Below are 72,089 nucleotides of genomic sequence, written 5' to 3'. Positions count from 1 at the left end.
TTATTTATTGTCATCGCAAAGCCCAGACGTACTGGAAATTGTAAGCGTTTAAAAATGAATGGTAAATCCTTTGGAATCATTGGTATTCGCGGGATCAAGACATTCTCTCCTTTGAATTTTCCTTTTATGATTGTTGTTTCGATGCCAGTCTTTTTCTATTGCATAGTCGAGGTTAATTAATGTTACGCAGCTTGATGATAATCCAGGCAATTCCATTTAATATATATCCGTGGGATAGTAGACTACGTCAACCTGGTTCATAACGGTGTCGACTGATTTGAAAGAAACCAACTCTCCTGGAAGAATATTCTGAATGGTCGCATTGAGATCCTCGACATCTTTATTTTTCGCTGCTTTATTGATCTTTCACCCAGCCAATTATGGTTATTGATCTTTTGCTCTATATCTGGGGAAACACTCTGAATAAGCTTCTCTAAGTTTATTTAGAAACCGTTTGTATTCTTTTGTTCCGAACTCTGATTTTTATACCCGTTACTCATAGAGTAAAAGGGTATACTAGATTCGTCAGAAAGTATGTAACAGGTAAAAGGATGCCTTTTCGACCTCATAAAGTATATACTCGTATATTCTTTATCAGAATCACTAGCCGAGTCGATCTAGCCAAGTCAGCCTTTCCGTCCGTATAAACGCTGAGATCTCGGAAACTATAAGAGTTAGAAAAGGCATGAAGACTTCGGCTTCCTACGCAGCGCAAGATTGTTTCAGCGGCGTGCCCTGTCCGAAATTCGCAAAAATTTGTAGCGCCTACAGTTTTTATGATAGAAACAAATTTTTAACCGAAATGTATTTGTCTCATCAATACCTCATTTGTCATGCTAGAAATTGTTGTTTGCTTAAATGTATTTGTCTCATTAAAATATTTCGATTGATCTAAAAAAATGATTGAAACGACCACTCTAACGCCCCAAAAGGGCTAAAATGCTTAAAACTGTCTGCTGTCCACAGAACATATACCAAAATAGCTGTTAGGGGGCGCTTTACGATATTCCTTTGCTGCTTATATATCTCCATTTTGATTTTGCTCAAGCTGAGTAAGGGGTAGCTGATAGTCGAGGCATACGACTATAGCGTTCTTACTTGTTTAATTTAATTGTGGAATTTATTGGCTTGGTTACTGAGTTCTTATTTTATTCAGAAAACGTTAGTATGGAAAATAGAAAAGGGCTGTTTTTAGGATTTTCCCGGTAATTTTCGATTGAACTTTCGAACTAATGTCCCGTCAGTTGACTAAGGACAACGCTAAGAAGAATAAATTAACGAATATTTAGTTTCACGTCTTTATTCAAATGAACTCAGCTTAAGACTAATTTCTTGTGACAAAAATCTTTATTGTGCTGCCCTTTGTTTACAAAAGTTTAGCAGCGATTGGGATATGGCTTGTACATAAGTTTGGGAGCGAAGTCGCCCGTTTGGGATATTGATTGTATACAATAATTTGAGAGTAAGAGTGCCACTCAGGGTGCGACACTTATTGATTGCAAGAATGGTTTATGTTATTGAAGGGCGGCGTCGCCTGCTCCGGATATGGATTGTTTACATTGATTCATATATATATATATATATATATAAGATTATATATATATATATAAGATTATATATATATATATAAGATTAAAAAAAATAAGTGTGGAACATATATCTGGTCATACCTTTTTGATTATAAGTATCTTAGTTACTGTAATCCTGAAAATATACGCAATAAATAAATGTAACTTAAGCAGGAAACTGCAAGACATAACCCTTGGAGGCCATTCGGAAAAATTTTAAAATATAAATGGATAATTGTTTATAAACGAAATACAGCATATCATGAAATTGTATATTTATAAGTCAAATTAGTCTTGCTAACCTTTGGTAGAATGTTCAAACATGAACACGTTTTATTGATAACTTCGTTTTTACAACAAAGTCATAAATTGAAACCAGAACGTGGGTTGGTCTGATATGGGTCATATATCCTATATACACAAACGATAGCAGATGTGCACCAGAGAAAGCCAAAGATAAGCAGTATGTCTGCAAGGTTCATAAGATAAGAATAAAATAAGATTGTCATGATAGCTACGTAAGAGTTGAATATAAATAAAGAACTCATTTTGAAACAGTAACTCAACAAATAAAGGCGTCCTAATTTCAGGTCGACTAATCAGTCGTTTAATTTTTTAGAAAATTGTTATCAGTTGTTAATTCCTTTGCAGGAAATGTATTTAATCTGCTGCAAAAAATGCGACACAAATTGTTTTAAGTAAATTTATGGTTTTAAAGAATTATATTTTAACGAATCTCATATACACGTACACAGACACTGACGCAATTTAGTTTTCATTGTAATTATTTTCAATAAAATATTTATTAGCAAAGTGATATTAGATGGTGCTCTACACAATTTGTATGTCAAGGAGTCTTATCTACTCCGTCAGCTAAAAATGTATATATACATAGACCCTTACGGAGTTTTTGTTATCAGTTTACCTTTATTCACTAGCATTTTACGTGGTTTCCGAGACAAATGAGAGGAAAACCGAGAATCTACAAAAATTAATTATTTATTAGAATTGCAATTTCAATTGGAGGATAAAAAAATTATTGGCGGAATTCACCGAATAACACAACAGGGCTAATCCGCAGAAGACTGCTGAAGGAAAACCACTCGAAACCCCTTGAATAAGAGGGAATGCTGAGTGAACATTGCTGTACCTGTCCTCGCAAAGAAAGCAGGTTCTGGCCAAAAGCATTTGGTTACGTTGTGCTAATATAAATGTCATTGATGTATTTTGGTATGTATGTCGATACAGGCTATCGATAGGCGTAGGCAAGGCTTGTGAATTAATGCGGACCTACCTTCTTCGTTCCCGATTTTGTGATGAAAAAGTAGGTAGGTATGTTCCTATGCTTGTTGGCTTTTTAATTTCACGTAATATTTTTCTATGTGTTAATTAGGTTTTTTTTTATATTTTAGGATGTGCTCCTTGTGATCCTTGGTTTTGGTTTCGTGGGTGTTGGATTGTTATATCGGTGATAAAATAAAGTTTGTGATTGTGTAACGTGAAGGGCACGCGCTGCACGGGACCTGGGAATCAAGTCCTACGCTTGGATGTGCTTAGCAAGAACGGATATGGGCTTCGTTCGGTGGGTTTTCCCAAGACTCCGCGAGGCTGGTTGCGGCAAAAGCTGTAACGTGAAGCTTAACATCACTACGGACAGTGGCGCAGCTGCTTACCAACTGCAGCATCTGTAATTCCATGCCAGACCCAAGTCAAGGGTTCCACTAGACCCTCTTACATTTCATGTTGCTGTAATCTTTTTTCTATGTTTAAAAAAAAAACATAAAATATTATTTACATGCAAGATAACTACCGAAGCTTGAGATTGCCTAGGCAATTTTACCTTATTTTTGTCTACTTATTTGACTTGTTGTGACTTATAATATTTTTTATGGTTGATGGTTTTATGGTATTGAGCTAACCCTGCTCCACATGCTTGGATGCAAGTAAATCCATTATGATACAGAATTATTTTTGGAAATCAGGATATGGGTAGAAAATAGCTTCCATATATATATCTTATGGATTTTCTTGATTCTGGCAGTTGTTTTTTGGTTACAAATAATGTAGCGTTTTTGTATATTATAATAAGTAGTAAAAATAATGATTCAAATTAATAATATAAAGGTAAGTGATATTTTAGTATTATTAATTTTAATGAAGGGATTTGATAAAAAAAAAAATGCGATAAAATTAAATCGGATATTTCATAATTTTTAAAGTGGTTCGTAGATATGTATTCAAGAATTCTGTTTTCCAAATCGGTATATGAGGTATTATTAATTTTGGTTGTATCATTAAATTTTATTAAATATGAAGTTAAATGGGAGTTATTAACAATATTGTTACCATTTATAAGAATGGCACCATCTTGTATAATGTCTTTTTTTTTTTTTTTTTTTCTCTTTTTTTTTTACAAGTTGATTCTCACCAATAAGAGTTTTTTCTTAAAGTTAGACATTTCATAAAACATATTTGCGCATTTTGATTGCTTTGTACTAAGTTCAATCAATTCTCCATTAAGTACTTATTTTATTGATTTTTATATGGTTATAATATGCACTGATAAATGTGCATTCGGTTCGACGCTCATTTTATCAATGTTGCCGCTTGACTTAAGAATAAGTTCGCTTGGCTTAAAAGACACATAGCTGCGCGAGCAGCGCCGCGGTCAAAGCTTATATATCTAAATATGTGTATTAATATTTGTGTGTCGCTGCTGAGCAGCGGTCAATGCTTATGCACCAGTGTATATAAGCGGGGCAAGTAGTGGCCGCGCAAGAGAGAGAGAGTGTTATGTTCACATGGTAACCAAATGTTCCGCCGCGCATGCAGACATGCCGGATCAGCATTTAGGATGTTCATAACATTGTTGTTTGGGTCGAATTACCCTGCACTTGAAGTGCTGGGAATACTAGGACGTACGCAAAAGCCACAATGTTATAGTAATATACGTGGTACAGTGTGTATCCGATATGTGAGCATACTACATATCCCTCCCTTTGAAAAATAACGTAATCTATGGAGTTATTTTGTTAATTATTATGTTGTATGTATAATTTATATAGTGACATATTCACATATTTAGTTATGTACAAAAAAATAAGAATATGCAGCGTAGGCGATCCCACGCTGAATCAATGTAAACAATCCACATCCGGAGCAGGCGACGACGCCCTTCAATAACATAAACCATTCTTGCAATCAATAAGTGTTATGGCAGCACAATAAAGATTTTTGTCACAAGAAATTAGTCTTAAGCTGAGTTCATTTGAATAAAGACGTGAAACTAAATATTCGTTAATTTATTCTTCTTCCTTAGTCAACTGACGGGACATTAGTTCGACTCATTAAATTAATAAACAATTTTACTATATACATGTATGTTTGAAAAAATTAGAAAAATAGAAAATATTAATAATTATTTTTTGTAGTTAATATAGTAAAAAAGTTAGTAAAATCAAAACTTGAAAAATTTAGGCGACTATTTTTTATTATTTATTATTATATATATATTTTTTTTTTGTAATTGCATAACTATATTCATTATTATATTTAAGAAATTACATTTTTTTTGAAAATAAAAGTTTGATGTAATTTATTTTTCTCCTATGAATGGCCATCCTACAAAATATATTCTATAAACATTTTTTTAATCTATCCCTGTGAACTGTCTGAGTTTTGTTTTTTTGTATTCAAATTGTTATATTATTATTATTATTATATATTATTATTAGGTTCTATCTTCATTACCGTATAGGGTCCTGTATATTTCAAGTATAGCTCTTGGCCAGTTTCAATTTTTAAAAAACCCTGTCTCCTATTTTTAATTCAAAATCGAAGCTATTTTTGTCGTATTTATCTTTTTGTTTTTGCTTATTAGTTTCTAGCATTTTTCTGGCTCTTTTATATGCCTGTTCTAATCTAAAATTAGATTCCGTAGCATAATCTTCTATATTATATAATGGTTTTATTCTTTCTATGCTATTGAAATGGTTTGGTATTTTTGAAATTTTACCAAAAACTAGCTCATATGGACAATAGTCATGTGCCATAGATGGGGTTGTATTAAAACAATGTACGAAGTATCGCAGACATACATACCAATCTGTTTTGTCAACTGGAATGTATAAACGAATGAACTCATTGAGTGTTCTGTGGATTCGCTCCACAGTACCTACTGTCTGGTGGTGGTGTGCAGTTGAAGTTATGTTTTAATATTAAATATTTACATAGATCTTCAATAATTGAATTTTTATATTCTGTTCCCATGTCTTCAAATATAACCTTGGCTATTTTTTTTGCACTTTTATTTGGAATTGGAATTGCTACAAGGTATTTTGTTAAATCGCAGATTATAGTAACGTCGTATTCATTCCCTTGTTCAGACTTAGGCAGTGGACCGATCGTGTCCATGATTATCCTGTCGAAAGCTGTTTGTGGTGTTTCAGTAATGGTTTATGGTGTCTTTGTATGCGTGGTTATTTTCGCTTTCTGGCATTTTAGACATTTTTGTATGTATTTTTCGAGTCATACCTTTCCAAAAGTAATGTCTTGGCCAAGGTATTGGTAATGCCAGTATGACCTCCTTGAATTGGTTCATCATGGTATGTAGACATAATAGCTTCTTTTTCAGAATTTATTAGGGTCACCGGGTTGAGTAGCGCTACTCTCAATGATTTTATTGTTTTATTGCCCATTTTCTTGAAATTATCTATAAAATATTATTATTAGGTTCTATCTTCATTACCGTATAGGGTCCTGTATATTTCAAGTATAGCTCTTGGCCAGTTTCAATTTTTAAAAAACCCTGTCTCCTATTTTTAATTCAAAATCTATTTTTGTCGTATTTATCTTTTTGTTTTTGCTTATTAGTTTCTAGCATTTTTCTGGCTCTTTTATATGCCTGTTCTAATCTAAAATTAGATTCCGTAGCATAATCTTCTATATTATATAATGGTTTTATTCTTTCTATGCTATTGAAATGGTTTGGTATTTTTGAAATTTTACTAAAAACTAGCTCATATGGACAATAGTCATGTGCCATAGATGGGGTTGTATTAAAACAATGTACGAAGTATCGCAGACATACATCCCAATCTGTTTTGTCAACTGGAATGTATAAACGAATGAACTCATTGAGTGTTCTGTGGATTCGCTCCACAGTACCTACTGTCTGGTGGTGGTGTGCAGTTGAAGTTATGTTTTAATATTAAATATTTACATAGATCTTCAATAATTGAATTTTTATATTCTGTTCCCATGTCTTCAAATATAACCTTGGCTATTTTTTTTTGCACTTTTATTTGGAATTGGAATTGCTACAAGGTATTTTGTTAAATCGCAGATTATAGTAACGTCGTATTCATTCCCTTGTTCAGACTTAGGCAGTGGACCGATCGTGTCCATGATTATCCTGTCGAAAGCTGTTTGTGGTGTTTCAGTAATGGTTTATGGTGTCTTTGTATGCGTGGTTATTTTCGCTTTCTGGCATTTTAGACATTTTTGTATGTATTTTTCGAGTCATACCTTTCCAAAAGTAATGTCTTGGCCAAGGTATTGGTAATGCCAGTATGACCTCCTTGAATTGGTTCATCATGGTATGTAGACATAATAGCTTCTTTTTCAGAATTTATTAGGGTCACCGGGTTGAGTAGCGCTACTCTCAATGATTTTATTGTTTTATTGCCCATTTTCTTGAAATTATCTATAAAATATTATTATTAGGTTCTATCTTCATTACCGTATAGGGTCCTGTATATTTCAAGTATAGCTCTTGGCCAGTTTCAATTTTTAAAAAACCCTGTCTCCTATTTTTAATTCAAAATCGAAGCTATTTTTGTCGTATTTATCTTTTTGTTTTTGCTTATTAGTTTCTAGCATTTTTCTGGCTCTTTTATATGCCTGTTCTAATCTAAAATTAGATTCCGTAGCATAATCTTCTATATTATATAATGGTTTTATTCTTTCTATGCTATTGAAATGGTTTGGTATTTTTGAAATTTTACTAAAAACTAGCTCATATGGACAATAGTCATGTGCCATAGATGGGGTTGTATTAAAACAATGTACGAAGATCCCAGACATACATCCCAATCTGTTTTGTCAACTGGAATGTATAAACGAATGAACTCATTGAGTGTTCTGTGGATTCGCTCCACAGTACCTACTGTCTGGTGGTGGTGTGCAGTTGAAGTTATGTTTTAATATTAAATATTTACATAGATCTTCAATAATTGAATTTTTATATTCTGTTCCCATGTCTTCAAATATAACCTTGGCTATTTTTTTTTGCACTTTTATTTGGAATTGGAATTGCTACAAGGTATTTTGTTAAATCGCAGATTATAGTAACGTCGTATTCATTCCCTTGTTCAGACTTAGGCAGTGGACCGATCGAGTCCATGATTATCCTGTCGAAAGCTGTTTGTGGTGTTTCAGTAATGGTTTATGGTGTCTTTGTATGCGTGGTTATTTTCGCTTTCTGGCATTTTAGACATTTTTGTATGTATTTTTCGAGTCATACCTTTCCAAAAGTAATGTCTTGGCCAAGGTATTGGTAATGCCAGTATGACCTCCTTGAATTGGTTCATCATGGTATGTAGACATAATAGCTTCTTTTTCAGAATTTATTAGGGTCACCGGGTTGAGTAGCGCTACTCTCAATGATTTTATTGTTTTATTGCCCATTTTCTTGAAATTATCTATAAAATATTATTATTAGGTTCTATCTTCATTACCGTATAGGGTCCTGTATATTTCAAGTATAGCTCTTGGCCAGTTTCAATTTTTAAAAAACCCTGTCTCCTATTTTTAATTCAAAATCGAAGCTATTTTTGTCGTATTTATCTTTTTGTTTTTGCTTATTAGTTTCTAGCATTTTTCTGGCTCTTTTATATGCCTGTTCTAATCTAAAATTAGATTCCGTAGCATAATCTTCTATATTATATAATGGTTTTATTCTTTCTATGCTATTGAAATGGTTTGGTATTTTTGAAATTTTACCAAAAACTAGCTCATATGGACAATAGTCATGTGCCATAGATGGGGTTGTATTAAAGCAATGTACGAAGTATCGCAGACATACATACCAATCTGTTTTGTCAACTGGAATGTATAAACGAATGAACTCATTGAGTGTTCTGTGGATTCGCTCCACAGTACCTACTGTCTGGTGGTGGTGTGCAGTTGAAGTTATGTTTTAATATTAAATATTTACATAGATCTTCAATAATTGAATTTTTATATTCTGTTCCCATGTCTTCAAATATAACCTTGGCTATTTTTTTTGCACTTTTATTTGGAATTGGAATTGCTACAAGGTATTTTGTTAAATCGCAGATTATAGTAACGTCGTATTCATTCCCTTGTTCAGACTTAGGCAGTGGACCGATCGTGTCCATGATTATCCTGTCGAAAGCTGTTTGTGGTGTTTCAGTAATGGTTTATGGTGTCTTTGTATGCGTGGTTATTTTCGCTTTCTGGCATTTTAGACATTTTTGTATGTATTTTTCGAGTCATACCTTTCCAAAAGTAATGTCTTGGCCAAGGTATTGGTAATGCCAGTATGACCTCCTTGAATTGGTTCATCATGGTATGTAGACATAATAGCTTCTTTTTCAGAATTTAATAGGGTCACCGGGTTGAGTAGCGCTACTCTCAATGATTTTATTGTTTTATTGCCCATTTTCTTGAAATTATCTATTAAAACGTGTTCAAAGATATTTTTCCACGGTGCCACTTTGAGTTGGCTGATTTTATGTATACCGGCTTGCGTCTCAAGCCTTTGGAAAAACTGACCTAAGTCAAGGACTCCATTGGTAAATAACTCGCTAACATCATCTCTTGCAAAAATTTTTTGTCCATGTTTAAATAGACATAGCATATTTTTTACGTGCAAGGTTACTATTTTGCGTACTTCGTCATTGTTTATGACTCCGTATACGTTGGGCTTTGATATCCTAGGCAAGTCTATTTCTTTTTCTTGAAGTGACTTTATTTATATTTCTGGTTATATTTTGTAGTTCTTTGATGGTTACTCGTGATCGGCTACGTAATTTTCTTTCCCCTTCAAATATTCAACTGTGAAGTTGTATTCTTCAAATTCTAGCCTCATACGTGTCAGTTTGGAACTTGGGTTAGTCATTAAGAACAAGTATATTAAAGGTCTGTGATCTGTTTTGATGGTGAAATGTTTGCCATAATTGTATGGTCGAAAATGAAATATTGCCCAGTGTATTGCAGCTTGTTCCTGTTCGGTAGTACAATTATTACTTTCTCCCTTGGTAAAGGCTTTTAATGCATATGCAATGGGAAGTTGAGGTCCGTTATGGCTTTGAGTTAAAACCGCTCCACATGCTTGCTTACTTGCATCAGTAATTATACAAAATTCTTTACTGAAATCGGGATATTATAGCAAGGTAGGTTCCATAATTTTATTTTAAATATTTTATATATTTATATGCTTTTTGGCATTCAGCTGTCCATTCAAAAGGAACATTCTTTTTACATAATCGTGTTATGTACCGTGAATAGTCGGCGAAATTTTTTAGGAATCTTTTGTAGTAATTGCAGAATGCTACAAAACGTCTTGCGCTGTCTGCATCGTGAGGGGCTGGATAATTCACTATGACGTCATATTTCTTGTCATGATGTAACTTTAGGTTTTATTCCCTGAATTTCTCAAAAACATTTGTTAAGTTTCTAAGCATATGTTTCTCGGAACAACCTAGAACTATTAAGTCATTCATTCTCATTCTCAAGTCATCATTCTCTGAAATGAATTTGGCGCTATTTTTAAACCAAAAGGTAATCGCGTGAAGCGGTACGAGCCATTGCTCGTTGAAAAGGAAGTTATATCTCTTGAGCTTTTTTCAAGTTCTATTTGGTGAAATCCTGGCATTAAATAAAGACATGAAACGTATTTTGCTCTACCTAATTGATCTAAAATATCATCAATTGTAGGGAGTGGAAATTTATCAGACAGTAATTTTTATTAATCTGGCGATAGTCAATTACTAATCGCCACTTCTTTTCTTCTTAACCTGGAGCTGATTTTTTAGGGACAAGTAATAATGGGCTATTGTATTCAGATACAGAGGGTTCGACAATCCCGTCGGTGATTAATTTTCCGACTTGCTTTTGAATTTCGTTCGCCTGACTACGTGGGCTTCTATAATTTTTTATGTATACGGGTTCATCATCTTATAATCTCAGTTTTTGTTTGTAGAAATTATTCGTTCTAATTGGTTATTTTTTTAATTCGAATATGGGATTATATTTTTTACATTATTTTGAGAGTTGCGATTTGAATTGTGGGGGAAATTTTTTGACAATTGGGATAATAAAGACTTCTCTCTAGTTTTTTTGTGTCCTTCGACTACTTCGTAGTTCAAAGGTGATTAACATGCTAAATTATTCGCACTGACCACTTCATCTTCGTCTGTTGTATTCAGTAGTCTTATGAGAGCATTTTGTGTTGTAGCTATGGTACTTGCTATATTTAATTCCATGCTCAATTTTTTGAGTTGTCATTTGTTGTTATTTTATTTTATTTATTATTTATATATTTTTTTATTTTTATTATTTTATTTTATTTTATTTTTCTAATGACTTGTAATCTTGCTGGCAAAAGAATAGAGTTATTGCCAGAACTTTATGCTATTGGAACATAAATTGGAAATTTTAAATTTTTTGGTCTTGTTATAAGCCAATATTCAGATGGTTGAAAGTCTAGTTGGCAGTTGTATATTTTAATGAAATCTATTCCTAAAATGCCACCACAAGGGACAGCTTAGTGTTAGTCTACGATATGAAAATCGTGTGGAATTATGTACTTGGTAGTCTGTATTTCAATTGATGTTAAGCCTTTGGATTTAGTAATTTCTCGGCTTATTCCCCGAATATCTATTATGTTATTATCTTGTATGTTTTTAAATATATGGGAATTTTCTTTTACTTGAGAGATCTCGGCACCTGTGTCTACCAAAAATACAAGTTCTTTTTCGATAACCACATGGGTGAATGAGACGAATATATTCTTGCTAGATTAATAGTACGAACTGTTACGTTCTCTACTGTTGAGTATTTAAAGGGGTTTGGGAGTTTTCCGAAGTGTCATTGGTTACTCTTACATTATTTGTATTATTGTTATTGTAGCCTCTGTTCGAGTTGCCACGGTCCCTTGAGATTCCTCTGTAGTTGCCGCGACCATTGTTATGGTTGGTATTGTCGTAGTAACTATAATTGTTACTATGACCACTGAAATTACCTCTATAACTTCCACGTCCGCGGTTTCCGCCACGCTGTGTATAGTTATTGCAACTCTGCAACTGTTTACGAATTTTGAAACCGCTTCATTCATTGTGTTGAAATTGCCGGATTGCATGAGTTTTACCTTATCAAGCAGTTTTTAGTCATTGCATTTACTGCATGCTGTGTGGAATAACTTCGTCATCTGCTCAATCTCTGATGTGTATTGATTGGCAGTTTTATTGCGTTGTAGTAGATTCATCAGCTTTGCTGACAATACTTCTACAGTGTCGCCTTTGACGTTACTTTTTAATTTAGCAATTACTTCAGCTACCGTTATTTCGCTTCCAATCAGATTTCTGGCTACACCCTTTAGTTTTGTCTTTATTATAGAGACAGCTAGGTTTTTGTGCTCGCCTTTTATTGACTCTATTATATGTAACGCATCAATGAAATTGGTTAAGTTTTCTGCTTTACCATCGAAAACTGGTATAAGCTTTGATGCAATGTTAATGAAATCAATATTTGTTTGTGCCATTTTGAAGTTGTTGTTCTCAGTTATGCTTGCGCTTGAGTCTGAGTCTGTTGTATTATCTACGTTTGATAATAAAACGGCTGGGATAGTAAGATTATTTAAATCTTCTTCTTTTATATTCGCGTTAAACTCTTCTGGCTCTGTCTGACCAACGTCAGCTGGGGCTTCCAACGTTAATTCTTCATCGTTAATCCTCAATCGTTCAACTGTTATTGCAGTATTAAGAGTGGTTGGTACAAAGATGTCTAAGTTAAAATGTTCTTTTATCGATATTAGATTTTCTCTGAGCCTTTTTAAAAATTTTGATACTTTTGACCAATTATCATTTAGTTTTTCTCGTCGCCCATATATAAATATACGCGCCTCGTTAAAGCAGTTTACTATTATTAATGCAAGCAAACAAAGGGCTGAAATCCAAATTGAACTTTTCCATATAGTTATATTCAAATTCAGTAATGGGAATGAAGTTTATATGACCATGAGGAATGGTTAATGCGCGCATTCTGAATTCTGGGTCTTTAATAATTATTTCATCAAGACAGCTATCTAATTCTATTGTGTTAAATGCCTTTTTGTTTTTATGTTTCATTTAACGATTATTCTGATTTAAATCTTGCTAAAATCATATGCCTTGATTATGTTAGTCGACATTTTAGGGACATATTAATTGTTCGTGGAAAACAGGTATTTGGTGTCTGTACCAAAAATACCGAAATCTGTTTAAATTTATTCTTCCCGAATGCCTAGAATGATTCTAAATAGTGTTATTTTTGAAAGTGAATATGAAATTGAACACTCTAACCTATATTTTATTTAGATCTTATCTAAATTGTTTGCTCTGCTTAAATACTTCTTCTTTAAACATTTATTGTGCAACTTGTATATTTTGTAAAAAATATTTGCGCTCATTATTACAACGATTATTATTAAGAGTATATGCACCCAATAGAGGTCAATATTGTTTGGTTCTCTTTGTTAATAACGTAAGCAGTGGAATCCACTGACTTAACGTCTACAATTCTCATTTTGGGTAGATAGACTCCCAATATATGAGTATTATTATAATTACTATGAAATTCTGTAGTGAATTTATTTATTTTATTGTTATTCATTCATTTAAAGAAATTTTAAATAGATATATTTATTGTTATTCATTCATTTAAAGAAATTTTAAATAGATATATGTAAATATTTCTGTTTTGACATATTTCCCTGCCTAGCTTTTTTTTTGATTTTAGGGCCACTGAGAAACACTCAGCAAAATAAAGTTAACAAAAAAATTCCGTGCATGTGCTTCCTTCTCTTGCGAGGTCGTTGCAATATTCCTGTAGTCCTTTAGTAGTCTTCTTTGCTGCAGGAGTTTTACCCTTTTTTCACTTCTTTTCCGTTTGTGGATGGGTTTGCTGGACTTCTGTCGTGCACTGTACTCAGCTATTGTGAGGGGGTAGGCTTGGTGCGTCCCTTTGCTTGAAAGGAGCAGGCGTCTTCCAAGATGGTGCAGAGGGTGGAATACCTTCCGCATTCATATGCGTCCTGCGTTGGTGTAGTCGGCGGTCCGCCTACCACACGTTATTTTTCTGCTATGGCGTAGAAAGATTTGCCATTCCTTCCACACTTTTTTTGTTTCTGCTGCTGGTTTTTGTTTTTTGGCCTTTTTGATTCAGGCGGTGCCGGTGCTGGTCATCTCGCAGGCTGATAATTTTTTATAAAAAATTATCCTTAATTTACAGTTTTTATATTTTTTTGAAAAAAAATATTTATTTATTTATTTATGAAGATCTACCAAGTAATTTAAAATTAGTAGGTAGAGGTAAGGTTGAGCAATAGCAACGGGGGCCTTCAGCTCGGTTTTTTACAAAAATTACATGAGTGTTATTTTATATGTACATTTTGGCTAAATTAGAATTATTCTAAATGAGGTAATATAAGTTTGTATTCCTTAGGAATAGTATTAGTTTTAAAATGTTTGGTAATGTGGGGTTTGAGATGGGTTCAGTGGATTGGTGTTTTTAAATATCAGTTGCCTGTTTAGTGACCTGCAGTTAGTCAGTAAGTGAATAATTGATAAGGCATCGTTGGTATCATTGCAGAACGGACAGGTCCTGGTTACAGTTGGGTCCATATAGTGTGTATGTGTAATTTTTGTGTGACCAAGCCTGATGCTTGTTATTATTATCTGGTCTCTACGTGAGATCGACGAGTGAATGTTTTTGGTAATTTGGTGGCAGTTGAGTTGTGGATGATTAATTGCTTGGTACCAGCGTGAAGTTTTGGATATGTTTGATTGCAGTTTCAAGAGATATGTATTTTTAATATATCTAAATATGTGGTTGTGAGTGGTTGTCTTGTAGCGTTTTTTGCTAGGGTATCTGCAAGTTCGTTTCCAGGTATTTCCAGTGACCGGTGATCCAAAGCAGTTTAAATTTATTATTGTTTTTTTGTAAAAGATTACGAGCTTTTGAGATATAGTGTTCGCTGTTGTTAGTGTTTTTAATTGCGTCGATGGCAGAGAGCGAGTCTAAGCATATGCAAAATTTGCCTCTTTTAGTTTTATGTAATTGCAGTGCTTCTACTATTGCCAGTAGCTCTGCGGAAAACACTGAAGAGTAGTGTGGTAGGTGGTAAAGTTTGATGCATTCAGTTTCGTTTGTGATTGCCATGGTAGTGGTGCCGTTTGCTTGAGATCCGTCGGCGTAAATGTATGTGTATTTGTGTTCGTCTTTTGACTTAATTTCTGTAAATTTTAATCTAAAAATTTCAGGAGGGTTACTTTTTTTGTCGAATTTATTTAGCGATGTGTTTATTTTTAAAGGGCTTGTGTTCCAAGGCGGTGTGGTTTGTGTGGATGATGTTAATAGAATAAATGGCAGTTGGTGGACTTGTGAGTATTCTATAGTACGATCTATTGTTGATTTGTATTGTAGACGTTTAGGCGGGCGATATGTTTTTAAAATTTTTTAATATTGGGGAGGCTTTGGCGTTAACTAGGGACTTAATGATTTTTGACGTAAGGAACTCTCGTCTGTCTTCTAAGGCGTCTGCATTTGCTTCGCATAGTATGTTATTTGTGGGGGTGGTTCTGAAGGCTCCGAGGGCAGTTCTAAAGGCTGTGTTGATTGTTGCCTTTATTGTGCGCAGTGTTGTGTTCGGGCAGTAGCCGTAGATTGGAAGGCCGTAGTCTGCTTTTGAGACGATGGTTGCTTTTGTTACATTTAGGAGTGTAGAGGTGTTGCAGTTAAACTTTGCGTTTGAGAGACATTTTATTACGTTAATATACTGTTTGAGGTTGTTGTTTAGTAGTTCTGTGTGAGTATTCCATCTGTATTTGTTATTGAAGTGGAGACCAAGGATTTTTAATGTTGTTACTTCTTGCATGTGCGTGTTTCCTGTTGTTATGGTGCAGTTACAGTTATGTTTTCTGCAAACGTGGAGGTGTTTGCATTTTGTGGTAGATAACATGTCTCCTGAGTATTCTGCGCAGTCTGTAATAGTGGATATTATCGGATTTAGGTTTATATTTAGGTTTTTTTTGTTTTTTAGTTTTAGGATGATGTTGAAGTCATCTGCGTATGCGCTTAGGCTGATGTTCGGATGAAAGGAGGAGGTTTCAGAGTCAATGCGCACGAGTAGTTTTCTATTTGTCATGTAGTTTCTTACGTAGTTAATCATTTTTGGGCCAGTTTTCCAGATTATAAGTTGGTCAATTATTGAGTGGATGCCAATTCTATCAAAGGCCTTTGCAAAGTCTAGTGATATAATGGATGCATGGTTTCTTCTTGAGAGAGCTTGTGCTAAAAGATGGCCTATGAGTAGTAGACTGTCTATAGCCGATTTCCCCTTTCTAAAGCCAGTTTGACTGTTATGGATTAGTTTGTCGTTTATTACAAACCACCACAGCCGTATTCCTATTATTTTGTCAAGCAGTTTTGCTAGGCATGAGTTTAGTGCGATCGGGCGGTACGAGTTAAGCAAGGTTTTGTCTGAATTTGGTTTTAGGATCGGTATTATTAAACTATTTTTGTATGTTTGTGGGATGTAGTGGTTTATAATTCTGTTTTTTGTTTTTTATCCAGGGTTTTTAGCATTGTGTAGTTGATTCTGTCAAGTCCTGATGTGTTTCCTTTTAATGTAGTTAATGCTGCTGAAAATTCTATTGCAGTTATGGGTTTTTCTATTTCGGTTGCTCTTTTGCTAGGAATATGTGGAAGATGAATGGTATTGCTAAGTGACGTTTCTTTATGATTGATAAAGGTGATTGAAAAATTGCTGTCGAAGGAGGTTTCTGAGAAATTTTGGCAAAAGAGTTGAGCAATTTCAAATTTTTTATTAGTGTTTTGTTTTGTGGATGGGTTGAATATACAGTGTATGTGTTTGTTAATGGGTTCATGCCGCAAAAGCGACGGATGTTGCTCCAGATCGATTTGGGTTGGCTGTCAGGTGAGATTTGCGATGTGAATTTGGTAATGTTTGCTTTTTTAGCTTGTTTGAGTGTTAGTTTAAATAGGGCATTTGCCCTTTTGTACTGTACAATGTTTGATGAGATATTTCTATTTTAAGTTCGTTCCATTTTTTCATTTTATCGTCTCGTAGTTTTTTGAGATTGTTTTTCCACCATGGTACATTATGAGGCTTACCCGTTGGGTGTGTTTGTGGTATAGCCTTGTGAGCGCTCGAAAGGATAATTTTTTGTATTGTTGCAGATTCTTTGTTTATGTTGTGGTCGTTGTGCAGAGAAGTTTTCTGTTAGCTTGGTAAATTTATGCCAGTCTGCCTTATCAATAATGAAAGTGGGTTTGCGTGTGGTTGGTTGCAAGCTGGCAGTATTTGATGTGAAGAGGTTAATTATGATGGGGAAGTGATCGCTTTCAAAAAGGTTATCTTCTATGCGCCAGGTACTGTCAAGTAAGATATACATTTGTTTGTGAGCTATGTGTTCTTCGTTTAGAAGAATGTAGTTAGATTGTGTTATATATTTCTCTAGTATTTTTCCCCTAGGATTGTTTTGCCTTGAGCCCCAGTTTTTGTGCCAGCCGTTGAAGTCACCAGTGACAATTGTGGGTGTGGGAGAGTTGTCTAATACAGCCTGAAGGTTTTGTAATGAGAATGCTTTATTTGGAGCGATGTATGCCGAGATGGGTCTGAATTTGATTTTCGAGGTTACTTCTAAGCATAGTGCGTCAAAGTCATCATTTAGGGTTATTTCTTTGGTTTGCAGAGATTTATGAGACAGGATGGCTACGCCTCCTTGTGACGATGAGGTGTTTTTTCCTATTACGGAGTAATTAACAGGTATTGGTATATTGGGGTGTTTTATATGTGTTTCTTGTAATGATATTAAAAGAGGTAAGTGTTTTTTAATTAATTATTGAAGTTCGCAGTAATTGTTAAGGTATCCGTTCATATTCCATTGTACAATTTTCATAGTCATTTTAAAGGTTGATTGGATGTGGTGGAGGAGGTGGGTGATTTTGTGCCTATTTGTTGTCTACTGCTGGGTCTAACCTTTTATTTTTGTTTGATTAGCTTTTGTGGGTTTTAGGTTTGTAGATAGTGTTTTGTTTTTGTCGCTAGAAAAAATTCGGAGTTTAAGGTCCTGTGTTTTACGCTTGGTTTTCTTTGGCGGGTTTGTAGTGCGTTTTTATTAGAGTTGCTGTGTGTTGAGGTTGTATTGTTGGTTAGATTTTTTGATACAATTGAGGCGAAGCTTATGGGAAGTGGATGGTTGTGGCGAGTGTGGTATATTGTAAGTGCTGTTTTGTGATCGACTTTTTTTGTAATTTTAATGTTTGTTAGTTCTTGTTGCTTTTTGAATGTTGGACAGTTGCGGTCTAGTGGGATGTGTTTGGAGTCGGTATCGGGGATGTTTTTGCTGTTTATGCAGTTTTTTTCTTAGTGGCATGTCTCATTTGTCTCTTTGTGAACTTTATCAGAGCAGTTCCTACAAAGTTCATTAGGGTTCTTACAGGATGGGGTTGGGTGTCCAAAGCGTAAGCATCTCATGCACCTCAGGGGCATCGAGATATATTGGCGTATGCGTATTTTTTCGTATCCTATGTTAAGGTATTCTGGGAGGGTAAGCGAAGCAAATGTAATGATGATTAGACTAGTTTCAGTCGTGGATTGATCGTTTTTTTTTTCAATATTTTTCGCACTCTGTCGACTTTTTGTGGTTTTAGTTCGTCTAAGATTTCTGCTTCGTTTATGTTGCGAAGTAGGTTGCAATATATGACTCCTTTAGAAAAATTTAGGGTTTTGTGTTCAGAGACAGTTACTTCAATGTTTGCAATTTTGTTTAATTTAAGTAATTTACTTGCTTGTAAGGTGTTTTTAGTTTTTATCAAAATGTATCCGGCACGGGTGTTTTTGCAAGATTCCACCTTACCATCGCATGTAAAGTCAATCCTTTTTATTAAGTATGAAAGGGTTAAGATTCTCGAGTGATTTGTTGTCTGGTCCTTTAATGATCATGAATTTTGGTTCACCTGGGTTTTTGTTGTTCATTGATGTACCACTTCTTATGTCCGGTGGTTTGTCCATTGTTGTACTTGCTTTCGGGCTGGCGCCCGGCACTTGGATTTTGAGTTGTTTTTGTTTTTGTTTTTTTCTATTTTGTTTTACGCACATGTTTGTTTTTTTCTGATAAGCAGTTGTTAGTTGTTGTTTTTGGTTGTTGGTAGGTAGACTACAAGAGCTCAATAGTAACACGTCTTTTCTCTGCGAGGTTTGATATGATACTGTTTTTGAAAACATAATTCACTTCACTTTATGATTTCTCTTTTGATTTGCAATTTGGTTTAGCTCATTTAATCAATGTTGCCGCTTGACTTAAGAATATTTTGCTTGGCTTAAAATACACATTGCTGCGAGAGCAGCGCCGTGGCCAAAGCCTATATATCTAAATATGTGTATTAATATTAACATATATGTCGCTGCTGAGCAGCGGTCAATGCTTATGCACCAGTGTATATAAGCGGGGCAAGTAGTGGCCGCGCAAGAGAGAGAGAGTGTTATGTTCACATGGTAACCAAATGGTCCGCCGCGCATGCAGACATGCCGGATCAGCATTTAGGATGTTCATAACATTGTTGTGTGGGTCGAACTCCGCACTTTAAGTGCTGGGAATATTAGGACATAAGCAAATGCCACAATGTTATACTAATATAAGTGGTACAGTGTGTATCCGATATGTGAGCATACTACATATCCCTCCCTTTGAAAAATAACGTAATCTATGGAGTTATTTTGTTAATTATTATGTTGTATGTATAATTTATATAGTGACATATTCACATATTTAGTTATGTACAAAAAAATAAGAATATGCAGCGTAGGCGATCCCACGCTGAATCAATGTAAACAATCCACATCCGGAGCAGGCGACGACGCCCTTCAATAACATAAACCATTCTTGCAATCAATAAGTGTTATGGCAGCACAATAAAGATTTTTGTCACAAGAAATTAGTCTTAAGCTGAGTTCATTTGAATAAAGACGTGAAACTAAATATTTGTTAATTTATTCTTCTTCCTTAGTCAACTGACGGGACATTAGTTCGACTCATTAAATTAATAAACAATTTTACTATATACATGTATGTTTGAAAAAATTAGAAAAATAGAAAATATTAATAATTATTTTTTGTAGTTAATATAGTAAAAAAGTTAGTAAAATCAAAACTTGAAAAATTTAGGCGACTATTTTTTATTATTTATTATTATATATATATTTTTTTTTGTAATTGCATAACTATATTCATTATTATATTTAAGAAATTACATTTTTTTGGAAAATAAAAGTTTGATGTAATTTATTTTTCTCCTATGAATGGCCATCCTACAAAATATATTCTATAAACATTTTTTTAATCTATCCCTGTGAACTGTCTGAGTTTTGTTTTTTTGTATTCAAATTGTTATATTATTATTATTATTATATATTATTATTAGGTTCTATCTTCATTACCGTATAGGGTCCTGTATATTTCAAGTATAGCTCTTGGCCAGTTTCAATTTTTAAAAAACCCTGTCTCCTATTTTTAATTCAAAATCGAAGCTATTTTTGTCGTATTTATCTTTTTGTTTTTGCTTATTAGTTTCTAGCATTTTTCTGGCTCTTTTATATGCCTGTTCTAATCTAAAATTAGATTCCGTAGCATAATCTTCTATATTATATAATGGTTTTATTCTTTCTATGCTATTGAAATGGTTTGGTATTTTTGAAATTTTACCAAAAACTAGCTCATATGGACAATAGTCATGTGCCATAGATGGGGTTGTATTAAAACAATGTACGAAGTATCGCAGACATACATACCAATCTGTTTTGTCAACTGGAATGTATAAACGAATGAACTCATTGAGTGTTCTGTGGATTCGCTCCACAGTACCTACTGTCTGGTGGTGGTGTGCAGTTGAAGTTATGTTTTAATATTAAATATTTACATAGATCTTCAATAATTGAATTTTTATATTCTGTTCCCATGTCTTCAAATATAACCTTGGCTATTTTTTTTGCACTTTTATTTGGAATTGGAATTGCTACAAGGTATTTTGTTAAATCGCAGATTATAGTAACGTCGTATTCATTCCCTTGTTCAGACTTAGGCAGTGGACCGATCGTGTCCATGATTATCCTGTCGAAAGCTGTTTGTGGTGTTTCAGTAATGGTTTATGGTGTCTTTGTATGCGTGGTTATTTTCGCTTTCTGGCATTTTAGACATTTTTGTATGTATTTTTCGAGTCATACCTTTCCAAAAGTAATGTCTTGGCCAAGGTATTGGTAATGCCAGTATGACCTCCTTGAATTGGTTCATCATGGTATGTAGACATAATAGCTTCTTTTTCAGAATTTATTAGGGTCACCGGGTTGAGTAGCGCTACTCTCAATGATTTTATTGTTTTATTGCCCATTTTCTTGAAATTATCTATTAAAACGTGTTCAAAGATATTTTTCCACGGTGCCACTTTGAGTTGGCTGATTTTATGTATACCGGCTTGCGTCTCAAGCCTTTGGAAAAACTGACCTAAGTCAAGGACTCCATTGGTAAATAACTCGCTAACATCATCTCTTGCAAAAATTTTTTGTCCATGTTTAAATAGACATAGCATATTTTTTACGTGCAAGGTTACTATTTTGCGTACTTCGTCATTGTTTATGACTCCGTATACGTTGGGCTTTGATATCCTAGGCAAGTCTATTTCTTTTTCTTGAAGTGACTTTATTTATATTTCTGGTTATATTTTGTAGTTCTTTGATGGTTACTCGTGATCGGCTACGTAATTTTCTTTCCCCTTCAAATATTCAACTGTGAAGTTGTATTCTTCAAATTCTAGCCTCATACGTGTCCGTTTGGAACTTGGGTTAGTCATTAAGAACAAGTATATTAAAGGTCTGTGATCTGTTTTGATGGTGAAATGTGTGCCATAATTGTATGGTCGAAAATGAAATATTGCCCAGTGTATTGCAGCTTGTTCCTGTTCGGTAGTACAATTATTACTTTCTCCCTTGGTAAAGGCTTTTAATGCATATGCAATGGGAAGTTGAGGTCCGTTATGGCTTTGAGTTAAAACCGCTCCACATGCTTGCTTACTTGCATCAGTAATTATACAAAATTCTTTACTGAAATCGGGATATTATAGCAAGGTAGGTTCCATAATTTTATTTTAAATATTTTATATATTTATATGCTTTTTGGCATTCAGCTGTCCATTCAAAAGGAACATTCTTTTTACATAATCGTGTTATGTACCGTGAATAGTCGGCGAAATTTTTTAGGAATCTTTTGTAGTAATTGCAGAATGCTACAAAACGTCTTGCGCTGTCTGCATCGTGAGGGGCTGGATAATTCACTATGACGTCATATTTCTTGTCATGATGTAACTTTAGGTTTTATTCCCTGAATTTCTCAAAAACATTTGTTAAGTTTCTAAGCATATGTTTCTCGGAACAACCTATAACTATTAAGTCATTCATTCTCATTCTCAAGTCATCATTCTCTGAAATGAATTTGGCGCTATTTTTAAACCAAAAGGTAATCGCGTGAAGCGGTACGAGCCATTGCTCGTTGAAAAGGAAGTTATATCTCTTGAGCTTTTTTCAAGTTCTATTTGGTGAAATCCTGGCATTAAATAAAGACATGAAACGTATTTTGCTCTACCTAATTGATCTAAAATATCATCAATTGTAGGGAGTGGAAATTTATCAGACAGTAATTTTTATTAATCTGGCGATAGTCAATTACTAATCGCCACTTCTTTTCTTCGTAACCTGGAGCTGATTTTTTAGGGACAAGTAATAATGGGCTATTGTATTCAGATACAGAGGGTTCGACAATCCCGTCGGTGATTAATTTTCCGACTTGCTTTTGAATTTCGTTCGCCTGACTACGTGGGCTTCTATAGTTTTTTATGTATACGGGTTCATCATCTTATAATCTCAGTTTTTGTTTGTAGAAATTATTCGTTCTAATTGGTTATTTTTTTAATTTGAATATGGGATTATATTTTTTACATTATTTTGAGAGTTGCGATTTGAATTGTGGGGGAAATTTTTTGACAATTGGGATAATACAGACTTCTCTCTAGTTTCTTTGTGTCCTTCGACTACTTCGTAGTTCAAAGGTGATTAACATGCTAAATTATTCGCACTGACCACTTCATCTTCGTCTGTTGTATTCAGTAGTCTTATGAGAGCATTTTGTGTTGTAGCTATGGTACTTGCTATATTTAATTCCATGCTCAATTTTTTGAGTTGGAATTAATACACTGTCCTTTTATTTTATTTATTATTTATATTATTTTATTTTTATTATTTTATTTTATTTTATTTTTCTAATGACTTGTAATCTTGCTGGCAAAAGAATAGAGTTATTGCCAGAACTTTATGCTATTGGAACATAAATTGGAAATTTTAAATTTTTTGGTTTTGTTATAAGCCAATATTCATATGGTTGAAAGTCTAGTTGGCAGTTGTATATTTTAATGAAATCTATTCCTAAAATGCCACCACAAGGGACAGCTAAGTGTTAGTCTACGATATGAAAATCGTGTGTAATTATGTACTTGGTAGTCTGTATTTCAATTGATGTTAAGCCTTTGGATTTAGTAATTTCTTGGCTTATTCCCCGAATATCTATTATATTATTATCTTGTATGTTTTTAAATATATGGGAATTTTCTTTTACTTGAGAGATCTCGGCACCTGTGTCTACCAAAAATACAAGTTCTTTTTCGATATCCACATGGGTGAATGAGACGAATATATTCTTGCTAGATTAATAGTACGAACTGTTACGTTCTCTACTGTTGAGTATTTAAAGGGTTTTGGGAGTTTTCCGAAGTGTCATTGGCTACTCTTACATTATTTGTATTATTGTTATTGTAGCCTCTGTTCGAGTTGCCACGGTCCCTTGAGATTCCTCTGTAGTTGCCGCGACCATTGTTATGGTTGGTATTGTCGTAGTAACTATAATTGTTACTATGACCACTGAAATTACCTCTATAACTTCCACGTCCGCGGTTTCCGCCACGCTGTGTATAGTTATTGCAACTGTGCAACTGTTTACGAATTTTGAAACCGCGTCATTCATTGTGTTGAAATTGCCGGATTGCATGAGTTTTACCTTATCAAGCAGTTTTTAGTCATTGCATTTACTGCATGCTGTGTGGAACAACTTCGTCATCTGCCCAATCTCTGATGTGTATTGATTGGCAGTTTTATTGCGTTGCAGTAGATTCATCAGCTTTGCTGACAATACTTCTACAGTGTCGCCTTTGACGTTACTTTTTAATTTAGCAATTACTTCAGCTACCGTTATTTCGCTTCCAATCAGATTTCTGGCTACACCCTTTAGTTTTGTCTTTATTATAGAGACAGCTAGGTTTTTGTGCTCGCCTTTTATTGACTCTATTATATGTAACGCATCAATGAAATTGGTTAAGTTTTCTGCTTTACCATCGAAAACTGGTATAAGCTTTGATGCAATGTTAATGAAATCAATATTTGTTTGTGCCATTTTGAAGTTGTTGTTCTCAGTTATGATTGCGCTTGAGTCTGAGTCTGTTGTATTATCTACGTTTGATAATAAAACGGCTGGGATAGTAAGATTATTTAAATCTTCTTCTTTTATATTCGCGTTAAACTCTTCTGGCTCTGTCTGACCAACGGCAGCTGGGGCTTCCAACGTTAATTCTTCATCGTTAATCCTCAATCGTTCAACTGTTATTGCAGTATTAAGAGTGGTTGGTACAAAGATGTCTAAGTTAAAATGTTCTTTTATCGATATTAGATTTTCTCTGAGCCTTTTTAAAAATTTTGATACTTTTGACCAATTATCATTTAGTTTTTCTCGTCGCCCATATATAAATATACGCGCCTCGTTAAAGCAGTTTACTATTATTAATGCAAGCAAACAAAGGGCTGAAATCCAAATTGAACTTTTCCATATAGTTATATTCAAATTCAGTAATGGGAATGAAGTTTATATGACCATGAGGAATGGTTAATGCGCGCATTCTGAATTCTGGGTCTTTAATAATTATTTCATCAAGACAGCTATCTAATTCTATTGTGTTAAATGCCTTTTTGTTTTTATGTTTCATTTAACGATTATTCTGATTTAAATCTTGCTAAAATCATATGCCTTGATTATGTTAGTCGACATTTTAGGGACATATTAATTGTTCGTGGAAAACAGGTATTTGGTGTCTGTACCAAAAATACCGAAATCTGTTTAAATTTATTCTTCCCGAATGCCTAGAATGATTCTAAATAGTGTTATTTTTGAAAGTGAATATGAAATTGAACACTCTAACCTATATTTTATTTAGATCTTATCTAAATTGTTTGCTCTGCTTAAATACTTCTTCTTTAAACATTTATTGTGCAACTTGTATATTTTGTAAAAAATATTTGCGCTCATTATTACAACGATTATTATTAAGAGTAAATGCACCCAATAGAGGTCAATATTGTTTGGTTCTCTTTGTTAATAACGTAAGCAGTGGAATCCACTGACTTAACGTCTACAATTCTCATTTTGGGTAGATAGACTCCCAATATATGAGTATTATTATAATTACTATGAAATTCTGTAGTGAATTTATTTATTTTATTGTTATTCATTCATTTAAAGAAATTTTAAATAGATATATTTATTGTTATTCATTCATTTAAAGAAATTTTAAATAGATATATGTAAATATTTCTGTTTTTACATATTTCCCTGCCTAGCTTTTTTTTTGATTTTAGGGCCACTGAGAAACACTCAGCAAAATAAAGTTAACAAAAAAATTCCGTGCATGTGCTTCCTTCTCTTGCGAGGTCGTTGCAATATTCCTGTAGTCCTTTAGTAGTCTTCTTTGCTGCAGGAGTTTTACCCTTTTTTCACTTCTTTTCCGTTTGTGGATGGGTTTGCTGGACTTCTGTCGTGCACTGTACTCAGCTATTGTGAGGGGGTAGGCTAGGTGCGTCCCTTTGCTTGAAAGGAGCAGGCGTCTTCCAAGATGGTGCAGAGGGTGGAATACCTTCCGCATTCATATGCGTCCTGCGTTGGTGTAGTCGGCGGTCCGCCTACCACACGTTATTTTTCTGCTATGGCGTAGAAAGATTTGCCATTCCTTCCACTCTTTTTTTTTTCTGCTGCTGGTTTTTGTTTTTTGGCCTTTTTGATTCAGGCGGTGCCGGTGCTGGTCATCTCGCAGGCTGATAATTTTTTATAAAAAATTATCCTTAATTTACAGTTTTTATATTTTTTTGAAAAAAAATATTTATTTATTTATTTATGAAGATCTACCAAGTAATTTAAAATTAGTAGGTAGAGGTAAGGTTGAGCAATAGCAACGGGGGCCTTCAGCTCGGTTTTTTACAAAAATTACATGAGTGTTATTTTATATGTACATTTTGGCTCAATTAGAATTAACCTAAATGAGGTAATATAAGTTTGTATTCTTTAGGAATAGTATTAGTTTTGAAACGTTTGGTAATGTGGTAATGTGTTTTGAGATGGATTCTAGTGGATTGGTGTTTTTAAATATCAGTTGCCTTTTGTAGTTAAGTGACCTGCAGTTAGTCAGTATGTGAATAATTGATAAGGCATCGTTGGTATCATTGCAGAACGGATAAGTCCTGGTTACAGTTGGGTCCATATAGTGTGTATGTGTAATTTTTGTGTGACCAATCCTGATCCTTGTTATTATTATCTGGATCTCAAAAGTCCTTTAACAATTCACCGGTACTGATCAAAAGAAGGATAATACTATAGACTATTTTATCATGATCAGCGTAAAATCCGTGAACAAATAAAGACAAAAGAGATATCCACAAAAGTATCTAAGTGCAAATCTTTCGCACTTAAAACTTTAATAAATTAAATTAAAAGTGCCTATATTAAGAATAAAACAATATAATATATTATATATAGACTATTATATATAAACTAAACCAATAAATCCAAATCGGACAATACGTGCAAATATTGAAAACTAACAAAAAGCAAAGACAACTAAAATGGCAAATCCTACCACAGCTATCAGATATTCACTTGAATCAAATGATCGGGCAAATCAAAGAATTGCCATATTTTGATGGAAACCCAGCGGAGCTAAGTCGGTACATTGCCAGGGTTGAGTACCTTCTACAACTATACCCTACTCAAGATGACAGACAAACTCACATCATATATGGAGCCATCGAAAGGACCATTGTCGACTCAGCGCAAGCAGTCATCGAAGAAGGAAAATCTAACGCTTGGTTAACTACAAAGGCAACTCTAATCATGGTCTTCAAAGACCACAGGCCTCACGAAGACATCATCCAGCACATCCGGGACACCCCATACCAAGGAAGCATCAGTAAGTTCGTAAATAAACTTAAGCTTAGATCTTCAAAAGTACATAATAAATTAGAATTAGAGTCAGACCCAACAGAAAGATAACTTTATACAAGCTCATTAAATAAAAGTATTAGGGATTGTATCGAGAGAAAACTTCCTGACAGATTGTATAATTGTTTATCCATAAAAGATATTACAACTCTTGCTAACTTAAAAAAAGCAGCAATGATTCTTGGCCATTGGGATAACTATAAACCCATTCGATAACTATAAACCCAGACGTCATGATAATCGAAGGTATTCGGGACCACCATTAACACCAAAACTATTATTACCAAAAGTTTAATTCTCTAAATTATCCAAAGTATAACAATAACAATTCAAGAGATAATAATAATTCAAATAATTCACCAAACCCTCAAAATTCACAAAATAAAAATCAAATTCCCACTAGGAACCAAGGTAATTATCACGAGTTTAAGAGAAACCTAGATCAATCCTTTAAATTTACAGGCATCTACTTCAAATAATTCTCATAATGCACCTGTTAACAAAGGGACAAAGGGAAACTGCCAGTGCACAGAATAGGATGGACGTCAATTGTCAGCAAACTGCCTCGGATAGCCCATACGAAAAACTGCTTAGAGCTATGACGGATACAGGGTCATCTATCAATTTAATGACAAAGAATTTCGCAGAAAATAAAGAACAGGAAGAAAAACTAAAAGTGCATACAATAAATGGATCAATGGAATTGAACAAAAGTGTAACCTTGCAAAATCTTTCCTACTAAACAGAAATTTTATTTACATAAATTTTCTGATAATTATGATATATTGATAGGCAGAGGTTATTTAAAAGAAAGTAAGGCAAAAGGAAATTATGAGGAGGAAACAGTGATGTTAGGAGACACGTTACTTTATATAAAGTATGGATGATATGGAAAAGGATAAGACCGCAGTAAAGTGCCTTAATCCACCATCGTTTAAAAAGAAAATTGAAAAGGATAAGACCGCATTAGAATGCCTTAATCCACCTTTGTCAATTTACCAGTCATTTAATTTTGCCATAAATAATGAATTAAAAGAATGTAATGAATACAGGTTAGAACACTTGAATGAGAAAGAAAGAAAAGCTTAAAAAAGGTTTCATTTGAATTTAATGACATCCAGTACAAGGAAGGTGAAAATTTGACTTTTACAAGTACTATTAAACATTGAATTCAAACCAGGCATGAAGATCCAGTATATAGAAAGCCATATAAATACCGTCAAACTTTTGATGTCAAGTCAATAAACAAATAAATGAAATGATTGAACAGGGAATAATTCGTAAATCAAAATCTCTCTATTGTTCACCAATCTGGATAGTTCCAAAAAAGAACGATGCATCAGAAAAAATGAAATTCAGATTAGTAGTAGACTACAGAAATTTAAACGAAATCTAGCTTAGCTAAAGGATTCCATCAAATTCAAATGGAACCAGAATCAATAGCTAAAACGGCATTCTCTAATCAAGGCCTTCAAGGAATGTAAGTTAAGATCCCTAAAAACAGGTGGACCAGATAATTGCGTATACAAGCGCATCTTAGATTCTAGTTCATATTGGGTTGAATTAGGGGCAAATACAAAGATAGAGTTAGTCAATTTGACAGAAGAAGAAATTTTAACACTAAGGTCGGAATGCACAGCTCGCACTGACGATAGGATTTTAGTACCGCAATATAATATAAATTTTGAGAGGCAAGCACATTATCATCAGCTTATGTAGGTTATATCACGGATGTCCCAAATGTCATTTATAGTCCATTTAAAACCATACTAAAAACCATAGTAGAAAATAGCACAATTGAAAGAAAATTATATATTATATATATTATAACTACCTTACGATTTATTTATTGTCATCGCAAAGCCCAGACGTACTGGAAATTGTAAGCGTTTAAAAATGAATGGTAAATCCTTTGGAATCATTGGTATTCGCGGGATCAAGACATTCTCTCCTTTGAATTTTCCTTTTATGATTGTTGTTTCGATGCCAGTCTTTTTCTATTGCATAGTCGAGGTTAATTAATGTTACGCAGCTTGATGATAATCCAGGCAATTCCATTTAATATATATCCGTGGGATAGTAGACTACGTCAACCTGGTTCATAACGGTGTCGACTGATTTGAAAGAAACCAACTCTCCTGGAAGAATATTCTGAATGGTCGCATTGAGATCCTCGACATCTTTATTTTTCGCTGCTTTATTGATCTTTCACCCAGCCAATTATGGTTATTGATCTTTTGCTCTATATCTGGGGAAACACTCTGAATAAGCTTCTCTAAGTTTATTTAGAAACCGTTTGTATTCTTTTGTTCCGAACTCTGATTTTTATACCCGTTACTCATAGAGTAAAAGGGTATACTAGATTCGTCAGAAAGTATGTAACAGGTAAAAGGATGCCTTTTCGACCTCATAAAGTATATACTCGTATATTCTTTATCAGAATCACTAGCCGAGTCGATCTAGCCAAGTCAGCCTTTCCGTCCGTATAAACGCTGAGATCTCGGAAACTATAAGAGTTAGAAAAGGCATGAAGACTTCGGCTTCCTACGCAGCGCAAGATTGTTTCAGCGGCGTGCCCTGTCCGAAATTCGCAAAAATTTGTAGCGCCTACAGTTTTTATGATAGAAACAAATTTTTAACCGAAATGTATTTGTCTCATCAATACCTCATTTGTCATGCTAGAAATTGTTGTTTGCTTAAATGTATTTGTCTCATTAAAATATTTCGATTGATCTAAAAAAATGATTGAAACGACCACTCTAACGCCCCAAAAGGGCTAAAATGCTTAAAACTGTCTGCTGTCCACAGAACATATACCAAAATAGCTGTTAGGGGGCGCTTTACGATATTCCTTTGCTGCTTATATATCTCCATTTTGATTTTGCTCAAGCTGAGTAAGGGGTAGCTGATAGTCGAGGCATACGACTATAGCGTTCTTACTTGTTTAATTTAATTGTGGAATTTATTGGCTTGGTTACTGAGTTCTTATTTTATTCAGAAAACGTTAGTATGGAAAATAGAAAAGGGCTGTTTTTAGGATTTTCCCGGTAATTTTCGATTGAACTTTCGAACTAATGTCCCGTCAGTTGACTAAGGACAACGCTAAGAAGAATAAATTAACGAATATTTAGTTTCACGTCTTTATTCAAATGAACTCAGCTTAAGACTAATTTCTTGTGACAAAAATCTTTATTGTGCTGCCCTTTGTTTACAAAAGTTTAGCAGCGATTGGGATATGGCTTGTACATAAGTTTGGGAGCGAAGTCGCCCGTTTGGGATATTGATTGTATACAATAATTTGAGAGTAAGAGTGCCACTCAGGGTGCGACACTTATTGATTGCAAGAATGGTTTATGTTATTGAAGGGCGGCGTCGCCTGCTCCGGATATGGATTGTTTACATTGATTCATATATATATATATATATATATAAGATTATATATATATATATAAGATTATATATATATATATAAGATTAAAAAAAATAAGTGTGGAACATATATCTGGTCATACCTTTTTGATTATAAGTATCTTAGTTACTGTAATCCTGAAAATATACGCAATAAATAAATGTAACTTAAGCAGGAAACTGCAAGACATAACCCTTGGAGGCCATTCGGAAAAATTTTAAAATATAAATGGATAATTGTTTATAAACGAAATACAGCATATCATGAAATTGTATATTTATAAGTCAAATTAGTCTTGCTAACCTTTGGTAGAATGTTCAAACATGAACACGTTTTATTGATAACTTCGTTTTTACAACAAAGTCATAAATTGAAACCAGAACGTGGGTTGGTCTGATATGGGTCATATATCCTATATACACAAACGATAGCAGATGTGCACCAGAGAAAGCCAAAGATAAGCAGTATGTCTGCAAGGTTCATAAGATAAGAATAAAATAAGATTGTCATGATAGCTACGTAAGAGTTGAATATAAATAAAGAACTCATTTTGAAACAGTAACTCAACAAATAAAGGCGTCCTAATTTCAGGTCGACTAATCAGTCGTTTAATTTTTTAGAAAATTGTTATCAGTTGTTAATTCCTTTGCAGGAAATGTATTTAATCTGCTGCAAAAAATGCGACACAAATTGTTTTAAGTAAATTTATGGTTTTAAAGAATTATATTTTAACGAATCTCATATACACGTACACAGACACTGACGCAATTTAGTTTTCATTGTAATTATTTTCAATAAAATATTTATTAGCAAAGTGATATTAGATGGTGCTCTACACAATTTGTATGTCAAGGAGTCTTATCTACTCCGTCAGCTAAAAATGTATATATACATAGACCCTTACGGAGTTTTTGTTATCAGTTTACCTTTATTCACTAGCATTTTACGTGGTTTCCGAGACAAATGAGAGGAAAACCGAGAATCTACAAAAATTAATTATTTATTAGAATTGCAATTTCAATTGGAGGATAAAAAAATTATTGGCGGAATTCACCGAATAACACAACAGGGCTAATCCGCAGAAGACTGCTGAAGGAAAACCACTCGAAACCCCTTGAATAAGAGGGAATGCTGAGTGAACATTGCTGTACCTGTCCTCGCAAAGAAAGCAGGTTCTGGCCAAAAGCATTTGGTTACGTTGTGCTAATATAAATGTCATTGATGTATTTTGGTATGTATGTCGATACAGGCTATCGATAGGCGTAGGCAAGGCTTGTGAATTAATGCGGACCTACCTTCTTCGTTCCCGATTTTGTGATGAAAAAGTAGGTAGGTATGTTCCTATGCTTGTTGGCTTTTTAATTTCACGTAATATTTTTCTATGTGTTAATTAGGTTTTTTTTTATATTTTAGGATGTGCTCCTTGTGATCCTTGGTTTTGGTTTCGTGGGTGTTGGATTGTTATATCGGTGATAAAATAAAGTTTGTGATTGTGTAACGTGAAGGGCACGCGCTGCACGGGACCTGGGAATCAAGTCCTACGCTTGGATGTGCTTAGCAAGAACGGATATGGGCTTCGTTCGGTGGGTTTTCCCAAGACTCCGCGAGGCTGGTTGCGGCAAAAGCTGTAACGTGAAGCTTAACATCACTACGGACAGTGGCGCAGCTGCTTACCAACTGCAGCATCTGTAATTCCATGCCAGACCCAAGTCAAGGGTTCCACTAGACCCTCTTACATTTCATGTTGCTGTAATCTTTTTTCTATGTTTAAAAAAAAAACATAAAATATTATTTACATGCAAGATAACTACCGAAGCTTGAGATTGCCTAGGCAATTTTACCTTATTTTTGTCTACTTATTTGACTTGTTGTGACTTATAATATTTTTTATGGTTGATGGTTTTATGGTATTGAGCTAACCCTGCTCCACATGCTTGGATGCAAGTAAATCCATTATGATACAGAATTATTTTTGGAAATCAGGATATGGGTAGAAAATAGCTTCCATATATATATCTTATGGATTTTCTTGATTCTGGCAGTTGTTTTTTGGTTACAAATAATGTAGCGTTTTTGTATATTATAATAAGTAGTAAAAATAATGATTCAAATTAATAATATAAAGGTAAGTGATATTTTAGTATTATTAATTTTAATGAAGGGATTTGATAAAAAAAAAAATGCGATAAAATTAAATCGGATATTTCATAATTTTTAAAGTGGTTCGTAGATATGTATTCAAGAATTCTGTTTTCCAAATCGGTATATGAGGTATTATTAATTTTGGTTGTATCATTAAATTTTATTAAATATGAAGTTAAATGGGAGTTATTAACAATATTGTTACCATTTATAAGAATGGCACCATCTTGTATAATGTCTTTTTTTTTTTTTTTTTTTCTCTTTTTTTTTTACAAGTTGATTCTCACCAATAAGAGTTTTTTCTTAAAGTTAGACATTTCATAAAACATATTTGCGCATTTTGATTGCTTTGTACTAAGTTCAATCAATTCTCCATTAAGTACTTATTTTATTGATTTTTATATGGTTATAATATGCACTGATAAATGTGCATTCGGTTCGACGCTCATTTTATCAATGTTGCCGCTTGACTTAAGAATAAGTTCGCTTGGCTTAAAAGACACATAGCTGCGCGAGCAGCGCCGCGGTCAAAGCTTATATATCTAAATATGTGTATTAATATTTGTGTGTCGCTGCTGAGCAGCGGTCAATGCTTATGCACCAGTGTATATAAGCGGGGCAAGTAGTGGCCGCGCAAGAGAGAGAGAGTGTTATGTTCACATGGTAACCAAATGTTCCGCCGCGCATGCAGACATGCCGGATCAGCATTTAGGATGTTCATAACATTGTTGTGTGGGTCGAACTCCGCACTTTAAGTGCTGGGAATATTAGGACATAAGCAAATGCCACAATGTTATACTAATATAAGTGGTACAGTGGGTATCCGATATGTCAGTATACTACAGCTTAATACTAGTTTTCCATCGATTTGAGAAATTGCTCTGGCATGATATATGCATGATATATTTCGCATTTGTTTTTTATTATTGGGTATTTTATATAAATTATTAAAGTTATCTATGAAGTACTATTTTAAAAACAGAGATGTCTATTAAGTCAGCGATAATTACTGGATTTTGTTCGTGTTTTAAGATTTCCATTATGTCATCGTTGTTTAAAATTTTGGTATTAAAAACGTCAATTTTTGCAAGTGTGATTGTGTGAATTAAATTTTGCAGGTTAAATGTTAATGATCGTAAGCGATGTTCTCGCAGGGGTAAATCTTGATCAATAAAAACATTTTTTAAATCATCAGAAAGAGATTCTATTTCTTTGAACAATTTGGAATTGATAATAGATTGCTTATTATTATTTTCAGTGAATTCATTGATTATATTATAAAATGTAATCATCATGATCCGGAGTTCCAGCTAACCATTTCCAGTGTGCTTTTCTTATTTATTCCCCTTTTTGATCAAGCTGAAATTAATTGTGATACAATTAATTCGATTACTTCTAAGTCATATTTAATTTCCCATTGTGATCTTTTATTAGTATCCCTTTTTATATATTATAATCATCAGAAAGAGATTCTATTTCTTTGAACAATTTGGGATTGATAATAGATTGTTTATTATTATTTTCAATTAATTAATTGTTTAAATTATAAATTTTTATAAAATAAACATGATCCGGCTCTAATTACTATTTCGGAATAGTCGGTTAAATTAAATTATTCTTTAGGGCATCGAGCTAATTCTGTTAATATTCAATGTGCTTTTCAACTTGTCCATTTGATGTATTGTGCCTCGGATCTGCGTAATGTAAAGTTAAACCGCACCTTTATGCAAAAGATTTAAATTGGGCCGACGTGAAGCTCGGTTCATTATCGGTCATTATAACTTTGGATTGTGGAAATTGTTGAGGTAACTCCATTACTTTGTTTTCGATATTTAATTTATATTTTTTTATTAGTAGAAATTTTGAATAAGCGTCAATGCAAGTTATGAAAGTGAGACTTTGCGCGTAATATATGTCAATGTGATGATTGGGGCATCTGCAATTGGAATTTTAGTTGGATGTCTGTTATATCTGTTTTCATTGCAAATTGTACAATTTTTTATATATTCTTTTAATTTTGTGAGTAAACTTTGAATTATATAAAAGTCCTCTAACGTGCAATGTCAGATAAGTTGTCTATCTGAATCCTTGATAAGGCGTTTGCAACTACATTAGGTGTACCTGGTTTATAAATGACTTTTGGAGTGAAACTTTCTATGAAGAAATACCTGCGTTTCAATTCTATATTAGGATTTTTATCATTTTGTAATCGCAAAAGATAATGGTTGGTGCTCGGTTTAAATCTTAATTCCAATCACTCCGTATAAGTAATTTCTTAGATTTGTAAGAGCCCATACTATAGCTAAAAGTTCTTTCTTATTAGTTGCATAAACTTGTTCTGTTTTAGAAAAGAGTTTTAAAATAAAAGTATTTGGTTTACCTTCTTGAGATAAAATTTCACCAATTGCGACGTCCGAAGCGTCGCTGGTCAGGGTAAGTTTTTTATTATAGTCCGGTTGAACTAGTTCTACTTGAGCAATGAACTTTTCTTTCATCTCGTTAAAAGCTTTAATAGCTGGGTCACCCAGCCGAATTAACATTCTCGTTGACCTTCTTTTTGAAATTTTGCTATTATGACCTCAAAGATATTTTGTTAGAGGTTTCGCTATAAAGGCGTAGTTTAAAACAAATTTTGGGTGAACTTCCGTTTAGCTCCAACGCCCGGTTTCGTTTAAACTTTCAGTATGATTACGTGAAAAATAGTCAATGTTGGCGCAAATTATGGGATCATGGAAAATAACGGTAAAAACAGTTTTTTGTAAATATCTTCGAATATATTAACCTAATACAAAAGTTTGCAAAGGAGCAGTGAAAGCTATTAAAGAAATGAGTAATTTATGTTTTATACATTTTTTCTGTAAAACTAATAGTTTTCGTTAAAAACGCAGAATAAGATTACATTTTCACAAGGTTTGAAAGAAAAAAACCGTTGACGCACACTTGCGTCCTTTTGACCGATATATCGCACGAAAGCTTGTTGTTATATTGGCGTGTCGACATTGATATCGATGTCATTCGATATTTTAGTGATAGAACGACCAAGACACGAAAAATTTTTACGAACACGAAATTAAATTAATAAAGTCTAAATGAAAAGAAAAATCAAAATAGAAATGTTGGAAGGTCCATTTCAGTTGTCGAGGTTAAAAATAAGATAAGAAAACAAAATCAAATTCAAATTATAAAACGGAAATAAAATGTAAATGTAAAATTATGTTGTTCCATTTTTAGGTCTTCTCAGTTCAAGCTCTGAGTACATAGTGATTGTATATTTCGCTAAATGGGAAAAAGAAACATAAGCACAATATATCGTAAAAAAGTCGAAAGAGGCCCATCACCTAAAATGCTATTATCGATTAATTAAAACTATCTGACGCCATTTTTATGGAGGGATAATGCAATGTTCACCTATTTAAACTATTTATTTTCCGTTTTTTTCGAAAACCATAAAGTTTTTGGAATAAATGATTATTAAAAAAAAGATCAGTTTTATAACTATCTTTTGATTTTATCAGAGAAATTTTTATGATTTTCCATGTGTTTTCGGAAAAAACAGCAAAAAAACAAAAATTTTTACGCATTCTACCGTTATTTTCCAAGATTCCGTTATTTGCGCCAACTTTGACTATTTTTCCTGTTATCAGGGCCCAAAAACACGTTAATATGGAAAGTTTGAACAAAAATTTGGCGTTGGAGCTAAACGGAAGTTTATCCTAAATTTTCTATAATAGCCCGTAAGGCCTAGGAAACTTTATAGTTCCCGAATATTTTTTTGGAAGCGGATATTTAATAATGGTATCAATTTTTTCTGGTCTGTCTTGATGACGTTGTAAGATACGATGTATCCTAGAAAACTGGTTTTGCGTTTAAAAAACTTTGACTTTTCTAAAGAGATTTTCATGTTAGCCCTTAATAATATATATATAATTTTATTTAAGTCTACATAATGTTGTTCAATTGAATTTGAGAATATTATTATGTCGTCCATGTAAACATGACATGTTTTCCCTACTTGTTCTCTTAAGATGTCGTCCATTGCTCGCTGAAAAATTCTTAGTCCATTTGTTATTCCGAATGGCATTCTTAAGAATTCGTATTTTCCACTATTTATAGAAAAAGATGTTTTCTCGACATTAGATTCTTTCATTAATATCTGATGAAAGCCTGATTCTAAATCTATTGCTGAAAAATATCTTGCTTTTCCCAAGTTAGATAAAATTACTGACGGGTCTTGCAATGGGTACCTGTCAGATATCATTTAATTTGTTAAAGTCATTAAGGAGTCATAATTTACGGCTTCCATCTTTACTTTCTGCTTTCTTTGGAACTACCAGAGCTGGTGAATTGTAAGGGCTTCGGCTTGGTGTACTGATTTAGCTATTTACAAATTCGGTGACAGATAAAGGATACGGGTATTGTTTCCCGTGTATTGGCCTGTTGAGAATAAGATTTTTTTCACCTTTTATGGTGTTCTAAAATGAATTTGCATATTTATCTATGAATGCTCTTTTTCAATATAATTAACTATTTTTCCTTAAGTCCTAATTTATTTATACCTATATTATTTATCTGTTGTTTGTCGGATAACTCAATTACGGCGCGCTTAAAATTTTTACATTTCAAAAAATTTTTATTTTTTTTATTTTTGACAGTATTTTTCCATCGGCACTCTTAGGATTTTCAAGTCCCAAGATTTTTGTATTTTTGACGGATATTTCTACGTCGGCACTCTCATGATTTTTGAGTCCCAAGATATTTTTATTTTTATTGACGGATATTTCTACGTCGGCGCTCTCAGGATTTTTGAATACCAAGCTTTTCTCACTATTCCCGCAAATAATGAATCTGTATCTTTACTACTTTTATCTACAAAATATTTTTTTATAATAAATTCTTTTAACGAAAGAATATTATTTTTTTCTTCAATTAAACTTATTTCATTTTTTTTCTCATTATTATAATATTTTAACTTTTCTGTTTTGCTAAATTTATTATAGCTCCAATTTTTCTTAATAAATTGAATCCATTTAGAAGATCAGACTCTAATCCTTCTATTTCATAAAATAAATTTATTTATATAAATATATTTATAACTGTAGTTACCTTTTTAAATATAGATAATTTATTTTTATTTTAAAAAATGTGCTTTTTTTTTAACAAGCAGTGGCTCCTGCATCTATTAAAATCTTTAACTGCTTCTTGGTTTTTCTGTCTATCCTACTTCAATAAGGTATTCCCCTGTAGGGGTCTCGTCTAAAAAATCATCTTCATTAATATTATTTCCATCTCGTTCCCTTTTTTGAGCCTGAGTTTGCTCTCTATTTTGATTTGGGCGATAGTAATTTGAACGATTATTATTTAAATAATAATTATTACTATATCTCCCAAGATTATTTGTCTGCCATTTATTATTCGGCTGCCGATTGTTATTAGGTTTATTCTGGAGTAGAATCGATGGATCAACATCCATTGGCTCGACAGCTTGTTGCTTTTGAATGTTATTTTGGTTATTGTTTTGCCAAAAAATTTCCTTTGTGGCCAGTTATAGTTTTGGTTATTACCTCAATGATTGCCCGTATTATTATTATTTTTTTTGTACTTGACCAAATCGTAAGTTGTTTCCCTGATATTTGTTTTAATTTTTAAATCCATTAAACCTGTTTGCAAATTGAGCACGGAAATTTGATTCTAATTTCTGGACCTTTGCAAAGCCTTGGGTAAATCTGGTGGATTTAATTTGAAAAGAGTTTCTGAGATAGATACATTTAATCCGGATATAAATATTCGTAGAACATTGCTCCTTATTGTTTTGTTTGTTTCCTTGGTAAGCGTATTTACCTTTCCTTTCCGTGTGTCATTATAGTTTTGTTTATTATTAAAGTCATTTTTTTTTATCAACTTCGTCCCTGCTTGAGAATAATAAGTTCTGACTCTATTGGTAATTTATTATTATACGAGTATATAAAATAAAAACGGTGCCATAATTGGTAAGATCATCATGGGCAGCTCCCATAATTTTATTTCGTAAAATTGTTAAAGCGATAAAGTATTGTTCACTTTGAATTTTATAAAGACTCATGACAGTTTCTGCAGCTTCCCTCCAACCTCATATTGTGTTGTTTCCCCGGTGAACTTTGGTAAAGATTTTACCACTTCAAGTCTTGTATCGCCCTTTAAGTTTGGTATCCTATCTGAGGCTAATCTTCCTTCTAAACCTTATATTTGCCTGCTCACTCCATTCAACTGAACATTTATTAATATATTAATTAATTCCACTGTTAGGTCGGCAACCGCAGGTTGCCATTTTTAATTTTAATTCACGCTATTTATTAAATCTTTCGATTGTTTCTTGATATTTTTAAATTAATTAAAATTTAGTTAATTAAAATTAACTCCTCACGAATCTGTCCCGATGGGATCTTCCTTCTGTCAGGGTGTGGGTTGATCTTCCTTCCTTAGTTTGTTTGATTGTTGTCGTGCTGATTCTGGCGAGGGAATGCCCTTCAGCCCTTCCTTTCTTCTTAAGTTTTTTTTTATTTGTTATTGTCTTGATTTTTTTTATACCTTATTCGAAGATTTTTCTAATTCACTTTGTTGTTCTTTGTTAAATTTTTTTATTTTTATTTATTCTTTTTCGCCACCGTATTTTAGTTTGGTTTTGTTTTTATTTTTTTGTTTGACTCTCTTTGTGTTTTCTTTTTTATTTATTTCTTTCACTTTATATTTTGATTGGTTTTTATTTTGTGTTAATAATAAATCTTTCGGTCCACCTTTTATATATTTCTGTGTTTAAATGGATTATTACATTAATTGATATCCATTTAATTTTTGAATAACGATCACAATGTTAGATGTCGTCGATTGGTGTTGGGTTTTTGAATTTTTCCACTAAAAATAGTGGGTTATTTAATTTGTTTTGCTTGGAATTTAAATGGCGCAATTGATTGGGCTTTGATTGGATAACATGCACGAATATTTTTGTACGAGATAATGAATAATATGCCTATAGGTTGTCAGCATGGTATGGGCACTTGTTTCTTCTTTAGTATTTGACCAATTCTGTTTTGATTCATTTCATATAATCAGTTTTTTAGCTTATACTACTGCCGCATATTACTTTTCAGACGACTCTGCAAGCCCGTGCAGTTCAACAATTGAAATTAATTTATTTTGGATCCATCCAGGTATCACTGTGGACGGCAGTAGTGACGAAGCGCACCAGGAGGGTGTGCGAAGGCGACTACTATAAGAAATGAAAATCTACAGTAATCGTCCGATTGTTCCAAGTAATACCTCAATCGAAAGCTTTTGCAAAAAATAAAAGAATTGTATACTAAGCTTAGATTTGGAAAAAAAATAGGTTTGGGAAAAAAAGTGGTGAAACTGTAAAAGTTAAAATTTTGGAAATTTGATCTTTTGGGATATTTTTTTTTTTTTTTTTTTGGTGGGGATAATTTTCTTCCGTCAAATGACACCTCAACTGTCAAAATGAGATGCTAAGTTCAAGAGTAATATGCAAAACTAATTTTTGGGGCCCTTATCTAAACAAAAATTTTATTTTGTTTGTCATTTTCTTTTAAAACCTTATTTAGAGTCGTAAACATTCTGAACGATGTTAACCAGCGAAAAAATTATAGCTGTTTTTTAGCAACATTTTGTATACACGTTATTTTTTTCCCGCCTTTTAAATCTTCCCTAGACCTCCACGAACATTTCATGATTAAGATAAGATAAATCCGTTCGCCGTTCTCGAGTATTAGCGAGACTAACGATATAGATATATATATGTATTATAATAAATATGATTAAAAAAATGATGTGTGGATCATATATCTAGTCATACCTTTTTGATTATAAGTATTATAGTTACTGTAATCCTGATAATATACGCAAAATGTAACTTAACCAGGAAACTGCAAGACATAACCCTTGGAGGTCGGACAAATTTTTAAATATAAATGGATAATTGTTTATAAACGAAATACAGGTCATAAATTGAAACCAGAACGTGGGTTGGTCTGATAAGGGTCATATATCCTAGATACACAAACGATAGCAGATGTGCACTAGAAAAAGCCAAAGAAAAGCGGTATGTTTGCAATCATCATAAGATAAGAATAAAATAAGATTGTCATGATAGCTACGTAAGAGTTGAATATAAATAAAGAAATCAGTTTGAAACAGTAACTCAACAAATAAAGGCGTCCTAATTTCAGGTCGACTAATCAGTCGTTTAATTTTTTAGAAAATTGATATCAGTTGTTAATTCCTTTGCAGGAAATGTATTTAATCTGCTGCAAAAAATGCGACACAAATTGTTTTTTGTAAATTTATGGTTTTAAAGAATTATATTTTAACGAATCTCATATACACGTACACAGACACTGACGCAATTTAGTTTTCATTGTAATTATTTTCAATAAAATATTTATTAGCAAAGTGATATTAGATGGTGTTCTACACAATTTGTATGTCAAGGAGTCTTATCTACTCCGTCAGCTAAAAATGTATATATACATAGACCCTTACGGAGTTTTTGTTATCAGTTTACCTTTATTCACTAGCATTTTACGTGGTTTTCGAGACAAATGAGAGGAAAAACCGAGATTCTACAAAAATTAATTATTTATTAGAATTGCAATTTCAATTGGAGGATAAAAAAATTATTGGCGGAATTCACCAAATAACACAACAGGGCTAATCCGCAGAAGACTGCTGAAGGAAAACCACTCGAAACCCCTTGAATAAGATCTGGATGATATTTCTTGTCATTCCTCTCTCTACGCATTTATGACCAAGGAAAGTCACTTCATTCTAAAAAGTAACATTTGTGTGGACATAGGTTTAAATAATGTTTCATGCATTTTTCAAAAAATATCTTTTAAATTTATAAGCATACCTTTTGTTGGAATAATAATAAGAAAGCGAAATTTTACACATTCGTGAAATGATTTTGGTGCTATTTTTAAACCGAAAAGTAATCAGGATAAACGATATAATCCATTGATTGTTGCAAACGCCTTTATGTTTCGTTACCATACAATTGTTCAGCTGACGAGAGCGGGTGTGTCTCACGCGAGCTCTGGGAAAAGTATATGTGAAGAATCAGGTGCACCAAAACATAAAAACAAAACTAGGGAATTTTAAATAAGCAAGGAGATAGCTTTAATCCCAGGATCCCAGGAAATTTATAGACCTAATAAACTTTGCGGTGACAAAAACTTTCCACGCAATACGTAGTTTAATAATTTATACACCTATTCTTAGTATTTAAAGGGAGAAGATTCAATAAATAAAAAGCAAATAAATACAAAAAAAAAAAAGATAGGCTCAATCACAACCAACGGTGGACGTCTTATCAGAAAGTGTCCAGGTGTGATTACTTTATTTTCCTCTATACCATTATCTGATAGATAACAGTGTTGACATCTCATCAAATGTCAAGCTTCTGTCACCAACAATAAGTTTTAGATGGTATTTCATAGATTTAACGCCGGGCTTTCAAATACCTCCAATATAAGGTCCTCCCATACCTTGTTGTTTCGTACATTCATTTCATTTTATTTTAATGAGTTTCTCAATCGAAAAACCCAATATTTACCCAATATGTCCTCATCAATTTATTCCATCATTTGGTTATGAGCATCCTCTATGATCAATGAATAAATATGGCCTTTGTCGAGGATAATTTGATGCTTTATCTCGAATCTAGCATTGTAATTCTGTAATCTACCGCTTACTCTGATAATTTTATTCTGATCAATAAATAGATGCAAAATTAGAATTTTTAAAGAAATTTTAACTTTGTTATTATTATTTAAACTGTTTGGTTCTGGATTAAATTCCTTTTTAATAATTATTTGTTCTACATAAGTCATTTCCTTAACCGATAAATAACCCAGATAAGATTTTTGTAATAAATCAAACTATGTAACATATTACTCTTTTTAATTTTTGCATGCACGAATATTTTTGTAAGAGATAATAAATAAAATCCTTGTTTTTTCTTTAGACTAAGACGACCAATTCTTTTTTGATTCATTTAACCAATTTGGCCCAATCCACCAAAAATAATTCCCCTTCCTCTGGATTATCTTCGGATTTAACGTGTTTCCATTCTATTTCTGTATTTGAGTTTGCTTTGGCCACTTTAAATCCAAGCCAACGTTATAGTTTAATCACTCCATGCGTATATTTTGGCAGCATTATCTCAACTTACTCAACGAATGGGATGCGTAAAGCTTTAATTTCGGAATTGTTTTCTTATTTTTTATTGGATTTACCCTGCTTTTGCTGGCTACTCTTATAATCAGTTTCTCAGCATATACTACTGGCGAATATTAATTTTCAGACGACTCTGTAAACCCGTGCAGTTCAAAAGTTGAATTTAATTTATTTTGTTTACATCCCGGTATCACTGTGGATATATATATACATATATACTCAAAGAAATTAAAATCTACAGTAATCGTCAGATTGTTTTGAGTAATACATCAATCATAAGGTATTGCAAAACTAAAAGAATTGCATACTAAGACTATAGGTTTTCGGAAAAAATAGGTTTGCGAAAAAAAGTGGTGAAAGTGTAAGCTAAAATTTGGAAATTCGATCTGTTGGGGACGGTGGGGATAATTACCCTCCCTCACTTAAAATACGCGTCGAATGACACCTCAACTGTCAAAATAAGATGCTCCGTTCAAAAGTAACACGCAAAACAAGATTTTTGGGCCCCTATCAAAATAAAAATTTTATTTTGATTCAAAATGTTATTTTAGAGTCCTAAAAAAATGAAAGACGATGTTAAACAGCTCAATATGTATAAGAAACACTAGTTCTATCATTTTTGGAAAAATTAGCTAGCCTGGCGAAAAACAGCTATAAATAGCTAAATATTGTATACCCGTAACTGCTGAAGTACTTAAGCTACAGGCTACAGGGTATACGTCTTCTATACGTCGTTAGAAAAGTATTTCGAAATACTATTTACACCTTTTAAACACAATTTGCCTGATTACCAAGTATAACAATTTTTTCAAATTAAATTACAATCGTGCTTTTGTTTTACACTGGATTTTTGTGCTTAAAACTTTAAAGCGTTTCTCCCACAAAGTCATAACTTTAAAACGCTTGCACAGATACTTTACAAAGTAACTTTACAAGGTAAAATTGAAATAACAAAAAAAAAAAAATTACAGTGTTACCTGGGGCAAACTATACAAATGAACTGGAATTTCTGATGATCCATCACCGAGTTATGAGGGGGAATGCAATTCATCTTCTTTTCAAGACACGTCCGAAAAATTGCTACAATTGCCATATTTATTAATATTTCTTTGTAAAAATTAGATAAAAAAAATTATTTCATTCTTTTTTTTGTTTCATATTATTTTCTCACCAATTTTCCGATCGTTCCTATGACTTCTTTATGATGTAATCGTCCGATTTTGATAAAACTTTATTCGAAATTCAGAACTAATTAAAAAATGTTATTTTCAAGTTTAGAAGGTTATATGTCAAAAAGCACCAAAACTATAATTTGTTTCACATTATTTTCCCACCTATTCTTCGAACGTTCCTATGACAGCTATATAATATAGTCGTCGAATTTTGATCAATTTTAATTCGAAATTCAGAACTGATTTAAAAATCTTATTTCCAAGCTTAGAAGGTTATATGTTAAAAAAACACCAAAGATATAATTTTTACATATTTTCCGACTTAACTTCCGATCGTTTCTATATGGGAGCTATAAGATATAGTGGTCCGATCCGACTGGTTCCGACTTATATACTACCTGCAATAGAAAGAAGACTTTGGGAAAGCTCGATAGCTTTAAATCTCAGAGACTAGTTTGCGTAAAAACGGACGGACAGACGGACATGGCTAGATCGACTCGTCTTGTGACGCTGATCAAGAATATATATACCTTATGGGGTCGGAAACGTCTACCCTCTGCAAGGGTATAAAAATTGTTTACTAAAGTTGATTATTTCTTATAATACATAATACATACAAGGGTATACAAACTTGCCTTATGTCAAATATATAAGTATTTAATTTAAAGTCAACTTTATTTAAAAACAAGTTAGTCACATTCAAATCCAAAGTGGCCATCTTTGTTTTAACTATATTTTATAGTTTTTTATATTCCTAGTGAATACTCTTTAAATTTGTTCGGGATACGAATACCTTTATTTTGAGTATATAAAATTTTTTGAAATGTTTATTTGACGAAACAATTGTAATTGTGTATAAAATTTGTGACCCATATACACAGCCTAATTTTAATGATTAATAATTATCAAAAGAAAAACAGCACGGAGCAGCGTAGAAGACATCCGACAAAAGCATTTCGGCAAAAAAGAAAGGCAGATCTTCGTATATCACCCTATCTTTCTGTGCCTGCCCTCGGCTCTCAGAGATAAAAAAAATACCTGAAAGTGGCGTGATGAAATCCCTCAAAGGGTTTTTAAACCGAGGTAAATATACAAGTATACAAGTAAAACAGATTTTTTTAAGAACATGCCCTAATTTTTTTCAGGAGCGTTGGACAGGGATTCCGAGGACCCTACAAAAGCGATGTTAAATATTAAAAAGAAATTATTAAAAAAAAACATAGACATGCAAAGAATAATTGTAATTCTACGGAAAATTTAAATTATACAATTTAAATAAAATATAATTAAAAGTAAATTAATATGTATGTATTGAAATTCAATATTTGGAATGGTTAAGCTTTTATTATAGAATTGAACGGTTTTGACACTCCGCTTTGTAGCGGTTCTCTTGATCGGTTGTAGAAGTGTTTAATAGACAAAACGCATAACTTCGTTTAAGTGAAATAAAAATACAACAATTTCGTAATATTAAGGCATGTGCTTGTCCACTTTTTTTGTCGCTTTTTTCCTTTTTGTTTTTCTTCTCTATTATGTGCTTTATTATTTCGTGATATTTCAGATAAAACTTTAACGAAATTTACGAAATTTACGAAAAAGTTGGGTAATAAACGAGAAGTGAATAAAAAATACGCGAAAGAAATGACGAGTTTTTACGGAAAATAAGTGAAAACCCGCGCCAACTGGATAAAAGTTGTAGAATGCACGAGAAGGAAAATATAAAATTACGCTTTGTCGCCGTTTCATTCGGCTCTGTATCAAAATTAAAATTTTTGTTTTTTAACTCGTTTTTTTCTCGTTGGATTATTTTATTGATTTATATTTGTATATGTTCGGTTCTGTTACATACTAAACATTTTTTTTCAATTATCACGACGTATTGATTTTTTTTACGTTATATAATTTAACAAGTGGTAAAAGTCGTCAATTTTGAAAAAGTGACTTTGTCTGAAAATTGTTATCTGCAGCTGTAGTTATCCTATTGACTTTATTTATTTTACATTAAAGCTTCTGAAACCAGTAATTTTAAAATACATTATTTCTCATGCACTAAACTAATTTTAAATTTTTACATGTTATTTCAGAATGAATTTACTGATGCTGATGTTATATGGACCATCTTTAAAACCTTAGAATACTTTTCTGGTTCACTACACGACTGCGACTGCGAATGTGGACCTCCTAATTTATCATGGCTTACAAGCTAAACACAGAAACTTTTTATTATATTTAAGACCGTTAACGTCGCGAATAAAAAATAGTTAAAAAAATGACCTCCTATAAAGTGTCATCTGAAAATGTTTAAATACCTCAACATGTTTTGTACAAATTGTTTGAAAATAATATCTGTAATAATCTTGTAATTAAATAGTTCTATACGCACAAGAGTTACGCTAAGTACAAATGTATTTAAAATAAAAACAAGAAAGAAAGTTAACTTCGGCAAGCCGAAGTTTGTATACCGTTACAGTTATAAGAAATAATCAACTTTAGTAAATAATTTTTTCATATTATTTTCCCACTAATTTTCCGATTTTTCCTATGACAGCTATATGATATAGTCGTCCGATTTTGATAAAATTGAATTCCAATTTTAGAACTAATTAAAACGTGTTATTTCCAAGCCAAGAAGGTTATATGTCAAAAATATAATATATATAGTCCAATTTTGATAAAATTTAATTTAAAACTCAGAACTAACAAACTACAAAGCGGCTTAAATTGAATATGCACCATAATAGTACTTAAACCAGGTTATATTCAAGTTAAAAATAAAGTACAGTTCTTATTACGGCGCTTATATTTAATTTAAATACCATTTGTATTTATATTAATGTTCATCATAGTCTGTTCTGAATATAAAAAGTATTTAATCAAAATAAAAATATTCTTAGTTTTAATACGGGCTATAATAATTTTAACTATAAAAACCACTCAAATGAAATATTCCATTCACTGAGTATAAATATGAGAATATTTAAAAGAAATATGGAAATATGGCTGTATACGCTCGTCTTGAGTGAGTTTATGACGTGAGCGCGTATGCAAGAGTTAGTTGAGCTTGAGTATTCGAACCAAATGGAACTCGCTGGTCAGCTGCGAATATCAATAAAAGCATCAAGATGGAAAATATACCCTTGCCCCCGACATCAGAAGTGGGATCTGCTTTGCCTACTGCTCATGCTACCGATCCGTATTTGTCAGCGTTGGAGCTACAAAACCGCAACCTAATGGAGATCATCAAAAACATGCAGACACTAAGGGCACCGCCAGCCGATGGAAAAGCGTCATATGTGACTCTTCCAAAATTCAATCCTGACATCGCTGGAGCGGATGCTTCCTCTTGGTGTTCAACAGTTGATTTAATTTTTGCGGATAACGTGCTCGAGGGTAGCAACCTGGTGATCGCCCTAAGCAAGGCACTAGAAGGCTGCGCATCACAGTGGCTTTCCCAAATTTGCTTTGCCGGCATCACTTGGGCGCAGTTCAAGGAGCTGTTTATACAACGCTTTGTTGGAATTGAGACTTCTGCCGCCATGCTATTAAATGTTCTGAATGGTCGACCAAAGCCGGAGGAGGGCTTCGCCGAATACGGCAGCCGTATTGTGACGCTACTTATGTCAAACTGGAAAACCAAGGATTTGGAAGAAATAGCGGTATCCGTGACTCTGGCTCACATGGCGCAAATAGACAACAAGTTGACGCCGTGTGTTTTTACAAACAACGTGAAAACTCGCAATGAGCTACAACAACAGTTACACGCACACTCTTTCAAAAAGCGCAGTATGGACGACGATTCAACAGGCTCGGATCGCAAGAAGTTCAAGTTTCCGACACCGATGAAATGCAATTATTGTGGAAAGGCTGGCCATAAATACGCCGAATGTCGTGCTCGCTTGGAGAAGGGCCAGGGCAAAGGCAAAATCCACAGCGGCAGCAACATGACTGGACCGAAGGATCGCTCAAGTGTGCTTCAAGTGTGACGAAATAGGACATTTTGCATCTGCTTGTCCAAAAGGCCGAATGTATGAGAAGCGGGTAGATATCTGCACAGTAGCTCCACCATCTGGTATAATAAGGGCATCCGGTGAGTCTATTCCATTTTGCTTTGATTCGGGTGCTGAATGCTCTTTAGTGAAGGAAAGCGCCGTGAATAAATTTAAGGGAAAAAGAATAAACAACATTGTAAAACTTAACGGTATAAGTAATGATGCCATTTGTAGTACTCAGCAAGTATTATGTAATATAAATATTGAACAATACTGCTTTGAAATTTTGTTACACGTAATTATGGATAAGTATCTGAAATACGATGTGTTGGTTGGTCGTGAAATCCTTAGCCAGGGCTTTGGAGTAACAATAGACGCCGACAAATTCCAAATTTATAAAACAAAAAGGGTAGATGTTTTGACTGTAACTGATTACAGAGATATTATAAATGCTGATATTGATTTAGTCGAATCCGATAAAATGGCCTTAACAAATATCCTAAAGTGTTACTCTGATTGGTTTTTCAGCGGTATTCCAAAATTTTCGGAGACGCTTAAGCCTTTGTATCACCTAACGTCAAAGAAAATTGCAACTTTCACTTGGCAACAAGACCACGAGCAAATCGAGCTAAAATCATATCTGTGTTGACACAGGCACCCGTTTTGATCATATTCGACCCGCAATACGCAATTGAGTTGCACACTGACGCCAGTTCAATTGGCTATGGAGCTATATTATTGCACAAAATTGATAACAAACCCCATGTCGTTGAATATTTTAGTAAATGCACGTCTCCTGCCGAGTCAAAATATCATTCTTATGAATTAGAGACGCTAGCGGTAGTTAATGGTATCCGACATTTCCGCCATTACTTGCAGGGACGTAAATTTGTCGTATATACAGACAATAAGGCGAAAATTATTAAACATAGTTTAGGCGATCACGTATTGATTTAGAATGAGGAGCGTCATCAAACTAAGCTTGACCCTAAATTTAAAGGGCCGTTTGAGATTGTCAAAATACTAGATGGAGATAGATATCTGTTAAAGTCCTTAACAAGTAAGCGAACTTACAAATATTCTCATGAATTCTTAAGAGCTTTGCCGAATAATGAGCTAATACGCGAAGATAGAGACGGCACGATGGAAGATGCGTCCGACAATCAAGAAAGAGAATCTTAAAAAAAAAAAAAAAGTGTTAAAGGAACTACACTAAAGTTATTGTAATGTGTTAAAGGAACTACACAAATGTTAAAAAGTCTTAAAGGAACTACACTAATGTTATATTGTAAGATGTGTTACAGGAATTACACAATTGTTAAAATGTGTCAAAGGAAATGCACAAATGTTTTATTTTACAAAAGAGAATAATGTTATTAAAGAATAACTAAATGAATTAATAAGATTATGTTTAATTGAAGAAATGTAATGAATACAGAATATTTGATATTTATATAAGTGATTTTTATTTTGAAAGCTTTTGTCCAATTATGAAATAAAAATATCTGTTTAAAAATAAAGAAAAGTTTAAAGTGAAATTGAGTCTCGTGGTATTGAAAGCTAAACACACGAGGACGTGTGATAGGTCAGGAAGGCCGTGTCGTAGTGTGATTCCCAATAAATGTAGCATTCTGGTAATTTGGGAATTCGGGGAATTCCCTGCTTCTGCTTTACTCGTTGATATTGAGCGAATGCACGGCAGCAGAGGCAGAGACGCTCTGCTGCTGAGTGAGGTTCGATGGTAAGATACCAAGAGTCTTGAGTAAGACAGAGATGGCTGTATACGCTCGTCTTGAGTGAGTTTATGACGTGAGCGCGTATGCAAGAGTTAGTTGAGCTTGAGTATTCGAACCAAACGGAACTCGCTGTGCAGCTGCGAATATCAATAAAAGCATAAAGATGGAAAATATACCCTTGCCCCCGCCATATACTATTTTAACATATTTAATCGAAATTAAAAAAAGCGTTAAATTTACTATGAAATTATTGCCTCGAGTATCAGATACCAGTTACACAGCTTAAAGGAGCAAAAGGATAATGAAGATATATAAGCAGAAAAGCGATATTTTAGGGCGCCGCCCACCGGCTATTTCAGTAGATGTTATGTGGGCGGCAGACAGATTTAAGCGTTTTGGCCATATGTGGGCATTAGAGTGGGCGTGGCACCTTTTTTTTTTTGGTGAGTCGATAGGTATTAATGAGACAAAAACATTTCAGTTAAAATTTTGTTGCTATCATAAAAACTGTAGGCGCTACACATTTTTACGGATTGTGTTAGAGTGGCGTTAGAGTGGGCGTGGAACCGACGGACAGACGGACATGGCTACATCGACTCGGCTAGTGATCCTGATCCTATTAAATGTTCCGCAGTGCTTTTAGATGGTAACTAGCAGTTATTATTATTATTAAAGAACTGCCCCGCTCTATTGTTAAGAATGAACAAATTTCACAAGTAAATGTTCCTCAGGCATTCAGATTAAACTTTTCCCGAAAGTGTTCCAAAAAGATTTAACCAATAATAGGAATGCTTACGTAATTTTCCTGATCGTCATAAAAATCACACCAAAACCAAAACTCATTGCGTAGGACCACGTATAAAATTGTAAATCTTTAGACCATCCCTTCCTATACCTATACCTTTAATTACAGACCAAAGCCTATAATAATATAACTATTTAATATAATTTTGTTTTTTTTTTTTTTTGTTATTGTGAACATGTTTCATCAACTCATAATTAATTATATAGTTAATTTTCGGACTCTTAACACCGGTTATTATCCTTTACTCCGCACGCAGATTTTCGCTTGATTCCAATATATACATTTCTAAAAAACTCTCACAATTTAATATTTCTCAGATGTTGTATTATTTTTAAAGGCTTGATTTGTTCCATCACGCATTACCATTAGAACATCTTCGAAGGCATCATTGGCCTACAATAGGAAAGTCTTTTAAGTTAATTTCTGACTAAAGTTTATAATAGAGGTGTTGAGGCCTGGTAATTCATGTTTCAGTGGCTTACAATTTTTATACTTCTATATTATTCATACACTATTTGTGAACAGAATGTGAAACAATGTAACGGACCTGTAAGAAAGTTGGTATAAGTAGTTTTATTTTACTGATAAAAAATGTCTATTCATGTTATGAGGTTTTAATATAACATAACACTTCTATTTAGCGTCGCTTGTGAACAGCTGTGTTTACTTTTGTGCTCCGAGTTTTTTGTCTTTTCCAGTGATTTTGTGCGAGTGTTCTGTGTGTATTTATTTACAAAGATTAGCCTAACAATTGTGCTAGTAATTCTAAATAGATCTCCCAGTAACGGGTACGTGGTAATAGTTATTTTAACATTTCTATTAGATTTGTTTAATCCCATAGCTTTGTTTTTGTAACTTACGCTCCTAAACTTGCTAAAACTCTTTTAATCTCTCTCAATCTCCCTCGCTCTATTTTATAACTGTAACCTGCTCTCTATGCACCCGCTGAATTTCTAGTAGACTTTTTCGGTGCTATTTTCTGTAACTCTCTCTCTCTCTCTCTTGCTTGATTTACTTTGTATTTGTTCGTCGATAGAAAGTGTCTGTACAATTGTACAAGTCTGTCCAATTATAACGAGAAATCATATCATATCATATTTATTATAGTTACATTTACGAAAACATCTCATTTTAGTTGGAGAAACTAAAGGATAGAGGGTATCAGAGCAGGGAAGGCAATTTGTCAGTTCCATAGTAGGATGATATGGGTCTTCAGGTACAACAGTCTTAAATACGTTTTTTAATGAATGCGTACCTGATGGGTTTCTTTCAAACCTAAACAGACCTCCTTGGTTTACCAATGCGCTTCAAAGACTTAAAAACCTTAAATCTAACACTTATAAAAAGTATAAAAAATCTGGTAGACCAGCAGATTTTTCGAAATATGTTGTGGCTCGCACAGATTTTAATGTTCTCAACAGTCATTGCTACTCTATGTATCTAAGTCGATGTAAATTTGAATTTTCAAACAGTTTTACAATTTTGTTAATGCCAAGTGTAAGGCATCGGCATCGCCTTCATCGGTACGTCTAAACTCAATGGAGGCATCGACGGATTCTGAAATTGCTGATTTATTTGCTGAGTTTTTCCAAACTACTTAGAGTTCGAGAGCTTGGTCAAATTCGAACTACCCTAATCCCTTAAATAGGGCAAATTGTATTTTCTCCCCTGTAATCACCGAAAGCTCTCTCTTAAGAGATTTAGCAACAACAACGCGGTCCAGATGGACTTCCTGGATGTGTGCTTAAGTTTTGTGCGTTAACCATTTGTAAACCGATTCTTAAACTTTTTAATTTGTCTATTTCATCATCAGTTTTTCCTTCTATCTGGAAGTACTCTTTTATTATTCCACTTCAAAAAAGGTGCGAAAGCAGATGCCCAAAATTATAGAGGTAGTTCTAAATTGTCGGCAATTCCTAAAGCATTTGAACGTATTATCACTTCTCATTTGCAACATTTATGTTCCTCGCTTATATCACCGTGTCAGCATGGTTTTGTTAAGCGAAGATCGACCACCACCAACCTTCTTGAATTGTCATCTATTGTAATAAATGGGTTTAAGAATAAAATGCAGACTGACATTGCATATACAGATTTTAGTAAGGCCTTTGACTCCGTTAACCACTCACTTCTTTTATTTAAACTAGATCAGCTTGGGTTTCTTGGTAATCTATTATCTTGGATTTCATGTTACTTATTGGTATAGCTAGTAGATATGAATATGCCCTTAGGACTCAGAGGGTTATATTCAAGAATGCTGTTTCAAAATTGATATAGTCGGATATTGATTGTTTTCATGGATGGAGTGAGTACAACCTTTTAAATTTGAACTACCTTAAATGCAAGGTTATGACTTTTTATAGGGGTACTCCTACGTTTATCAGTTACTTTCTTAAAAATACTTGAGCGTATATATTCAGTTAACGATTTAGGTGTTCTTCTTGACCCTAAACTTAAATTTGACTGCCACATTATGTCCACTGTTAACAAAGCCATGAGTGTTTTTGGGTTTATAAAGCGTTGGTCAAAAGAATTTGATGACTCTTATACGACCAAATTATTATTTACCTCCCTTGTCCGTCCTACTATGTAATATTGTTCGTCGGTTTGGAGTCCACAATATCAAGTGCACATCAACCATATTGAGTCGGTACAAAAAAAATGTCTCTTAGTTGCCCTGCGTAGTTTGAACTGGGATCAAAATGTAAGGCTTCCTTCCTACGAGAGTAGATTACAATTGCTTAATTTACCTACACTTGTAAATCGTAGAACAATGCTTAGTACTATTTTTATATGGATTGTTGGTAGCTTTCGTAATATTAAAAAAAAATCTTTTATTATTTCTGTGACCGTTTCCTTGATAGCTATATGTTAGAGTAGTCCAATTTTTATTAAAATTAATTCAAAATTGTTTAAAATATCGAAAAGTATACCCTTGCAGCTAAAAGAAATAATCAACGTTAGTAACACCGTGTGCAATTTGTAAGGAAGGTTTCTAGCTTTAGTAATATTAAAACAAAAATTTTTTATTTTTTCTCTGTCCGTTCCCTTGACAGCTATATGTTGGAGTAGTCCGATTCTTATTAAATTGTATTCAAAATTCACCGAAGCTATATTTTGTTTCATATTATTATTATTATTATTATATTCTTATTATTATTATGATGACCCTTATACGACCAAATTATTATTAGCCTCCCTTGTCCGTCCTATTTTGCAATATTGTTCGTCGGTTTGAAATCAACAATATCAAGTGCACATTGACCGTATTGACTCGGTACAAAAAATATTTACCCTTTTTGCCCTGCGTAGTTTGAACTGGGATCAAAACGTAAGGCTACCTTCCTACGAGAGTAGATTACAATTTCTTAATTTACCAACAATGCTTGGTACTACTTTTATACAAAATCTTATAAGAGGTGACATTGATTCTGCAGAAGGTTTAATCCGCCTAACATTCAACGTTCCCGTTAGACTAACATGAAATTATTATCCTCTAAATTTGCCACGATGTACATCAAATTTTTGTCTGCACGAGCCCTTTCGCGTTCTATGTAATAACTATAATAAACTTTATCATTTAATTTGAATTTCAACATCCATCCCGGTATTGAAAACTAATATTTTAACTCATTTGCTTAATTCTTAGTTATGCCTTTTATTTTCAATTGTGTCCCGTCTCTATTTGTTTTATGTATGTATCATCCTCGCGAACTCGCATTTTTTGCCCAAATTGATAATAGGGCCCCGCGCGTAACAAGCACGTGCTTGGTGTCGTTGGGCCACTTGTTTGTACTGTTCGAAGTGCATCAACGTCCATATATACAATTGTTTCTCTTGAAAATACTCTACAAAAATGATGATAATCGTAACAACTAAACTATTAGACCAGTCATTAGTATATAATAACCAAAAAATGTGTTTAAAAAACTCGGTTGAATTTATCTTTTCGTACCACTTCGTTTTTATATTGAAAGCATATTAAAATGTTATTACAGGTTTATTAAAGAATGAATATTTGTATCGCTCTGGTGTAAAACCGTGTATAACAAAAACAAATCAGCTTATCCCATTTTCTATCACCATAACAATTGTGTGTACCCACACTTAAAAGTTCAATTGTATCCCTTGTCGAAAATGTCTGTGGCTTTCAGTTCATTTGTCACCGATCATTTAAATCCCATTAAGCAAACCACCTATTGGTAATAGTACTATAATCCCAGAGTCAAGTTGGTTACTAACAGTACAAAAAGTGAGGTTATATGGCGTTTTTAAATGTTCCAAAAAAAAAACCTTGGAAGATTATCTTGGGATTCCGACGCCCCATATAGAAAATTGTCTGGGATGTCCCCTTTTTCCGAGGGGAAAATGCAAAGGAAACTTTTTAGAAGTCCCCTCGGATTTTCCCTATTCCTTATACTCATTTGTTGTATGGCCTGTCCCCTGCAAGGGAAACGTCCCAGGGAAATCCCTTCGAAAATTCGTTATTTTTCCATTGAGTTGAAGTTTGCAACGCAGTGAAGGAAACGTTTCCGACCCCATAAAGAATATATATTTTTGATCAGCGCAAACTAGTCTCTCAGTTTTTAAGATATCAGGCTGAAACTTTTTTCAAAAGTCTTCTTTCTATTGCAGGTAGTATATAGTCGGAACCAGTCGGATCGGAATCTTATAGCTTCCACAGGAATTATCGGGGAAAAAATGTAAAAAAATTATATCTATCTTCCGCGTTTTTAAACATAAAACCTTCTAATCTTGGAAATAACATTTTTTAAATAGTTCTGAATTTCGTATTAAATTTTTTCAAAATCGGACGACTATATTGTATAGCTGCCATAGTAACAATCAGAAAATTAGTTGTAAAATAATATGGAAAAATTATATCTTCGGTATTTTTTAACACATAACTTTCTTGGCTTGGAAACAACATTGTTTTATTTGTTCTGAATTTCGAATTAATTTTTATCAAAATAGACGACTATATCATAGATGTCATAGGAACAATCGGGAAATTAGTGGGAAAATAATATGAAAAAATTATTTACTAAAGTTTATTATTTCTTATAACTGCAAGGGTATAGAAACTTCGGCTTGCCGAAGTTAACTTCCTTTCTTGTTTGGTCCGCGTCCTCGGTATCCCTTTGAGGGATATCATCACGTCCCTTTCGGGTAACGGAACCAGAACTTTCTGGGTTATGCTACAAAACCTATAAAAAAAATTCTTAAAAAGGGGACGTTCTTTAAACGTGGATCAACGCACGACATCTTCAACGTAAGAAAGCACTTACCTGATCACTTTTTATAATAAATTAAAACGTCTCGCAGCGCACATTTTAATGTTACAATGCTTACTTTAATTTTGATTTGTTTAACTTAGCTGTGGAACCAAGATCAGACCTCAAAAGCAAACCCAAAGGCAAATACAGAGTTTGAAATTATTGTTAATAAAAGCCATAAGTGGCCTGGTTTCACGTGTTGGATAACTTTCCCCCTTCTAAAATGGATCGTCCCGATTCAATATTAAATTCATTTAATTGATCTCTTAATTGTGTTACAAAATTGTCATGGTTAATAGATTAATCTGGTTCTGGCAGTTGTTTTTTTGTTACAAATAATATAGCATTTTTTATTTTATAATAGGTAGAAAATCAAATATATAATGATTAAAATTAATAATTAAAAGGTGAATGATATTTTGGAATTTTTCAGTTTAATGAAGGGATTTACAATTTTTAGATTATCTAAAGAGAGTTGCGAGTTATTTGATAAAATGTAATCGGATATTTCAAAATTTTTAAGTGGTTCGTAGTTATGTAGTCAAGAATTTTGTTTTCCAAATTGGTATATGAGATATTATAAATTTTGGTTGTGATATTAAAATATATTAAATATGAGACGTTCAAATGGGAGTTGTTAAGAATATTGTTACCATTTATAAGAATGACACCATTTTGTACAATGTCTCCTTTTTTATATTTTTTCCTTAATTTTTTTAAAAAGTTGAGTTCTTACCATTTAATAATCAATTAAAACAAGTTTTTTCTTAATTAAAGTGCAATGATTATTAAAAATTTGTTCTGTGATTTCATAAAACAATATGCGCATTTTGCGACTTGATTGCTAATACTAGTTTCACATCGATTTGAGAAAACGCTCTGGCATGATATATTTTGCATCTGTTTTTTATTATTGTGTATGGTATTTAAATTATTAAAAGTTATTTATGAAGTACGATTTTAAAAACAAAGATGACCATTAAGTCAGCGATAATTACTGTTCTTTTTTCGTGTTTTAAAATTTCCATGACGTCATCATTGGTTAAAATTTTGGTATTAAAAACGATAACTTTTGAAAGTGTGATTGTGTGATAATAGGTTGCTTATAATTATTTTCAATTAATTCATTGATTATATTATAAATTTTAATAAAATCATAATTTTTCGGAGTTTCAGCTAACTGTTTCCACATAATGCCTAACTCACTTATTCCCCTTCCTGATCTAGCTGAAATTAATTGTGATAAAATTGTTATTTTTTATTATTATCCCTTTTTATATTATCTGATTCCAAGTAAATTATTTCCTTATAAAAACTTAACTTAGTTATTTGCCATATTTTTGAAATTTCTTTGTAAAAATTTGATAAGACATTCTTCATCGTCATAATTTAATGTACCATTTATGTACCATTTAATGTACCAAAATCACCAAAACATGGTTTTTTCCAAAAATTGAAATTATCTCCTCTAAGGAGTATAGCCCTTGAGATTACTCAACTTTTGGCATACGACACATTCTTATAAAAATACCCGAGTCAAAGTTATTAATAAACAAAAATGCCTACGTTGACCACTGCCTGAGCATTGACCTTGTGCGTAGACAAAACCCGTGTCAAAGTTATTAAAATACAAAAAGGGCCACATTTATTTTAAAATACTTGTTCGTTTTTACTATCGTTTCTATATTATGACCAATACGTTCAGATTTTTTAAACATTTTTTCCTATTTCTCAAAAGCGGCTTTTACGATTTTGACCTAAGCTTTAACGTGTATACTCATTGACATTCCCTTACGTTTTACATGTTGTATAAAGTCACGTTTTAAAATTTGTATTCAACAAAAGCGCCTACATGTATTAATTCGGAAACTATAACAGTGCCTAAGCGTAACAATTTTTTTTGGCGTATCCATTTGTTAACGGCTTATGTGCCACATAAGAAACTTGAGTACTATTTATTTTGTGAAAATAGATTAATTATATTATTGATATTTACCACAAAAACTTTTGATATCACACATTTTGACAAGCGTTCCTATAGTGACATAGTGACAAGCGTTCCTATAGCAAATAAAAGTTGTGATGGTGGTGGAGGCATTGGATCTACCTGACAAAAATACCTCTCCGTAGTCCGGAAGGCGATCGCACGATCATAGGTCGTTTCGAGATGCCTGAGTGGTACCAAGGAAAAACAAAGCGGATTCTGTTCTACTTATGTCCATACCTGGAACAGCATTTTTTGGAGTGGTCTTCTGGCGGGCGTTTGGCTTGGCTACGGCTGTGATAGATCACGTCGACCTTAAATGCGTAACGAAGACAAAATCGACGCTCGAGAGATGGAGCATTACGCCGAACAGGTGGACAACGACGAGGACAAGCCTTATCCCGAACCTTGGGCATTATCTGAAGAAGGAGCTCGACAGCTCAAGGAGATCTGAAAGGAGTTTTTATGTTCAAGAAGGATGGTCTAGGAACGATTAGCCTGGAAACACATACAATCGACCTGATGAACCACGCATGGGTGGCTAATGCGCGTGTCAATAAAAATTCGGGAATTATTTTTTTATAAAAACTAATTACGTGAAATAAATCTGCGTATGTATCATACGTTAATACGTCTTTATTGTCTGTTCGCAGCAGAACGTCTAAATTTGATTGTTTACTATCAGTTTGTAAATATAACGTAAAGTTTGCTAACAGCTGTGCAGCATCTGCGTGGCGCTAATAGCACCAGTTAATTTAACAGTACGCATGTAAAACCTCGAAAACACACACTATACAACACTTACTATTCTCTTCTCTCGTCTTGCATTAAAACTTCGGAGTACACGATCTCTAAAACGAAAGCTGGGTCTTTTTATTTTAATTTAATAGAAGAGGTCGAAGAGGGCTGCAAAACAGCATCTCCTCTAAACATTGGTGGCCCCGACGTGATGCTATCGGGTTTTAATGCAAATCGCAACTTCGGTTCTAACCTTTTGCTATCTGGCCAAACGCCGGCAGGCACATTTCTCACTAACAAATACAATCGTCTCCAGAAAACGGTAATCGCGTTTTCCTGTGCTAAAATTTGAATTTCGAAATCGTCAAGGGTAAATTTCTTGTATCCGTTAGTCGTGCTACAGTAAAACACATCTAAGATGCACAGTGATGTTGACAACTTGCCACCGGCTGATATTGACTTCTACAAGGCTAAGCGCGCATCCATTTAGCGCCAACTAATTAGCGCAAACTAATCGACAATGGGCAATAGGCAACCATTTCAGCAGCGGCGACTTAAGCACCTACGATAAAGCCGACTTAATAGTTCGTATAGACACAGTTAATAAAATGAAGGACGACTTCGAAATGTGGCAAGATAAACTGGAAAGGGTGGACCTGCTCGAGCTCTCTTCAAATACTCGCTCCGAGTTCGCAACTTCCTATTGGAAAGAAAAGTCTTCACTGACTCGCCACATGGATACCTTTATGAAGTCACACATCGCATATACTAACTTAACAACACTTCCTGCCTACCAGGGTAATATAAATTTTTCCTCCCAACTAAACAAGCGCTTGTCTCGGCTACCAAAATTACACCTGTTCAAGTTCAGCAGCAGCTACGGAGATTGGCCTGATTTTATTGCAATGTACATCAGTGTCGTCGGTAACAACGATGATTTAAGCAATGTAGATAAATTTCAACACCTGCGCACATGCTTGGATGGCGCGGCTCTGAGCACAATCAAATCTTTGGAACCTGCCGATGACAATTACGATAAGGCATTGGAGTTACTTAGAAAACGTTTTGATAACAAGTTGCTACATTTTCAGAGCCATGTTCGAGCTTTGGACTGGCAAATGTTGAAAAGGGATCTTCAGAAGCTCTGCGCGGTCTGAATGATAAAATCAACTCACACCTTCGGGCACTAAGCACTATGTCAACCATTTCTCAACTGGCCGATGGACTACTCATTCACATTATCTCAAGCAAGCTTGACCGCAACACTCAGGAAAGATGGGAGGAGGCCCTGCCATGCGACAAGCTGCCCAGCTGGAGTGATATGACAACCTTTCTGGAACGGAGATGTCGCTTGCTGGAAAATCTAGCCTTCAGGTGAGCCGAAGCTTCAATAGATCAAATGGTCGCGTCTAACTTGTCAGCTGACATTTTAGCTCAGTCCTGTGACAAGAGATTCACCTCATCCTTCCCAGCAGTTATAACTCGATCCATAACAGATTATCAGCCGAGCTTTGGCTTCGACATCTCCAGCTGGAGCATTCCTAAAAACATATCCATCGTAGATTTATTACTTATGGCCTGTCCATTTTTCGACCTAATCTGTGTAGGCCAAATTCGAATGGCAGATAAATTACTAATTCTCCAAAAGGCCAAGCTGGGTTGGGTGGATTCAGGTGGACACTTTCTAGTACGCGGTGAATCTCCCACAACATCCGTTGACGACGCTACATACGCTAATCTAGACTTGAGTCGGGTCAGTACTGTGTAAGGTTGCCGACTAAATTCAGCACTGATACGTTAGGAGATTCCTTTCAACGTGCACTAAGACGCTTCAAGGCGCTCGAAGTCAAACTGTCAAAAAACCTTCAAACTAAAATGAAGTACTCTGCTTTCATGCGCGAATACATCGAGCTGGGCCATATGTCACTGGCTTCCAAGCAGCATGTTTTCACGCAATTCTAGTTGCTATTTGAGAAACCGGATAGCTCTACGACAAAATTGCGTGTGGTGTTTGACAGATCAGCCAAATCTACGTTAGGAGTATCTCTGAATGATCTGTTACATACGGGCCCGTCGATACGATCCAAGCTCTTTAACCTTCTCGTCAAATTTCGTCTACTCAGAGTTGCTATGTGCGGCGATATTTGCAAGATGTATTGCTGCGTGCGAGTAGCTCACCCAGATCAATTTCTTCAGTGCATCCTATGGCGCGATAGCCCCGATGAAGATATAAGGACTAACAATTTGGATACCGTAACGTACGGAACAAAGCCCGCTGCCTTTATAGCAATTCTAGCAATGCAGCAGCTGGCTCTCGATGAAGAAAGAAACTTCCCACTAGCTGCGTAAATCGTTAGACATGATTTTTATGTGGACGACTTTATTTCAGGAGGAGATTCCGTGGAGGAAGCCATCCACATCCGTCTACAAGTAAAGGAACTATTGGCAAAGGGTAATTTTCCTATTCGAAAGTGGTGCTCAAACGAGCCTGCCGCATTAGAAGGAGAAAGTGATTCAGATTGTGAAAAGCTAATGGAATTCAAGGATGGCACCAACATCGCAAAGGCCCTTGGCTTAGCCTGGGATCCCACCACCGATTGCCTGCTCTTTAACTTCGCGCATAATTTAACCGATAAACCGATCACAAAACTAAGTATCTTATCCATGATAGCCAAGGCTTACGAATCATTCGGATTAATCTCACCCGTCGTTACCTAACTCAAAATATTTCTTCAAGCTCTATGGAAAGAAAGGTTGGACTGGGACGAAGCTTGTCGCAAGCAATGCACTACGAATGGAATCTGTTAATTTCTCAGCTTTTGTTTGTCTAATATTTCAGCGTTTCATTCTAACGCCACTGGCCACAATTGAGTTACATGGGTTTTGCGACGCAAGCATGGCTGCTTATGGCGCTTGCGTATACATCCAATCTGAGTTGCAGGGTGTATATTTTTTGAAAACACTGATAATCCCAAAGCTCGGACTCTGAGCAGCGCTTCTTTTATCCGATCTTATGTCAAACATCGCCAAGGAATTCAAATTTGTCCGCAAATACCACTGCTGGAGCGACTCTACAGTAGCACTTGCTTGGATACGAGAAGCCCCTTCTAACTTCAACGTCTTTGTTTCCAACAGGGTAGCTCAAATCCAGCGGCTGACAAAGAGAATTACTTGGCATCATGTGCCGTCGCAGCTAAATCTGGCGGATATATTGTCAAGAAGATGCAAGCAACTTGAACTGTTAGAATCACCACTTTGAAAAAACGGACCTACATTTTTACAAGCCGGCAGTGCACTTATTTCAACGCAACGGCTGGATTTAGCAGCGTCCCATAAATTCAGCAATTCCTTCACAAAGTTGAAACGGATTTTTGCTTACGTAAACAAGTTCATCAAGCGCACAGTTTCATATTCAGCGAGACCGAAGGCACTACTCAATCCGGATGATCTCAAAGGCAGAACGTATTTTTTGCTTTAAAGCATTCACATTGTGCAATTCGGCAAGGAGTACAGAGCGCTACATTTTTAGGAACCCGCTGCCCCCTAGTAGCAGGCTGCGGTCTTTATGCCCGTTTTTGGACGACGAAGGAGGTCGTATTGAGAATTCAAACCTCGAGTACGAAGCCAAGCATCCGATTTTGCTGCCTAAGCATCATCCAGTTACAGATGCAAATAATCACGCACTATCAAACCACATTCCTTTATGCTGGTCCTCAAGTCTTCCTTGCAACTGTTCGTCAACGATACTGGCCCGTTGGCGGGCTCAAAGCTGTATCGAGTATTATCAATAAATGCCGCCGCTGCTTTCCAATGCGGCCCAAACTTCTCGATGAAGTATTGGCCCCTCTGCAGAGCGCGTCCAGCCAAGCACAGCATTTTGTGTAACTGGCATTGACTTTTGCGGTCCATTTTACAAAAAATCGGAAGTAAGAAACCGCGTTCCCCACATTTCGGTGGATTATGGTAGGCCGCGGTGAAATCAGCAAAGTACCATTTTTATCGCGTCGTTGGAAACCCAACCCTTTCATTCAACGAGCTTCAAACTCTCGTCTGTCAAATCTCTGCAATGCTCAACTCCAGACCTCTTTATTCTATTTCAGAAGACCCTAACGACTTGGAGATTCTTACACCCGGCCTATTTATCTGGGGCAAGCCAAACGCAACGATCGACGAGCCTGATTTGATCCAACTAAACGCAGGTCACCTCAGTCGCTGGCAAAAGGTTTGCCAAATGCAGCAAGCGTTCTGGAGGAAGGGGACATCCTACTTGTCCGTGTTTCAAGAACGTGGAAAGTGGAAAACGACTCGACAAAATCTCCAACCTGGAACCCTGGTCCTGATAAAGGAGGACAACGCCCCGGAGTGGCCCCTCGGTAGAGTGGGCAGCGTCATCGCAGGAGTGGACGGCATTTCAAGCAAAGACTGGTCAGGAGAGCCATATCAAGGATCGCCGTTCTGCCAATCGAAACCAAATCGGTTGCAAGCCATCATTTTCCAACGGGGGGAGCATGTTCGCAGCAGAACGCCTAAATTTTATTTACTATCAGTTTGTAAATATAACGTAAAGTTTGCTAACAACTGTGTAGCATCTGCGTTGCGCTAACAGCACCAGTTAATTTAACAGTACGCATGTAAAACCTCGAAAACAATTACTGTACAACCCTTACTATTCTCTTCTCTCGTCTTGCACTAAAACTTCGAAGTACACGATCTCTAAAACGAAAGCTAGGTCTTTTTATTTTAATTTAATAGAAGGGGCCCAAGTGGGCTGCAAAACAGCATCTCCTCTAAACATTGTCCTTGAATAAAAGATACTTGTGACTTGTATAGTCAATTATTTTTGATGTTGTTAATAAAATAAGGTGTAGTATGAGCATGTGATAAAACATTTTCTGGAAAAAGAAAAACAGTAAAATATAAATACTTTGAATTTTTTTATTATCTTTGTGAATAAATGTATTTATACTGTTGAGTATAATTTTGTTAGGTAAATTTTCCTTAACTACTACCTTTTTATATCCAGTTTTAATTTTATTTCTTTCCCCCTGTTTCTTTTCATAAACTACCTATCATACATGATATTGTTTTTCTTTTCTGTTATCATTAGGTGTTTCTAACATTTTTTCTATGTTGTGTATTTTTTAAAATTTGGGGAGTATTATCGTGCTTTATTTTATTATATAGAACGTCAAAAGCTCGCTTCATTATCGGTCATTATTACTTTGGCTTGTAAAAATTTGAAAGTTGAAGGAACTCCATTACATTTTTTCGATATTTAATTTATTTTGAATTTTTTTTAATACTAGAAGTTGTGAAAGTTAGACTTTGCGCGTAATATATGTCAATGTGCACATTTTCTCCTTTTCTTGGGAATCAATGAAGGAAAACCAGTGTTTTATTTCTATATTAGGATTTTTGTCAGAGATTGGGAATGATAATGGTTGATGATCGGTTAGAATTTCAATTCCAATCACTCCGTATAAAAAAATTCTTAGATTTTTAACAGCCCGATTTATAGCTAAAAGTTATTTTTTACAAGTTGCATAAACTTGTTCTGTTTTAGATAAGGTTCTTGAAGTAAAAAGAATAGGCTTACGTTCTTGAGATAAAACTGCACCAATTGCGACGTCCGAAGAGTCGGGGGTCAGGGTAAATTTTTTATTATAGTCCGCTTGAACTAGGTCTACTTGAGCAATGAGATTTTTTTCCTTTTCAATATCTGAGTAATCCAGCTGAATTAACATTTTTGTTGACATTCTTTTTAAAATTTTGCCATTATGACCTCCAAGGTATTTTGTTGGAGGTTTGGCTATAAAGGCGTAGTTTAAAAAAAAATTTCTATAATAGCCCGTAAGGCCTAGGAAACTTCTTAGTTCCCGAATGTTTTTTGGAAGCGGATATTTAGTAATTGTGTCAATTTCTTCTGGGTAGGTCTTAATGACTTTATAAGACACGATGTATCCCAGAAAAAAGATTTCGCGCTTAAAAAACTTTGATTTTTCTAAAGAGATTTTCATGTATCCCTTAAGAATATATTTATAATTTTGTTTAAGCTTAAGTTTTTTGAATCGAATTTAAGAATATTATAATGTCGTCCATGTAGACGTAACAAATTTTCCATATTTGTTCTCTGCTCGCTGATAAATTCTTGTTGCATTTGTTAATCGGAATGGCATTCTTTATAATTCTTATTTTCCATAAAAAAAATGTTTTTTCGACATCAGATTCTTTCATACTCGTATATGATGAAAACCTGATTCTAAATAGATTGTTAAAAATATCTTGCTTTTCCCAAATTAAATAAAATTACTAATGGGTCTTGCATTGGGAACCTGTCAAGTATTATACTTTCATTTAATTAATTATAGTCAATAACGAGATATTACTTACGGCTTCCATCTTTATTTTCTCCTTTCTTTGGAACTACCAGAACTGGTGAATTGCAAGGGTTTCGGCTAGGCCTTATAATTTCTTCTGATAAAATTCTACTGATTTCGCTATTCACAAACTCGGCGACAGATAAAGCATACTGATATTGTTTCCAGTATATTGGCCTGTCGTGAATAAGATTTATTTTCCCCTTTATGTCTGTTTTAAAAGGAATTTGAATATTTATCTTTCAATGTCCTTTTTAATATAGTCAACTGTTTTTCCCTTAGACCTTCAATTGATCTGTACCTATATTATTTATCTGTTGGTTGTCGGTGGACGGCGGGCTTGAAATTTTTACATTTTAAACGATTTTTATTTATTTGATTTCAACCTTCTTAGCTTGAATATATCATAATTTTTAATTAGTTCTAAATTTCGAATTAAATTATATTAAAATCGGACGACTTTATCATAAAGCTGTCATAGGAACAATTGGGAAATTAGTGGGAAAATAATATGAAAAAATTATTTACTAAAGTTGATTATTTCTTATTTCTAACTGCAAGGGCATAAAAACTTTGGCTTGCCGAAGTTAACTTCTTTTCCAATTATTAATGAATCCAATTAGAAGATCAGATTCTTATACTTCTATTTCATAAAATAAATGTCGTTGAAATACGAATATAGTAATACTTAATAATTGAATTATAGTTACCTTTTAATATATTGATAATCCATTTTTATTTTCAAAAATTACCTTTTTTATTTAAGAAGCAGTGGCCCCTGTACCATTACATTTTTTCGATATTTAATTTATTTTGAATTTCAACAATTTTTACAAGCCAAAGTTATAATGACCGATAATGAAGCGAGCTTTTGACGTTCTATATAATAAAATAAAGCACGATAATACTCCCCAAATTTAAAAAAATACACAACATAGAAAAAATGTTAGAAACACCGAATGATAACAGAAAAGAAAAACAATATCATATATAATAGGTAGTTTATGAAAAGAAACAGGGGGAAAGAAATAAAATTAAAACTGGATATAAAAAGGTAGCAGTTAAGAAAAATTTACCTAACAAAATTATACTCAACAGTATAAATACATTTATTCACAAAGATAATAAAAAAATTCAAAGTATTTATATTTTGTTTGATTCTAATTCTTGGACCTTTGCCAAAGAATTTGGCAAATCTGGTGGATTTAATGAGAAAAGAGTTTCTGAGATAGATCCATTTAATCCGGATATAAATATTCGTAGACCATTGCTTCTTATTGTTTTGTTTGTTTCCTTGGTAATTACGCCGTCCTTTCCGTTAGTCATTATGGGTTTGTTTCTTAGTAAAGTCATTATACCCTTGCAGAGGGTATAATGATTTCAGTCAGAAGTTTGCAACGCAGTGAAGGAAACCTTTCCCCATAAAGTATATATATTCTTGATCAGCGTCACTAGCCGAGTCGATCTAGCCATGTCCGTCTGTCCGTGTGTCTGTTCGTCCGTTTCTTCGCAAACTAGTCTCTCAGTTTTAAAGCCATCAGGCTAAAACTCTTCCAAAAGCCTTCTTTCTATTGCAGGTAGTATATAAGTCGGAACCAGCCAGATCGGACCACTATATCTTATAGCTCCCATAGGAACTATCGGGGAAAAAACTAAAAAAAAATTATATCTTCGGTGTTTTTTTTAACATATAACCTTCTAAGCTTGGAAATAACATTTTTTAATTAGTTTTGAATTTCGATAGGAACGATCGGAAAACTGGTGTGAAATAATATATAACAAATTATAGCTTTGGTGTTTTCTAACATATAACCTTCTTACCTTGAAAATACTATTTTTTATTTAGTTCTGAATTTCGAATTAAATGTCAAATCAAATCAAAATCGGACGGCTATATCATATAGCTGCCATATGAACGATCGGAAAATTAGTGGTAAAATAATATGAAACAAGAAAGGAAGTTAACTTCGGTAAGCCGAAGTTTGTATACCCCTTCAGTTATTAAAAATAATCCATAATTTTATTAAATTTAATTCGAAATTCTTAAAAATATAAAAATATCCCAATATTATAAGATAATATGTCAAATAGCCCCAAAGCTATAATTTGTATCACATTATTTCCCACCAATTATGAGATCGTTTCTATGGCAGCTATAGGATATAGTAGTCAGATTTTAATAAAATTTAATTCGAAATTCAGAATTAATTAAGAAATGATATTTTCAATCTTATGAGGTTATATGTTAAAAAACACAAAAGATATAATTTTTATTGCATGTTTTCTTCCGATTGTTCCTATGGGAGCTATATGATTTAGTCGTCCGATTTTGACAAAATTTAATTCGAAATTCAGAACTAATTTAAAAATGTTATATCCAAGCTTAGAAATGTATATGTTAAAAAACACGAAAGATGTTATTTTTTATAAAATTTTTTCCCTGATAGTTCCTATGGGTGCTATAAGATACAGTTGTCCGATCCGGCTGGTTCCGACTTATATACTCGGAAACGTCTCCTTCACTGCGTTGCAAACTTCTGACTGAAATCAATATACCTTCTGCAACGGTATAAAAATTATATCTTCGATGATTTTAAACGTATAACATTTTTTAATTAGTTCTGAATTTCGAATTAAATTTTATCAACATCAGACGACTATATCATATAGATGTCATAGGAACGAGCGGAAAATTGGTGGGAAAATAATATGAAACAAATTATAGCTTTGGTGCTTTTTGACATATAACCTTCTTAGCTTGGAAATAACATTTTTTAATTAGGTCTGAATTTCGAATTAAATGTTATCAAAATAGGAGGACTATATCATATAGCTGTCATAGAAACAATCGGGAAATTAATAGGAAATAATATAAAATAATTATTTACTAAAGTTGATTATTTCTTATAACTGCAAGGGTATACAAACTTCAGCTTGCCGAACTTAACTTCCTTTCTTGTTTTTTATTAACTTCGTTATAGTATTTAGTAACTGTCATTCGTCCCTGCCTGAGAAACTTAGTTCTGACTTAAGAATATGTATTGGTCGTTTATCGTTATATGTAAATTCCAATCTAGATAAGATTGCTTGAAAGTTTAAAACGGTGCTTTGATGGGTAAGAGCATAATGGGCAGTCCCCATAGTTTTATTTCGTTAAATTGTTAAATCGATAAAATATTGTTCACTTTAAATTTTATAAAGACTCATAAGAGTTTCTGCAGATTCCCTCCAACCTACATATTGTGTTGTTTCCCCGGTGAACTTTGGTAAAGATTTTACCACTTCAAGTGTTGTATCACACTTTAAAGTTGGGTCGGGTGTTTGTATTTTATAATCCTCCACAGTGTTTGCATCTGTGGCTAATCTTTACAATATTACAATATTTATGTTATGCGATAAGAACGCATATGGGCATACATTACAACTCCCTCCTTTTGAAAAATAACGTAATTTCATGAAGGTATTTTAGTTCTTATAATCTATATTTTGTTTTGTTTTTGAATCTGTATTTGAATTAATAACGATAAAGAAAATGAAATGATCAAAAATATTTATTTATATGATATTATCTATGTATGGCCATCCAAAGTGTGATTATGAAATACAAAGTTTTATGTTTTATGAACTATCTGTTTTTTGTTTTTGTCATTAACTATTTTAACATTATTTCTATCTCCTATTACCGTTACTTTATACGGACCTGTATATTTATAATCTAACTTATGACCTGTTTCATTTCTTAATAATACTTTATCTCTTACTGATATATCTATACTGTTTACTTTTTGATCATAAAGTACCTAATTTTTATTCTTATGCTCTTTTATCATATCCTAGCTCTTTTATAGGCTTCTTCTAATCTACATATATATTCTTTGGTCAATTAATTATTTTACCAAATACTAGCTCATATGGACACTAATTATGTGCCATAGAGGGGGTCGTGTTGAAACAAAAGACAAAATTTTGAAGCCATACGTCCCAATCAGTTTTATCAACCAAAGTAGATGTAATATTTTTGATATTTAAATATTTGCACAAATTGTCTATAATTGAATTCTTGTATTCTGTTTCCATGACTGTAATGAACGTCTTTATTAGGATAAAAGATTGAAATATTGCTTTAGCAACAGTATTAGCATTCGTATTTGGAACAGTTATGGCAACTAAATACTTAGTTAAGTCACATATTAAATTGCATATTCGTTGCCATTTTCTGATTTTGGTAGTGGACCAATCACTATCACTCCGTCGAAGACATTTATGGGTGTGTCTGTTATTGTTAGTGGGGTCTTACTATAATTAGTTATTTTAGCTTTCTGGTATTTTTGACATTTTCTTATGTACTCAGTGATATCACGAGTCATATCTTAAAAATAATGTCTTTAAATTTTTCTAAAGTTTTTTAAATGGGGTTTTTTATGGGTTCGTCATGGAAGTTAGACAGAATCGCTTCTTTATCTTTTTGTTTATCTATTAGGGTCAAAAGGTTGATGCGCTACTCTTAATGTTTTCAATATTTTATTACCCATTAATATGAAATTATCTATTTATTTGTTTATTTCATTTCGCAAACGGAATTCCTTTACTGGCTACTTGAACATTTCAACAACTTATCTTACGTACTAAAATTTACAAAATAATTGACTAACCTATGCTTAAGATTTGATTTACTTGAGAAGTAGTCCAATTGCATATCAATTGGAAGTGCGTTAGACTCATATAAGGCCCTATAGAGGGGCTCGTTTTTGGAATAATTTGTCCGCCGCAGCTCGAGGAAAAAGGGATCAAAATTCCGAAGTTGCCTAGGCGGGGCGTGAAAAACAACTTTCGATAGCAGTTCTGGACAGTCAATACTACCATCCAACAAATCAGAGATAAAGCAAATGGCGAGGATACTTCTACGATGCTCAAGGGATGGCAGGTGAACAAGCCTACATTGCTGGTGGTATGAAGGGGTTGGGTCTAAAACCTTAGTGGCAAAAACGCGAATTTCAAAAACTGTTTCTATAGACGTTCTATTCTGTTGCCATGAGTGGTAGTGAAGGGATTCCAAATAAGAGACGCATATTCTAGTTTAGATCGGACAAATGCAAAATAAAGCACAAGTCTGGTGTAGGGATCCGTGAATAGCGATGCGTTCCGTTTCACAAATCCAAACATAGCATAGGCCCTGGGTATGATGTAATCGAAGTGAGCTGCAGCTCACTCAAACAACACTCCTAGATCCAAGGATTCCTGCCGCAGTTGTAGAGGATGACCATTGATATTATAAGATGTTATGATATTGTATGCGGATTTACTGTAAGTGACATAGAAACACTTGCTTATGTTAAGAGGAAGCAAGTTTCGGCTACACCAAGAGCTCAAGGAAACTAAGTCATGTTGAACCAATTGTGAGTCTGTCGCTAATTTAATAGACTTAAAAATTTTTAAATCATCTGCATACAGGAGACACTCTGAAGATAGACAGAACCTCACATCATTAATGAAAATGATGAAAAGCAGAGGTCCCATTGCACTCCCCTGAGGGAGGCCAGAGGTTGCCAAATAGGAATCCGAGAATTTTCCATTAATAGTAACTCTATAAAGTCGATGGTGTAAATATGATTTGGCCAGTTTTGCCAGTAGGCACTGTGGCTAACTTTGTCAAAGGCTTTCGCAAAATCGGTGTAAATAGCATAAGCCTGATATCGCATATTAAAGGCATGAATGCAATAGTTTGCTGAAAACGGCAAGATTAGTCGTAGTTGACCGACCTGCAACAAAACCATGCTGAGAAGTGGTTGTATATGTTTTTACAAGAAATGATAATTTATGGGAAACAATGCGTTCGAAGAGTTTAGCGATATTACTGATCTTTGCTATAGGCCTGTAATTGGCAATGTTATTCTTCGGCCCTGATTTTAAAATTTGAGTCACGGATGCGACCCTCCATCTATCCGCAAAGTGTCCGCTAGATAGTGATTTATCAAACAGAATTTTTAGTGGAACGCATAGCACCTCTATACAATGTTTCAGAAAGTAGGCCGGAACCCCATCACAGTCCGGAGTGTACGATTCATCCACGTCTTCCACAGCCCTATGAATGTTCTCTTCTAGCACGGATAAACTACCTAAATTCAATAGAGGAGTGATTGCATTTAAGGTTTGAGAATCATTCCAGGCTGCTGTTGGCTCAAAATTAGCTTTAAAATAAGAGGCAAAGAGATATGCAGTTTCTGTATTTGAATTGGAAGATAATTTCCCTAGGAACATAGCAGATGGAACTGAAGAAGCACTTTTCTTTAAATTGATGAATCGCCAAAAAGAGTTAGGCTTACTTTTTAGGCCGTTCTCAACACTCGCTATATACTGATTGTAAAGAAATTTATTTAGAAATTCAAATTCTCGTTTGTGCTGCAAGTGTCTATTCCAATCACCAGGATCCTGTGTAACTAAAAACCTTATATAGATTTATTTCGAAGATTTTTAAGCTTTTTTCGAACCTTTCGTATACCATGGCAACTTAAACAAATTGCGGACCCTTTCTCGAGCATTGTTCTTAATGATGTTTAAAATAACAACTAAAAATGTGTCATAACACGACTCCAAACTGACATGTGATAAAACTGACTCCCAGTTAATGGCAGAGATCTCATTTCTGATGGCACAAAGGCTGGTTTCATTGAAAATAAATCTAGGTGAATATTCAGCTGAAGGCGCAAAACTGTAAAAGTTTATACCTACATGAACTACTTTGGTCTAAAGAAAAGTTAATATCAGCGCTAAGGAATACTAAGTCTTAAACTTTATGTAAGTTATTGAATATATTATTGACTTGTATTAAGCCCATACTGAAAATATCATCGATGAAAAGAATCTCGTGTGGTTGATGTATGTTGCTTGACAGTGAAGAGTGATGCTCCGGATCCTGAGACCAAACAAGGGGTGATAGATTAAAGTCTCCAATCACACAGATATGTTGATGGTCCTGCAGATTATTGTAGATGTCGGTAATGTTTT

General features: G+C 33.9%; 1 protein-coding gene and 3 long non-coding RNA genes across 5 annotated transcripts in view; all 4 read left to right on the top strand.

The window, feature by feature from the left end:
• LOC108024071 (uncharacterized) overlaps nucleotides 1-3,400 on the top strand; it is a 10,452-nt gene extending 7,052 nt beyond the window's left edge. Inside the window, exons 3-4 of one of the 2 annotated variants that reach the window (XR_001768129.3) lie at nucleotides 2,507-2,896; nucleotides 2,981-3,400. This is a non-coding gene — a long non-coding RNA (uncharacterized LOC108024071). The remainder of the gene's footprint in view (nucleotides 1-2,506; nucleotides 2,897-2,980) is intronic. The other variant, XR_007765093.1, reaches the window with a different exon arrangement.
• A 23,386-nt stretch (nucleotides 3,401-26,786) lies between these two features.
• LOC127011775 (uncharacterized) lies at nucleotides 26,787-46,452 on the top strand. The gene is made up of 2 exons (XR_007765096.1): nucleotides 26,787-27,200; nucleotides 46,264-46,452. It is a non-coding gene; the product is annotated as an uncharacterized LOC127011775 (long non-coding RNA).
• On the top strand, nucleotides 27,855-32,472 carry LOC127011774 (uncharacterized). The gene is made up of 3 exons (XR_007765095.1): nucleotides 27,855-28,712; nucleotides 31,581-31,974; nucleotides 32,055-32,472. It is a non-coding gene; the product is annotated as an uncharacterized LOC127011774 (long non-coding RNA).
• Nucleotides 46,453-58,770: 12,318 nt separating the features above from the next.
• Nucleotides 58,771-63,466, top strand: LOC127011772 (uncharacterized). The gene is made up of 3 exons (XM_050889855.1): nucleotides 58,771-59,505; nucleotides 59,799-60,081; nucleotides 62,808-63,466. The coding sequence occupies exons 1-3, from the start codon at nucleotides 59,316-59,318 to the stop codon at nucleotides 62,815-62,817; spliced, it is 483 nt and encodes a 160-aa protein (XP_050745812.1). The 5' UTR covers nucleotides 58,771-59,315; the 3' UTR covers nucleotides 62,818-63,466.
• The last annotated feature ends 8,623 nt before the right edge of the window (nucleotides 63,467-72,089 follow it).

Source organism: Drosophila biarmipes, unplaced genomic scaffold (assembly GCF_025231255.1).
Source record: "Drosophila biarmipes strain raj3 unplaced genomic scaffold, RU_DBia_V1.1 ptg000008l, whole genome shotgun sequence".
In the NCBI taxonomy this organism is placed as follows: Eukaryota; Metazoa; Arthropoda; class Insecta; order Diptera; family Drosophilidae; genus Drosophila; species Drosophila biarmipes.
The sequence above is the reverse complement of the archived record's forward strand: the minus strand, read 5'-3'. Positions and strand labels throughout refer to the sequence as shown.

What these genes read in the sequence shown, in the direction of transcription:
- LOC127011772 (XM_050889855.1), top strand. Translation starts at nt 59,316, where the DNA reads ATGAAGGACGACTTCGAAATGTGGCAAGATAAACTGGAAAGGGTGGAC. An exon ending in AACACTTCCTGCCTACCAGG is followed by an intron (nt 59,506 to 59,798) that starts GTAATATAAATT and finishes CTACATTTTCAG; the next exon opens with AGCCATGTTCGAGCTTTGGA.